Raw genomic sequence first — 72,089 nt, forward strand, 5'->3', positions numbered from 1 at the left:
AGTCCAATTTTTTGAGGTGCCCAGTTTTAGATGGTAGGGTGTATAATTTCATTTTGCAGCTTCAACTTATCTTTCTGACATAATTAAACTGGCATTAGCTATAACAATTACGCTTAGAAAAATCACCAAATCCTTTTAATACTGCATATTTATCTCCAGATATGTCTTTTTCTTGAATAAAAGATCATTTTCCACTATTTTTCAATTTGCTTCTATGTCCGTTTGGCATCCTTTTTCATTTCTTATTCATTTTTGATCATTGACTAATATGACCTTGCTATGTTCATAGTGAACTTTTCTTTTAATCATTTTTATTATTATGTGAGTATGTTTGAGAGAGAAAAATCTGGGCACTTTTTTCTTTCTTTTCATTTTCTAAGAAATGTGAACAACAATGGAGATTGTAGTTTATACTCTACCCCTTCAACTTATCAGCAGTATGTTATATGCATCCCTTTAGATGAAATTTTAATGTTTAAGTGGGTTTTTATTAGGATGAGGTCTCCGAGTTTCCAATTCAGATGTCAGAGGTTGGCAGCAATATCAATAAGAAGCCATCAGCAAGGCCCTTATTCCTAATTCTCATCCTGACATGTTACAAAAATAAGCATAATAATTTTATGGCTTCTTTTTCTGCCTAAAATGTAACTACATTAATCTGAAAGACAGTTGATTTTTCAAGGTCAAAAGTGCTTAGTTACAAATTGATGAGCTATTATGCGTGTCTGTGGTTTTCTTGATGGCACTGTATTAATAATATGCGTGCAGAACAGGCCATAAAAATTCCATTTAAAGGTATTAAGGCATACTGGGACATTTAATCAGGTTAAAATTCCTGTCAGTTGGCTCCAGGCACGATGTTGTTCAGTCAATGATTAACAAAGTGTGTGGAATATAAAGATGCACGTCTATTACATGAGTTCAGATTTCACTGAAATGACCTTTTTTGTTTTCTACATCTAGCAAATGATTCAACTAGAATGCATTACAGTGATATTCATTGTTTTAAGTAGCTCCTACTGTCTCCCAGCCTGGATTGTTTTGATTAGAAAATCGGAAGATAATATACTTGTAAAGGTGCTGACATTCTTTCCAGGTAGGAAAAAAAGCACTCAGTGATGAAATGTTTTTAAAATATGAATCACATTGTAAGCTTTCTTCTGTGATTTATAAAAGCTATCTCACCAGGTGTGCACTATGCTCTTATAAAACCAAGAAAGATTAAATGAGAGAAAGCAATGGAAAAGATTCTTCTGATAGCCTCTTACAGTATACCTTAGAAGGTCAAGGGGAATGTTATTTAAGACACAGAATATAATGTAATAGAAATGACAATTAGTCTGCAGGATTGTGTGCACATTATAAAACAAAGTCACATTTTTCAGATAAATAAAAGAATGAACATTCCTAGCCTATGAAAATCTTCTTTCACTCTTTTTTTCCAGTAGTGAATAAAGAGGAAAATTAAAGATGTACAAGTTTCTAAGAACATCTTTATATAGCAAGCAAATGGCTGACCATTCAAGTAGCAATTATGAAGCTGTATAAAAATTACACTTCCATTTTTTAATTCTGTAACATTAGCTAACATTCGTACTTGTTTTTCATGCATTTGCTTATATATCTATCTTTATGAAAATTTTTCAGTAAGTCTAAATTAAATTGATTCTTTTTAAAGCAACCCGGTTCAATATTCTGAATTACCTTGTCCGTAAACTTGAGGAGAATGCAGATTTATTTCAGAGAAACAAATAGCAGTGTTTCTCAACCCTTAAAAACTCAAGGTCTCTTTAGCACAGCCTCACACATTAAGTTTTTTATTTTTAAAGTAATATATGCTATTTCTTATAATAGTTTTGGTTTTACAAAAAAATTGAATGGAAAGTCCAAAAAGTACCATATCTTTCCCCTCCTACAGTTTCCTCTACTAACATCTTGTATTTTTGTGGTACATTTATACAATTCATGAACCAGTACTAATTCATTATTGACTAAAGTCTATAGTTTACATTAAGGTTCATTGTTTTTTCAGTCTTAGGATTTACCTCATTTTTATTATTTTTCTTCACCTATTTCTCTCACCCTCCACCCCCTGCCTCTGGCAACCTCTAATCTTTTCTCTGTATCTATGAGCTTGGTGTTTCGTTTTTTGGTTTCTTTTTAGATTTCACGTGAGGGGAAGGGGGGAGGGAGGAGGGTGAAAGGAATAATTTGGTATATGTGTGTGGTGATGGGTTGTAATTAGTATTTTGGTGGTGAACATGATGTAATCTATGCAGAAATAGAAGTATAATGATGTACACCTGAAATTTTTACAATGTTATAAACCAATGTTACTGCAATAAACAAAAAATTAAAAAAAAAAAAGAGATCATATAGTATTTGTTTGTCTCTGTCTGACTTACTTCACTTAGCACGGTATCCTCAAGGTCCATCTAAGCTGTCACAGTGGCAAGATTTCACTCTCTTCTATGGCTGAATAATATTCCGTTGTGTATATATGTACACCTTCTTTATCCATTCATCCATCCATGGACACTTAGGTTGTTTCCATATCTTGATTATTGTAAATATTGCTGCAATGAACATGGGGGTGCAGATATCTTTTCAAGTTAGTTTTTCGCTTTCTTCAGATAAATACCCAGAAGTGGAGGTGCTGGATCTTATGGTAGTTGTATTTTTAATTTTTTGAGGAACCTGCATACTGTTTTCCATAGTGGCTGCACCAATTTACATTCCCACCAACAGTGCACAAGGATTCCCTTTTCTCCACATCCTCACCAACACTTTTTATTTCTTATCTTTCTGATAATATCCATTTTAATGGGTGTGAGGCGATATCTAATTGTGGTTTTGATTTGCCTTTCCCTAATGATTAACGATGTCAAGCATCTTTTCATGTACCTGTTGACCATCTGTATGTCTTCTTTGGAAAAATGTCTATTCAGATCTTTTGCCCATTTTTTATTTGGATTGTTTGTTTATTTTGCTGTTGAGTTGTATGAATTCTTTATATATTTTGTATATTATCCCCTTATCAGATATATGCTTTGCAAATATTTTTCCCATTAAGTACATTGCCTTTTCATTTTGTTGATGGTTTCCTTTGCTGTGCAGAAGCTTTTTAGTTTGATGTAGTCCTACTTGTTTATTTTTGTTTTTGTTGCTTTTGGCGTCAGATTCAAAAAATCGGTGCCAAGATCTATGTCAAGGAGCTTACCACCTATGTTTTCTTCTAGGAACTTTATGGTTTTAGGTCTTATCTTCAAGTCTTTAATCCATTTTGAATTAATTTTTGTGTATGGTGTAAGATAGTAGTTCAGTTTCAATCTTTGGCATGTGGCTGTCCAGTTTTCCCAACACCATTTATTAAAGAGATTGTCCTTTCCCCATTGTATATTCTTGACTCCTTCGTCATAAATTACTTGACCATATATGCATGGGTTTATTCCTGGAATCTCTATTCCATTCCGTTAATCTATGAGTCTGTTTTTATGCCAGTACCATACTGTTTTAATTATCGTACATTTGTAGTACAGTTTAAAATTAGGAAGATTTTGTGTTATACAAGTCTATAGGCTTTACCAAATGCATAATACCATGTATTCACCATGGTGGTATGATACCATATAGTTTAGTTTCACTGCCCTAAAAATACCCTATGCTCCACCTGTTAATATATTCTCCCTCCACTCTCCATCCCCTGGCAAACATTGTAGTTGTACTCTCTCTGTAGTTTTCCCTTTTCCAGAATGTTATATAATTGGAATCATACAGTATATAGCTCTTTCAGACTGGCTTCTTTCACTTAACAATAAGCAGTTAGGGTTCCTCTACAAATTTTTGTTTCATTTTATGGCTAAATAATATTCCCCTGTATGGATATCTATCACAGTTTGTTTTCCATTGATCTATTGAAAGATATTTTGGATGCTTCCAAGTTTTGACAATTATGAATAAAGTTGCTGTAAACATCTGTGTGCAAGTTTTTGTGTGGACACAAGTTGTCAACTCATTTGGGTAAATACCTATAGCGTGATTGCTGGGTCATCACTGAAATTTTTAGATCCTAGAGTAACAACACATTTTCATTTGAGGAGTTTTCATTGCTAAGTAGAACCAGATTGTAAAGAAAACAGTCTTCAAATTAAATGACTTTTATCTTATTAAATGATTTTCAAATATCAGAAGCAATTTAACTTTTCACAATAAATAAATTTCTATTAAAAATGTCTATTTTTTTCAAGGATAACTGATGGATATGATATAGTCTAAGATTATTTCTTCCTGTAAAAATGGATGCTTTATTATTACACTGTTTAAAACAATGAGAAATATTTCCTTTTAAAGTATTTTAAAAGCAATCATTAAATTACCAGATTTTTTTCTGGATATGATGCTATTGTGTACAACTAGTTTGTGCCTGAACATTAAAGCCTCCATAAATGATACTTTTACATTATTTAATTACATAAAAAATTTAAAGTACATTTATACTCTTCTTTTTTTGTTGTTGTTGTATGTAGTATACTACCAACTTTCAGATTCAACAAGTGTGAGGGTGAGTAGAAAATAGTTATGTCACAAGTGGTAATTTCACTTGGCTTCCATGAAACTGAAACCTCAGGGGGTTTCTTTGAGTCTCTCTAACCTCTGCACTGCCTCAAAAATGCAGGGGTGATGAATGCGTCCCGTGAAAAGGTAGATAAAAGCAACTATAAAGCTTCTAAACTTTTTAGCATGAATTGGGTTTATAGTAGAAGAAGAGTTAGTAATGTTTAGTTAAAAATTTTAGATTTTACTGGAAAATTTAGAGTATGAACTATTTAACTTCTTTATGAATGCAGAAATTCTCTCCATAATATCTCTCAGAAGTTTGAAGTGCTGTAATCTCTGGTAATTTTATGGTATAATCAAAATTCCAATAAAATTCTTTTCTTTATCAATATTTCATCACCATTAATTAATCACATATTTTTAAATGTTTTGTTATATTCAACAACATTTTTTAATGTTGATAGCTTTTATTGGTAAATGTTAAGAAATATATTAATATTTAAGTATTGGATTAACCCTTTTAGTCTGATATATTAACCTATCTAAATTCTAAAGGACAACTCTTATACCTGATTATAAAATTTCAGTAGTACATTTATATTGAGCTCAGAGTTGACCACAAGGTTACAAAGATTTAAATACTTCATGAGAAAAAATTATTTTGTAAGTTTATAGAAATTTTCAAAGTAAATACAGTTGTAATGGGTTATTTCCAGAAGCTTTAAATATATAATTCAAATTACTTACAAAAACTATATACATACCTATATAGTGCCGTGAAAATTGTTTCAGCCATCTTATTTACCTAATTGGCCTAGCATTCCTCATGAATTAAATATTATAAATATTTTGAAGTACTTACAAATGATACACTCAATGAGGAAAAATCATTTTTAGGCAAATGAGTTAAATTTGTAATGAATATAAGGTAAAAAGTATTCATGAAAAATATTAAATTTAGATTTTCAGAGTAAAAGAATAAAAAGGATAATTACATAATTTAGAGGATCTGTACATTCCTGTATTCCAAATGCCCATGTTAAATTTCTTTCTAAAAATCTCTGCCAATAGATATAAGCATGTAAGTGCAAATTCATATCCCCTGTGTGTCTGTTTGGTGATGGTTTGAATTATAATAGCTGCTTAATGTTAGCACCTAACTTTGACCAATTTAACAGACATAGTATTTACAAGATATCAAAACATCTGAATAAAGAGTGAAAATATCTGTTAATCATATGGGTGCTTGATTATACTATGCTCTTCATCTGCTACTCAAAGTCTGCTCTAAATATCTAACCACAAAGACAGGTTGGATGATGAAGTGGAGAATGGCACACAAAAATGGAAAAGCACAACATGAGAATATACAGCAAGCCCACAAAGTCAAAATTAAGATACACTACATATAATAAAAATAGCAGCTAATATTTGATGAAAACTTATTATGTACCAGGCATTGTTCTAAGTGCTTTACACGAGTCCTTTTTTTTTATCATCACAGAAATCCCATGTGATAGTTAATACTATTATCACCATTTGTAAAGGGAACTGAGACTGAGAGATTAAATAACTTGCCCAAGGCCACTAACCTAGTAAATGGTGAAGCCATAATATAACCCAAGAAGGCCAATTCCAAGAGCTTTCAACTACTCTATAACATCTTATACTCTGTACTCTATACATCTTATTCTCTATAATCTATGCATTTTATATCGTAGATCATCTTCCATTCTGCTCTCTATCTTATACTCTGCAACATCAGAAAGCAAGATGTAAGAGGAAGGTGGGAGAAATAGTGAGGAGAGTAGATTATAATTAGTGCAATTCTAACCAGTCTCCTGTGTCTATGCTTATAGCTTATATTGAACTGTCTAAAATACCAATTTGATGATAAGGTGTGTAGCTAGCAAGCATGTATGACTTGGGGATAAATGCAGTTTTTCCAGAATTACAAAGACCTCATATAAGATTAAAACAATGAGAATGCAGAAGTGGAGATAGTAAAGAGCTTTCTAAATATAGAGTGGGCATAATGGATCAATATGTCTCTCTCTCTCTCTTTTTTTCCCCTCCCTTCCCCTTTCTCTCCCTTCCTCTCTCCCTCCCTTTCTTCCTTCCTTCCATAAGCATTTATTGAATGTCTCTACTATGTACTAGACACTCTGATATATAACAGTACAAAGTGAATAGGATGCAGCTCCTACTCTTGAAGATCATCTAGTATAATACAGAAAAAATATTTAAATTTCTTAAATTTAAAGTTTATTAAAACACATTTGCTAATCAAAATTAATTATGATAACAACAACAGGGAGATTAAAACAAAGACATTTATTTGTGATTTCAGGTCTGTATCTTTGTCCACCATGTGCACAGGACTTACCAGTAAGGAAGGCCGTTACCAGAGAGCAGACAATAGAGTCGGAAGTGTAATGTTAACTCATGTTTACAGCATTGCATGATGTTTTTAAAAATTAGAAAAAATGTGTTGTACTGCATTAACAGTTACAACACATTTTTTCAGTTGTCTTATAATTTAGAGAAAAGTTGGGAATCCTCTAACAATTAGGAAAAAAGTCAATAAAAGGAGATGTGTAAGGAAGAGAAACATGGACAAATCAGTCTGTTTTGTGCATTCAGAAATACAGTGGCATTTTGAACAGTATTGTAGTACAGAGCAGTACATAGCAAGGGTATGTGCTCTCCTGTGGAGAAGACTTGAGAAAAGGTAAATTTTGAACTAAGTCTTTAGAAGGAGATAAAGTAGGCAGGTGGGAGAATGCTTTCCAAACAGAGAATAAAGACATGCAAAGCACCTTGCAGGTTGTGGCCAATAAGGAAATGGTGGGTATGTATTGGTGGCTGGAATGAGGGATTCTGGGATAGACTGTTGGAAATGTAGACTGAGACTAGATTTTGAGGAACTCACAGTTCAATTTATAGCTAGAATTACAAGAAGATATAAGGACGCTACAAAATAGGGGACTAAGAGAGATGATAATTGTTTTAGCAACACAATTCCATTAGCTATTTGGAAGATGGCCTGTAGTGGAGGGGAGTTGGCCATTGGGAGGGCAATTAGGAGGCCATTGTGGTGATCTAGGAAAGAAATAATGAAGCCTTAGATTAAATCAGTGGATGTGCAGAACATAGAAGAGGCTGGATTTTGAAGCAAAATGAATAAGAATTTGTTAAGTGATTGGATAGGTTGAACTTCAGTTTTATTCCATTTAAACTATTTAACCTAGAATTACAAAAAATGAATATCTTTTTGTGCAAACGTGTTAATATTCTCTATTAAACTGAAATTGAAGTTTTTATTTCCTTTAAAAACTCAAATGATAAAGTTAAAAATCCAGTATAATATTCAAATATAATGCTATTTCATGAATTTATTTATGACTGCCTACATTAAGTATTAAAATTTATCCAAATATAAGAGAATAAAATCACACTTTACTTCATCAGTAATAAAGATAATATTATCCACCATTTACTGATTCGTTCTTAAATATGAAAAACTATTCTAAGCTCTTTCCAATAATTATTACACCGCTTTCAAGTAAAGAAAGTAAGACTCAGAGAAGTTACTTAAATTCATTAAGGTAACCTGTGAATTATCCTTCACAAGTGGGATGCAAATGCAGATCTCTCTGCACCCAAGCTTAGGCTCTCTAGAACTAAATGATACGGTTTCCCTTGAATGTTCTTTTGGATTAAAAAATGCTTTTTATAATAATAATTTGGTTTTTAAAGATAGATTTAGGCATTTAGTAAATTCCATGTTTTTTGTTAACCAGCCATGCCTTGTCTTCATGGACCTAAAATATAATCTCCTCAAAAATATATTTAACATCTCATTAATAATGACTGAAATGTCTAGGTTGCATTAACGTTGGAATTCATTTTCCATTATGCAAAGGTGACATTCATCCTTTGCCTAACTTCACCCATAGCTGTGAAACAGGAAACTCTCTCGCTTCTAAAAGTGTCTCCAGACTTGTCTAGTTTGACTGATTTCAGAACATGTGCTGCTATTAATTATTTTCTCCGGCTATGGGAGAAAATGGTATAGTAAACTATACCAATTGCATGTTTTAAATATTAATGTTAGATTTTAAAAAACAAAACTAGTCTCTATTATATATTCCTTTCAACAATTTTTGCATACTCAATAAAATGACTTTGTTTTTTCCTTTAATGATGTTATTTCACCTAATACTTTTTCTTTCACAAACTATTTCACATGCTTTTGTTCCATTAACAAATATCATATGTGTTGTCAAAGTTCAACCACTTATTTGGTGACATTTTCACTTTAAACTATCCCTACTTTCAGTATCTGAGAGGGAATTTTAAGAAATATTTTTTTGAGTCTAATAGGTCAACAGTTTATGAAAAGAACAAAAAAAGCACTTTGTGTAATTTATTTGAAAGCTGTGCAGGAAATGTCATGGTACAGTTTAGACAATACTTTTGTCCAACAAAATGCAATTTTCACTTACAAGATAAGAGTGCTTCACCAACTGAACATTCATGGTAAATATCATTAATTCTTCTTAAATAATTAAAAGATAGCTTGATGTCTTTTATTGATGCGGTCAGCTGGGATAAATAATTTCAACATTTATTTATAATACGTGCATTAATTTAAAAACTTGGAGCAGTGCAGTGATGGGGAGAAATGTAACTGATTATCATAGAATATCATTTTATGTTAATATATATTTCAAGCAATTTTAGTGAGAAACTATGGACTTCTGATTGCATTCTTCTTTTACTCTTCTTCCCATGTCATTATTTAACATTTTTCTCCTTACACCATCGCTTAGAGTAACGTTTCTAAAACAGAAGCTATATGATATATATGAGTGGGTAATGAGGATTGAGGTCATTTAAATTCAAACAACTATTTCCTGGAGACAGCAGCAAAATTCAGGAAGAATAGATTAATCGACCTCATGGAACATTCTTCTCTTCTCCTTTTTAACCAACATGTAAAAATGTGTTAAAAAGATCATGTTTCTGCATAGAAGATAGCAGGAAGGAAATACTCTGTTTCAATTCTGGCTATCCCATAGGCTAAAATAAGTTTTTTTTATTACAATGTTACAATTTATAATTTATTAAACAATTATTAAGGGAAGATGTTATTAATTTTGATCACTCAAAATTTCCTGTAACCTTCTTGTAAGAAGTTTCTTAAATTATACTGGGACCTTACTAAAAATCTATTCTCTTTGCTTCTATGGCATATGGTTACCTAAAATTCCTTTAAAATAAAGTTTAACTTTTAGCAACGTTGAAATCATTGTTGCACACCAGTACCATGTGAGAACCTATCATCTGTCAGAGTCAAGATAGGAAGGACTAGGAGGGAGATAAAGCATCAGTGATCCACCAAGACTAGTGAACAAAGACTGAGACCTTGTTAAAAGACCAAGAAGCTGATGAAGAGCCACAGTACAGGGTCCACAGTGAGCTGACTCCATAGCGTTTTGCAAGGCTGCAGCATTCACCCTCTTGAGGGGAGCAGCTGTGATCAGATTCAGCAGGACTTTTTTAGCAAAGGCAATCTTGCTGCTAAGGACATTTTAGAGTCTGATCCTCCAAAACAGTATTACTTGACCACAATATTAAAGATTGAAATGCATTGTTACTTTCCATCATGTTAGGTTGCTTAAGAACTTTTTGTCTTTTAGTTGCCAGATTTTAATGGCACTTCTTATGTTACATTTTGGAAATGCTCTTTGTGTTTTCAGTTCCCCAAAAAGTCCAAGTTTTTAAAAGATTTTTGAAAAGTCTCTGCTTCCTAGAGCATGCTTAGGTTAAGGTGAATGGAAATTGATAATATATATTCCAACTAATAGATGGCCAAGAATAGAATAAGTGCTATTAAACAAAACTGCTAACACCTAAGAACATAAACACTTCGGACAAACCTTGAAGAATTTAGACAGCAGGCATGCGGACATGGGCTAGCTTCTACCCTCTGCCTTTGTCTTCAGTTGGTCTCCCATATGATTGGGCAACAAATACTCATGGGACTAGAGATCAATATGAAAATGAGAGTAGAACTGTTAAGATGGATTTTACTATAAGCCTTGAAGCTGAATAGACCTTTTTTAAGGTTCAAATTGATCTCTGGGCCAAGGAGTGGGGTTTAGAGAGAGGGAGACTCTGTGTCAGCAGAGCTGAAGAAGATGGCTTGCTAAACTGAAGCAGCACTAGAAATTTACACCCACTTGGAGAACATTTTCTCTGTAAAATTCATATGTTCACCAAATTTAGGGTAAACAAATTGTTATCAGTGATGATAACAATTTGAATAAACAAAATTTCAGTTACCATATCCTATATTATCAGAGCTTTATCTTTCTTGCTTGGTTTATTTTCCTTGATTCCAACTACCACGTTTATATTTCTTGAATTAGGATGCGTGGTTTTTTGCCCACCTCAAGATGTTCTCCTATTTCAAGATTATTCATGGTAGTGAGAGATTTATCCCCTTGTATCTGTTAAACCAGGAAACTTGAAACACATCAGGAAGTCATGCATCTTACGTATCTTTCTCAACTTAACACTCATTTCTTCACAGTATTTATTTCATATAGAAAGAGTCTTAAGATTTGAAAAGAAATAGCACGGTGTTTGGAATGAATGTGGACCTCGTGGAATATCAATCTTTCTGTTTCCTCATGAGAATATAGAAAGCATTTATTAATAATTATTTATTAAGCACTTATGAAGTATATAAGTAGACATTCAAGCAATCACAAAAAGACAATAGCCCTTATCGTTATAGTTTTTGTTATAAAGTTTCTTTAATTATAGTTTGGGAGGTAATATACATGCATACACATGAAAGTTGTTGTATATATGTATATATACACATGTATTGTGAATATACATATATATAGTGAATATTCTATTATTCAGAATAGTTAATGGTTAGAAGAGAACAATAAGTTCTATAAAATGATATGCTTTGTGATGGGATATGAACATGAATGTGAAAGGAGGAAAATTTTGGAAATAATTATTAAGAAATTTCTCAACTTTTTGAATTTCAAATTCATATTCTTGCATAAATTTTGAACTTAAGTTTCTTTATTTGATTATTTTTTTGTTTTGTGATCAATATTGTGCAGCTTTAGAGAAGTATTATTACTGTCAATTATGATTTTTCAGAAAATTCTTTTCAAACTTTATAATGCCCTTTAAACTTTGAATAGCTGTTTCAGCAATATATTTTCACTGAAGTATAGATTAATTTAATGTACTTAAAAAGTTTTTGTTGGTATAATCATATCTATATCAAAAAAGGATAATAATAAAATATATTTTAATTATTTCCAAATAGTTGGAAATTATTCATCACTTCATAATATTAATTTAAACAGCCATGCTCAAAGTTATGGAAAATCAAAAAAGATAAATTTATGATATAAGTGGCAATATTAAGAAGTGAAAAAAGTTAATAAGAAATTCATGTTTTTCAATTAACTTCATATAGGCCACTTAAAACAAAACATAATCTTTTTCCTGAATGAGTATATCTTATTTCAAAATTAAAGATCAAATTTGTGCCAATATGCTGTAGTTTTCCAGGACACATGGGTGCATATCTAATTCATATAATTAATCCAAATTATATGCTGCATGGATTTAGATATTACATTATCAAAGTTGACACAAGGTAAACATGTAAAAGTCAATATCTCTCACAGAGAGAAGATAATTTAAAACTATGCCCCTCAGTTGATCTTCTCAAATACACATTTAATTCTAAATTTTCTTGTTCCTCTGTCTCGTTTTCGTGAAGAAAAATATACTAAGGTGGTGATAGTTCTCAATGATTGCTAAAACTGCAGCAAATAGACTAGGGTAGGATGTCAGACTTGATATTTTATTTTTATTTTTTAAAATTATATTATTGAGATCATATTGGTTTATAACACTGTGTAATTTCAGGTGTACATCATTATATATCAGTTTCTGTATAGATTGCATCTTGCTCACTCCCAATAGTCTAGTTTTTATCCATTACCATGCCCCTTTACCCCTTTCACCCACCCCTCCACCCCTTTCCCCTCTGGTAACCACTAATCTGTTCTCTCTATCCATGTGTTAGTTTATCTTCCACATATAGGTGGAATCATATGGTGTTTGTCTTTCTCTGTCTGGCTAATTTCACTTAGCATAATATCCTCAAGGTCCATCCATGTTGTATATATATATATATATATACACACCACATCTTCTTTATCTATTCATCCATAGAAGGACTTGGGCTGCTTCCACATCTTGGCTATTATGAGTAATGCTGTAATGAACATAGGGGCGCATAAATCTCTTTGAATTGTTGATTTCAAGTTCTTTGGCTAAATACCCAGTGGTGGGATAGCTGGGTCATGTGGTATTTCTATTTTTAATTTTTTGAGAAATCTCCGTACTGTTTTCCATAGTGGCTGCACTAGTTTGCATTCCCACCAGCAATGAATGAGGCTTCCCTTTTCTCCACATCCTCTCCAACACTTGCTATTTCTTCTCTTATTAATTATAGCCATTCTGACAGGTGTAAGGTGATATCGCATTGTAGTTTTGATTTTCATTTCCCTAATAATTAGTGATATTGAACATCTTTTCATGTGCCTGGTGGCCATCCGTATATCTTCTTTGGAAAAATGTCTGTTCATATCCTCTGCCCATTTTTTGATTGGATTGTTTGTTTTTTTGTTGATGAGTTGTATGAGTTCTTTCTATATTATGGAGATTAATTCTTTTTTGGATATATGATGTGCAAATATTTTCTCCCCAGTTGGTTGGTTGGTTGTTTGTTTTGTTCCTAGCTTCCTTTGCCTTGCTGATGCTCTTTAGTCTGATGTAGTCCCATTTGTTAATTTTTTCTTTTGTTTCTCTTGCTTGAGTAGACATGGTATTCGAAGAGATACTGCTAAGACCAATGTCAGAGTGTACTGCCTATATTTTCTTCTAGGAATTTTATGATTTCAGTTCTTACATTCAAGTCTTTAATCCATTTTGAGTTAATTTTTGTGTATGGTGTAAGATTATGGTCTACTTTCATTCTTTTGCATGTGACTGTCCAGTTTTCCCAACACCATTTATTGAAGAGAATTTCCTTTCTCCATTGTATGTTCTTGGCTCCTTTGTCGAAGAGTAGCTGTCGATAGATGTGCGGTTTTATTTCTGGGCTTTCAATTTTGTTCCATTGATCTGTGTGTCTGTTTTTCTGCCAGTACCATGCTGTTTCGATTACTCTAGCTTTGTAGTATATTCCAAAGTCAGGGATTGTGATGCCTCCAGCTTTGTTCTTTTTTCTCAGGATTGCTTTGGCTCAGACTTGATATACTGAATCTGATTGAGCTTCCACAACTTCTCAATGAATTTTACTCTAAAGTATCTGACCTTGAAGGTTATTTTCCTAAAAATATCATTTAATTGTAGCACCATTGCTCAGAATCACCCACTGAATTCTTCCTTCTTTATATTGTTTTAATCCTTCTACATATAAGTAAAAGATTTTTCTTTATACAATAAAAAATTTATGAAAATACTTATGAAAACTGGTTCTAAGTTATCAAAATGTCTCTGGTGGTGCTTTTGGTAATGCAGCGAAATACTGGGAAAGACTTTTGGTAATCAAAATTAATTATGATAAACTACAAGTTTATTAAAACAAAGACATTTATTTGTTGTTTCCAGCTTTTGTCTTTATCTATCATGTGCACAGGATTTACCAATAAGGAAAGCCATTACCAGAAAGCAGACAATAGAGTTGGGAGTATAAAATTAAGTCATGTTTACAGCATTGCATGATGTTTATTTAAAAATTAGAGAAAATGTGTTGCACTGCATCAACAGTTACAACACTATGTCTTTTCAGTTGTCTGATAATTTAGAGGAAGGCTGGGAATTCTATAACAGTCAGGAAAAAAGTCAATAAAAGGAAATCTAGTTGAAGAAGTCAGGGTTAATTGAAAGCTAGCCCTCACAACATTTAAGGTTTGGGATAAATTAACTTCCTTAAAGAGTTTAAAAGAGCATACTTTTTAAAAAAGTAATAAAAAATTAAAATATTATATGATTACATGGGTTGTATTGATATAATTTTAATTTACCTTTTTAATGCTTTATAATCTATCTTTGTTTTTTTGGTAATTTTTAAAAAATCACTTGAGGCATTCAATGTGGTATATACTTATAGAGAATAAATGTAAGATTGAGGGAGAAAAATAGAAATAATATACAAAAAATAAATTACAAAAACATGTTATTTATAAAAATAAATATTAAATTTTATACTTTCATAGAAAAAAACTGAAGTGAAACTAAAGAAATTGCTGAAGTTAAAATTATATTCCTTCACAAGGGATATTATATTCTAACAGAATTCTTAGAAGAATTAAACTTAAAAAAAAGATTATGAAAAAATTATTAGTTTCAGAGTTATGTTTTTGTTTTTAACTAAATTTTTTCCAATTTTATAATATCTACTGTTTTTCTGCTGTGAAAAATGAGCAAATTAACAACACACTTTTGCTTTATTTCCATCTCCTTGTTGTTCTGCCAAATTTTGTTATTCATATTTTTAATTTTACATTTTAAATATTTATAATTGTGGTATACATTAGTGCTGTTCATAAATATTTCTGGCTCTCTGCTTTCCAAGCATTTGGCAGAATTTTACTTTCCATCCCCGTCTTAGTGTGCTCAGGCTACCATAGCGAAATATCATAGACTCGTGGCTTAAACAACAGAAATTTATTTTCTCACAGTTCTGGAGCGTGGGAGTCTGAGATCAGAGTGCCAACGATGTCAGGTTCTGGTGGCAGCTCTCTTCCTGGCTTGCACACAGCTGCCTTCTTACTATGTCCTCACATGGTCTTCCCTTGGGTGTGCACATGGAGAGAGACAGAGAGATCTCTCTCTCTCTTCCTCTTCTGATAAGGCTACCAATCCTCACCCTTATGACCTCATTCAATCTTAATTACCTCCTAAAAGACCTAGGCCCAAATATATCACATCGGGGGTTAGGGCTTCACCATATGAATTTGGAGGAGGACATAGAAACCCCCATTCAGATTTAATGTTGCCTTGTGACTTCTCTGCCCAAAAATATGTGAGTGGAAATTTGAAAAAACCCTATATGAGGGGCTGGCCCGCTGGCACAGCAGTTACAAGTTCATTCGCTCTGCTTCAGCAGCTCGGGTTCATGGGTTCAGATCCCAGGCACAGACTGATGTATCATTTCTCAAGCCGTGCTGTGGTGGCGTCCCATATAAAGCAGAGGAAGATGGGCATGGATGTTAGCTCGGGGCCGATCTACCTCAGCAAAAAGAGGAGGATTGGCAACGGGTGTTAGCTGAGGGCTAAGCTTCCTCACACACACACACAAAACCCTCCATGATTTGCCAGGTTCCATTTCCACTGCTACAATAAGAATGGAAGCTTCCATTGAGATAAAGCCCTTCCTCAGTCTAGTTCTCTGAGGGACTATCATTGGCATAGCCTCGCTTCTAACCTGTATCTGTATGTAGTATGTGGTAGAATTGAACGATACTTGTGTTAAACCATTGAGATACTGCGGCATGTGTTACTATAGCATCACTTAGTTCATCTGGATGCGTGTAATGAACTGACAATTTGATCTGTATCAGTAGTTCCCTCAAGTTTTAGTTTTACAATTGCATTTATTCAATTTTCATCACCACTCTTTTTCAGTGGCTTCCATCTTGTATTAATTCTTGATCAAATCATGTTCTTTTAAAAATGTAGTATTCAATGTTGTGTTATTTCTTTTTCAGGAATATCTATTTTCTTTATAAACGTAGGGAAAAATTATTAAGTTCATTTTATTTTTCTGAACTCTGAAAGTATCACCAGTCTTTTTTACTTTGAGCTCTGCTCTAAAGAAGTCTGAGAACAGGCTGATATTTTGACTCATATTTGGTGTTCTTTTCTGCTGGAAAGAATATGAATGTTTAAATTATTTCATTGACAAATATTACACACCTGTAGAAAAGTGCACAAAAGTAAATGATGGCTTAATGAATAACTTCGAGGTCAAAGAATAGAACATTACCAGGGTCATAGCCTGTCAAGTGGCCTTTTAGGATTACAACTTTCTTGCTTGTCTTCATATTTTATCTCCTCTCTGTATATACATAAAAAATATAAACTTATTTTTTTAATTTTCAAAAACTGAACTATATAAAGATCTCTCTCTCTCCACATGCAGACACTGAGGAAAGGTCATGTGAAGAAACAATAAGAAGGTGGCCATCTGCATTTTCAAAAACTGAACCATCTTCCCTCCTTCCTTCCTTTCATTCTTTCATTCTTTTCTTCTTTCACTCAACATTACATTTTGAGATTCATGCATTTGTTGCTTATTGCTGTATTTCAGTCACTGCCATTGTCATATAATATTTCATTGGATTGATATAGCATAATTTATTTGTGCAACTTAGTGCAGATATATATTTCAGTTGCTCTCAGTTTGGGCTATTGTCTGTTATAATACAATTATTATTCTCATACATGCATTTTGATGTAGAAATGCACACATTTCTTTGAGTGTTATACTTAGGAGAGGAATTGCTGAGTTATAAGTTATATATTTAGCTAACATTACTGGATAAGGACAAATTTTTTCCAAAATGTACTAATTTAAACTCTCACTCGTGTGGCATGAGAGTCCTTGTTACTCTATATCCCCACCAACATTTGTTGCTTTCAGATTCTTAAAAATTTAGCCAATATGGTAAGTGTCTATGTGTTACCTCATTATGATTTCACTGCAATTTTTCTGATGACTAATGATACTGAGCACCATTTAGTTTTTTGTCAGTTAAATGTATTACAAGTACATTTTATGATACAGTGCATATTTTTTGTGACAGAATACTTTTATATTCTGCAGAATCAGTGATCAGTGGGTTACTTTGTATAACCCTGTATAAAGGCATGTATTGGATTTAGTATTGGGTTCACTTCCAAAACTTCTGATATCATTTTAAGAAAGGTGAACAAAAATTCACAGGTGAATTGTTGAGTTTCCATTGGTTTTGGGAGGGAATGAAATCTGCTAGCATATGGCTATTATTTGTAATCTCTCTAGGTGGAACTGAGGACATTGTTAGTAGCCAGAAAGCTGAAGATTTTTTCAACATCAAAGGTAAATAGTTTTAAAGTGATCTTGTCAGCAATGTCAAGATACGGCATTTGTTTATTGAATGTTATTTGACTCCTAGTGTATGCCAGGTCTTACGCTAGAATCCTAGGGCTTGGGAGGTGAATAAGAGATATTCCCTGTCCTTAAGGAGCTGACAATCTGTGTAGAAATATAAGGCCAAACATTTAAAAAATGTGAAAAAGGTCAGCATATAAGCTGTTTAAAAGAGGGATAGTGTCATATCTTACGTGTAGGGACTTGATCAGGACTGTGCCTCAAAGGGAAATGTGGAACTAGATAATTGGAAATGAGTAGAAGAGAATTCTCAGCAGAAGGAGTAAGAGGAGAAAAGTTGCAGAGGTGGAGATGAATGAGAGGTTTCTGGGAAAACAACGTGACTAAATAGACTAGATGAGAGATTAATGGAAGGAGTAGGGCAAGCCAAAGTGTAGACAGTAGTTGATAATCAGAGTGTGAATGATCTTTAATGCCAGTGTAAAGACCTCCCACTATTTTCTTTGGCCACTGGGGTGCCATTAAAAAATTTTATAATTGTAGGGATGGGGTGGGGAGAGATATTAAGAAAAGTCATGTTTTAGTATGTTTAACTTGGCAATTATGTACTGGAGAAACTACTGGAGTAGATAGTTAGAGGGAGAAAATAAAATGGGGTGGTGAGTTTATCAACTGTCAATGGAAAAAGAGAAGAAACCAATGGTTAGAAACGTTATGTTGGAAAAATCAATTCCTCTTCATGAAAATCTGGGCAAGTGGTAAGATTTAGAGGAAACACTTGAAAACCGCTTCATGGTTTGTTGTCAGTGATATTGGGAGAGAAATGGTACCACTCAAACCTGCTATTGTTTTAAAAGAATTTTATTCTATATTTATTGAAAATATGTTTGTGTATGTACTTAGAGACCAGGGGATAGAAAGTAAGAGATTAGCCTTAAAACATGAGAGCTATATTCTTTCGTGGGCAAATATAGAGGCTTCCAGTGTATATGTATTTCTGGAAAAATTCCTTTGTGACAATTTGAATTGTTCAGGCAAACATGACTACTAAAAATAAAAAGTTGCATGGTTTTTCTTTCTTTTTTTTTTTTTCCCAAGGAAGATCAGCCCTGAGTTAACATCCATGCCAATCTGCCTCTTTTTGCTGAGGAAGACTGGCTCTGAGCTAACATCTATTGCCAATCCTCCTCCTTTTTTTTCCCCCAAAGCCCCTGTAGATAGTTGTATGTCACAGTTGCACATCCTTCTAGTTGCTGTATGTGGGACACCGCCTAAAGTATGGCCGGAGCAGCTATGCGTCAGTGTGCACCTGGGTAGCGGAGCACGTGCACTTAACCGCTAAGCCACAGGGCGGCTCCTGGTTTTTATTTCTTATTAGAAGTATAATATGATACCTTTCCTTATTATAAGAATAAGGGATATTTTGTTATATAGTTCATTTAACAGCATGCTTTGAAAAAAAGTGCAATTACTTAATAGACTTTTTCCCAGAAGTACCAGTACCATGTGTTCATAAACAATTAATTTGAAAATATTTTTCTATTTTTTTCTCAGTGGTTTATATGTTGATTTTTTTGGAAGCCTGAAATTGATTGTAATTACTAAGAGAAAGTGGTTTTGGAAAATACTCATAAAAGTTGTCTGGCATACTGCTTTTTCTTCATCGTGAGCAAGCACCAGATTAAGAGTGGAAAATACATTAAATCCTTTAAATGTATTTGGGAATTGACATTGTGATCCCAGAAATGGCGATATAGGCTTTTAAGAGATACCTAACGCTTTCTCTGTAATTAAAATTTTGATTGTATGTTTATACGTCACATAGATTCCTTATGGATCAACTCTTTTTGAAGGACATTTTTATTATGATGTTAACAATTCACATCCATTCTTAATGGTTCAACCCTTCTAGAAAATGTTAGATTCTTTTAAAAGAGTCATTCAACAAATCACAAAAGTTTTTTCCCACATTTACTATACTTAGTCCCTTGAAAATTTTCTTTTCTCTGTGACCTTTACAAGAGCACAAATTTAAAGCATTAAATAGTGAATGTCAGAGCGCTTTCCTGGAGGCATAAAGAGCTCACTCATAGTATAGTTGTTACACACCTCACATACCTTTATATAGTTTCTGCTTTAGGAAATAAAAGGTTAAACACTCTTTTCATAATACAAAAGCCCAACAGTGACAAATGGAAGGGCATGTTTTTTAACCTCTTTTTATTATCTGTAATATTTAAGAAATGCTACAGTGAATAAAACATTTTAAATAGAAAATCACGTTCAAAGGATTGTGACAGACTGTCATGACATCTTAAGTCCAGGTAGCACAGAAACAAATTTGGAAGTCAGTCTTAACAGTTAAGACCAGCACAATGGAATCTTAATTACAAGACAATACTTTGGTGCGAAGGATAAATGGGCACTTTCAGTCAGTCAAATTCAGAATCAACAAACGGAATCTCTATTGCTAGACATATGTAATATATACCTATTTTATACATTAAATGCATTTCAATATTCAGATTTTGTCTTCCATTTTGTAGTTCCTGGGAGCTGAATTCTTTCTTCCAACGTTGACAATTTTCAATTCTAAATAATTATTTTCAGAGTAAAATACTCAGAATTTTTCTCTTCAAATATTGTAGTATCACAGTAGCCTTTTTTTTCTGCTTTCATCTCTAAGGAAAAACTCTCTTAGGAAGTGGCACTTTCTAAAGACAGAAAAGTGTCAACTGTGACTCAATATTTCTGATGTTTGGAGACTTGAGCAACTTTTCTTAGGCTTTGGGAAGTCAGGTTGGCAAACAAGTTTCTAGACTACTTCTGAAGAGTATGAGGAATCAAATGCGGAATCAATAAGGAAAATTAAATCAATAAGGAAATTAAACTAGATCTGAGTTATTGGCTAGTTTTTTGGAAACAGGGTCATTCCAATGGAGGGCATGATCTAAAAGTGTTAAAACAAACAAACAAAAAAGCACCATGTCAGTCAAAGAGACAGAGGCCTCCATTCTCCCAGATCAGAGAATTTCAGACGCGAAGGTTATTTAACTTCCTGGTACTGAAGTTGCTGTGACGCAGCACAGTGCTGCACCGTCCAGTAGAAATTCAGATATGTATATGTGTAAAATACACACTGGATTTCAAAACTGAATACAAATGAAAAAATGTGAAATACCTCAGCAATAATTGTTAAATTGATTATACATTAACATGATATTTTGAATGTTAAAATTAATTTCATCTGTTTATTTTTGCTTTTATAAATATGCCAATTGAAAATTTAAGATTACATATATGGCTCACATTATTATTAGTTAAATGTGACCCTCTGGTCTTGAAGAATCTTTTTTATTTTCTATAAAAATTTGTGATTCCTGAGTTGATCAAGAAGCTTGATCGGGTCTCTCCAGCAATGACCATAACTTCAGAGGGTCCAGAAGGCTGATTTATGGAGAAGATCACATTCTCCTTCTGTAAATAATTCATACCTCTTTCCTTTGGGAGGGGCCCGCTTAAGTTCTTTTAGGGATCTTCATGTCAACATCTTAACATTTGGATGGAATCATTTTTTGTATTTGAGGTTCTTTAGAGTATCTATTTATTTTAGGAACTAAGTTAATTTGCAAAGAATCTCGAGAATTGGCTAGTTTTAAACATTTAAAACTTCAAATAGTTGTAGCCTTCTCTTTAAATAAATAATTTTTTCCGTATAAAATAAAATATATTGAAACTCTCAAGCATCAACTTGACAAGTTTGTGAATGACACTTTGTAAACCAAACAATTTGGTCACTGTTCTAGGTTTTCTGAAAATGTGCTATAATCACAATCTGTGTTTTATCTGCAAATTCTGCAAATACTGCATAATATTAAATATAATTCACGTGTTATGCATTTAGAAGGTATGAATATATGTTTTTAAATCTTCTATAAACTTCTTTGTGTCAGTGATCTATATTATCAATTGGAGTAGGAAGGTAAAAGAAAACGTGAACAAAATTCAAGCAACTTTGGTAAAACAATCCTTTTGCAGCACTAAAATCTTTGGTCTTAAATTAGATTTATGAAAATTAAATGTAATTTTATAAAAACACCAATGTGTTTTCATATTTTGTTTTTGTGCCTACAGATTATTTTGAAATGTGGGAAAATATCCAGCCATCAAAGTGTTTTCTGTGATTTGACTCTTTACTTTCAGGTTTTTCAGTAGCACAAGTTTGTACATTTTCTTCTTATGCTTTAATAATCGTTAACTATACTCGAGTGTGTAATGTTCTCCATAAATTAATTTTATTAGTTTTAGTGAATGAGACCAGAATATTTAGTCTATAAAATACAAATATATTTAATATCTCTCATCTATCTCTTATAATTGCCATATGATTTGACTATTATAAGGCACAATCTCTATATTATTGAAGGAGATCAAAGTCATAGAAGTATGTATGTATCATTTACATGTATTTTAAGTCATTTGACGCCAAAATTTCTTTATTTTTGGCTACAATGGCCAAATTAAATGACAGTAATCAGCATGGAACATTATAGACTATGAGTAATCACATGAATATATAATAAATTTCTCGATTTAAAGATTAAAATCTCCACCCTGTGTTATCCACACAACATATTAGAGTTTATAACCATATAAATTTTTTTGGAAGAAAGAGATTTCCAGAGAACCTGCTGTTTTTTTCATTGCTACTTTAATTTTTTTTTTTTTTAAGTAAGGAAATAGGAGTAGGTGCTTGCAGAAATATGCAATATGAGTACTACTTTGGGTAATTCAATTATTAACTCCAAGTATTAGATGTTTTTATTATACTAAGTTTATTTCAAGATACTATATGTTCTCACTCCCTTTCTCATCCTCAGCTTCTAAATAAAATGTATGTATTATGTGGATGTACAATTAATACACTTCATGTTTCTATAGCAACTGCGTTAAATTAAAATTTTCAAAATTTCCAATTTATTAACATTTTAAAATGAAAATAAATCCATATGTAGAATAAATACGGGAAACATATAGGTTACTGTTCCTTCATATTTTGCAACAGTTTTGATGAATAAAAATATGAGAGTGTGTGCATAATTTAATGAAAATGAAATTGTTTAAGTGAAATTTGTGCATGTATGCTTTACTTCATAATCTTGCATATAAGTACAAACATAGTATATAAATGCACACACATTTAGAGACATTCGTGTAAACATGCGTGTGTATATATCATTTACTAAAGAAAGGCACATAATGAATTAAATTGTTATTTAAATGAGGGTAATATAAATTAGATATTGAAACATTTTAAACATTTTAATTAAGAAACTATAATAAGTACCACTAGCACTATTTGAAAATGAGTGCATTCTTAAAAATGGAGATCAAATGATTTTTATTGTCCATTGCAATAAGTATTTAACCACAGAGGCTGGTTCAAAAAACACGATGCCGTTTTCACAAGGCAAATTATTTCTCTAGGAAAAACCGAAACATGTATATGTGTTGTTTGCATTAGCATCCTGGAATGATGTGCAGAACTAGTGAAAATCAGACATGCTTATGAAGTGTAAGCATGCTTTTTTTACTAGTAGGCAGTAGTAACTAGAATCCAGTTATATCAGAGTAGCTAAGGGGAAAGTTTTTCCTTTTAATGTTTTTTTTGTTGTTGTTTGACATGGCATTTACTTATATAGGCTATGTACAGATATGGGTATATACTATTTAAGCAACATTACATTATATAAGAAGATAGAGCACACATAGACACAAAGATATCTCCCTCATAGACACACATACATATGTGATAAAAACCTATTAGTCTAAAATTGACTGCAAGTCCCAAATCTAGGTTTTATCATATACAGAATTTTGCCCTAATACTAGCCTAAAGTTGTTTTTAAATGTCAAAAATTTAACAAAAATACTCAGATGTTTCTATTTGCTTCTTTTTGAGATTAAAGTATTTTTCTTTCTTGATCAAGACCAAGTCAGAACAGAAGTTGTAGCTGTTGGGTCTGTACATTGGCTTATGCAGCAAATAGACCAGATTTTGAATACAGCCAGTTGATGGCCGTGGTAGGAACTCCTGACCAGTGACAGAGCCTATATAATTGTAGATGGGAAAGAAAGGGAGGCCTGGAAGTTATTGAAATATCAGCCTACAACTGAAGAGAGTTAAAAATGTTCTGGTTTTGTTTTGAAAGAAAATTCTTCTGAATGTGTACTTACACTCATCTAGAATAGTTTTATTAGTTCTTGTGTTCACAAATCTTAAAAAAATAAGATTATAGAAAACAGAAAACATTTCATATTACAAAACAAATGGTAAAATTTTATAAAATTCAAGTATATAATATTACAAAATACCAAAACAATGCAGAATATTTTGGAAATAAAGATGAGCAGAAGCTCATCTAACTAATTATAAAAGAAAAACAAAAAAAGTGAACTTTCTGTTCAGATATAGTCTTATATTTTATATGTTCCCTTTTTTGTTATACTAATTTGCTTGTATAATACTGTACTTAAAACCACCACACATAAAGAGAGGGAGATATGTATACATATACATATATATAAATGGCAATAATAGTTCCTTTCAAAGTAGTATGTTTTTTAATTAACTTTTTATTTTAAAATAGATTTAGATTTACAGAAAAATTACAAAGGTGGTACATTTGTCAGTTAATGAGTTAACATTGATGCATATTAAAAACTAAAGTCCATTCTTTATTCAAATTTCCTTAGTTTTTATCTGATGTCCCTTCTAAGATCCCGTCTAAGGTACCACATTATATTTAGTTGTCATGTCTCCTCAGGCTCCTCTTGGTTTTAACAGTTTCCAGACTTTCCTTGTTTTTGATGACCTTGACAGTGCTGAAGGCTATTGATCAGGTATTTTGTAGAATGTCCCTAGAAACTCCACTTGAGCCCTGCCTTTTAGCCCACATCTCTTCAACCTAACTAAGTTTTAGGGCCCATGAACCTTAGAGATAATTTGATGAAGCACTTTTAAAAATAGCTTCACTGGGGGCCAGCCCAGTGGCATAGTGGTTAAGTACATGAGCTCTGCTTTGGCAGCCCAGGTTGGGAGGTTCAGATCCCGGTGTGGACGTACGCACCACTCATCAAGCCATGGTGTGGTGACATCCCATATACAAAATAGAGGAAAATGGGCATAGATGTTACCTCAGGGCTAATCTTCCTCTGCAAAAAGAGGAAGATTGGCAACAGATGTTAGCTCAGGGCCAGTCTTCCTCACCAAAAAAAAAAAAAAATAGCTTGATTGAAATATAACTGAAATACAATAAACTACATATTTTTAAGTGTATAACAAAGTCGTCACCACAAATAAGATAATGAATTGCTTTTAGTTGGCTCAAATATCTGCATTTTTTTTTTCTACCTAGTTTTGGGTAATTCTTCTGGTATTGGCAATGAACATTATTTTATTTTCCTCAATAAAAGTCAGTACAGCTTCTTTAGCTATCACATCCAGAACTGACATATTTAGAATTTTCTTACTATTTTAGAGTTTGCTGCAATAAGTATTCTGTATAGCTATATACTCTCAGAGCAATGTGAAATGTTATCATGTGTTGGTTAAGTCTTCTGTGTTCTGAGTTAATGTCAAATAAGAAGACTAGGAAGAGCATAAAAATTTGAACTTATTCACTGATTTTACATGATCTCTCTTAACTTCTGAAGATTTTAAAAGAAAATGTAAAAAAAAAATACGTGAGAAGTTTTCTGAAAGAAGTCACAAAAAACACTCAATGTGGAAGACAACATTAACATTCTTAAGTATTTGTATCTCCTGCTATCCAAGCCCTTTGCCGTGTGCTGCATCCAAGCCCTTTGCCATGTGGTTTTGCAGTTCCTTCCAGTAAAGGGGTATAGCTTTCCCTGAGCTATTGATGTTAGGCTCAGCTACGTGACTTGCTCTGGCCAATGGAATGCTGACGGATGGGAAGTGAGCAAAGTGTTGATATGTGTTCATGAAGTTGGGCTTGCCCTCTGGCCTTTCTGTCATCATCATGAGAACTTGCAAGTTTCAAAAAAGTCACATAATTAAGATACCATTTATAAATTTCAAAATCAGATAAAACTAAATCAACTATGTACTGCTTACAAATAAAAACATGCATAATAAACACAAAGAAAAATAAAATACAGAAGTTCTTTTAATTTTGGGGAGGAGAAAAAGCAATCTGTTTGGGGAAGAGACAGCAAGGGACTACAAAATTATTGGTAATATTCTATTTCTTAATCTGGAATTTTGCACATAGGTATTTGTTTTATTCTTTTTTATAAATAAAATTAAAATATAATTATGGATATAAATTTCTTTTTATGTAGGAATGTCTTCATAAAACCAAACATAATACTTTTTTTTTAAATGGGAAAGTTGCCAGTGTTCGCACACTGAGGCATGGCAGAGCCAAGAGTTAAACTTCTGTATTTCCACTCATCAGAATTTACTGTAATTGTTATCCCTCAAAGGGCATGGTCTGCTCGCCTGGAGACAAAAGCCAATCGTCAGGAGACAAGATGGTGGAAAAGAAAGGGCAGTTTATTTCAGCTTGCTAGCAAGGAGGAAGATGGCTGACTAATGTCTCAAAGAACCATCTTAAGGGGGTACAAAATCTTATAGCAGTTATATAGGCCAGTGGGTTATAGGGGAGGGAGTTAGGAATGTTGACCTTCTGGTGTTACAGACTGGGAGTGCCACACCAAATCTTTCAGTTTTCATTGATGATGGCTATCAGCATAGACTCTCTGTTCAGGGGTCATCACATTCCTAAGGAACTCAAAAGAACAAAGTTATCATCTTATGGCAGCTGGGAAGTACATGCACAAACAGGGATCATAAAATCTCCAGAGCAGTTAGATCTCCTGGAGGGTGCATATCTAGCTGGGTTAGTGAGTCAGAGGTCATTCAAAGTCACAATAGGGTTTGTTTTCTACAATATGGCTTCGCTAACATCAACCTTGTCTTGAGCGGGTATCATAATAATTATTATTTTTATTACATTTGGAGTACAAATACTTTAAAGGGAATTTCATTGTCTTAATCAACTTTTAGTCCTCATGCTGTGAACGCAATGACTAGAAATTAGTAGACACTTAATAAATGCATATTGCACTGAATTACAAAGGACAGAAGCTTGGACAGATAATTTGGGGCAGTGGCTACCCTTTGACTACACCTCCAACCATGGTATCATGAAAAGTGACAGCATGCAGAATCGTTTTGGGGGTTTACTTCTGCAACAGAAATTTGAAATCTGTTAGAAAGGAACTTGACATCCTGTCTCTCCATAACAGGTGATAAGAAACTACAGAAGGGCAAGATTTAGAGCCAAGAGAAAGGCAGGATAGAGGCTGTATGCCCTGTGGGTGCTCACTAAAACTTATTGCTTGCTTGATTGACTTGAAAAATATCTCAGAGAGTCATGATCAATGTATTGAGCTTCCAGTAGGAGTTGCTGCTACTGGACTTAGCCAGTTCATATGTTAATAGCAAAAAGGAATACTGTTGTTAACCTTATTCAATAAATTCTGTTTTTGTATGGGGTAGGGTAAACACCTTTGAAGGGGTCACACTGTCTGTGATAAGCACTTTGAAAAAGCAATGTCAGGTCAGTGATAATAAGACGAATGGCAGACCTTCTAACACCATAACAACCATGCCCATGAAACTTTTGGTCTGCCAAAATGGGAAATGGTAATTAAGACCACTGCTCCATTAAAAGTCACTCTTGTTTCTCTAGTTTTCACCAGTGAGTATTGACTAAATTCTATAATTTATGATATCTACCTCTTCTTTTGTCAATTTTGGCAATTTATATTCTGCTAGAAAATATTTATTTCCTTTAGATTTTAAAACTTTTTGTCTATGTGGTACTTACTTTTGATGTCTGCTATGGCAATGGTTATATTTGATTTCTTATTCTCAATGGTGTTTTTTTTTTTTTTTGAGGAAGATTGGCCCTGGGCTAACACCTGTGCCCCTCTGCCTCTACTTTATATGTGGGACACCTGCTATAGCATGGCTTGATGAGCAGTGAGTAGGTCCACGCCTGGGATCTGAACTTGGGAACCCCAGGCTGCCTAAGTGGAGCATGCGCACTTAACTACTACGCCACTGGGCCAGCCCCTCAATGGTGTGTGTTTTAGTTTATTTTTTCCCCACCTGTATTCAGATTGCCAAGAGTTTGTGCATGCTATTCATTTCTTATAGGGTCAAATTTCACATTTTTATTCTTCTACTGTTTTCACTTGTATTTCATTACTTTCAACTTGAATAATTCCATCCTCTTTTCTTTTGACTTATTATATAAATTCAGTTTAATCCTTAGGTCAATTAATTTCATTCTTTCTGTTGTAGATATTCAAAGCAACTGTGTAAAATGTTATCCAGATACAATATTATTACTATAACATTTAGGTTTTGACATTGAACAGTCTCTTTTTTTGTGTGTTAATTCCTTTATGCTTTGAAGTTTCAGAGTTCTTTTCCCACTTTAACTTAGGGTTCATTTTTAAATTTTCAGGTTTTATTTATTTTTATCATTTTCCTCTTGCTTATTTTTAGTTTTATTGGAAAACTAGGGCTTAGTAATGAATAAAGTAATTATTGTAAAATATATCAGTAAAATGTTAACTGATATATGTGTATGTATTTACCTCTGTGTGTATATGTGTACGTGTGTGTGTATGTGTGTGTGTGTATATATATATATATACGTGTATATATATATATACACATATATATACATGTATATATATATATGTATATGTATATATGTATATATATATGTATATGTATATATGTATATATATATAGTATTAATCCTCACTTTAGGTAAAACGTACAAGGGGTATTTTTTAAGATACTACATTTTCATTAGAAGTAAAGCAATGCTTACCAGCGACACTTTCTCACAGCTGAACCAGAATACGTTTTGATTAAGAATATTAAAGAGAATGGCTGGTTTGGATATAGCCTCATTCGGTAAAACAAAAAAACAAAAATCACCACCATTTTTCTTTTAACCATAATTTTCCTTGCCTACTGCTTATGCCCAACTATAGAAACTAGTTTCTTTTCAGACGTGGTAAAACAAAGAAGGAAAGGGACAGAACGGAACAATAGAGGCTTGGATAGTAATTGTTTCTAAAAACAGCCAAATAGTAAAAACAAATAAATAAATAAATAAGAATCCAACAAAACAACAAATCTGAGGCAGTGATGGGAGGAGACAAGAAAGGAGATTGGAATGTTGCCTGTGGGAGACCCATCACAACGGATTTTATATCTCTAGTTGCCAAGGTTGTCAAATGGACTTGGGCCTCTCCCTTAGCCTTCCTCCTCCCTCTTCTCTTCTATTCCAGTCATTTATTTGCAGAACCATATGCCATGATTATTACCTTCTCCCTTTTCATTACTACACCAGTTAAAATATCTATATCTCTTTACCAGGATTTTAAATTCTCTGACCTCACTCTCATTAGTGTGCTATTTTTGCTACTAGCTTAAATGAAGGCAGTGTTGCCAATTATCACAATTAACATTCTCTGCATCAGTATTTAAAAACTGTCTTCATACATATGACAATTTATCATGTGAAATATGTTAATGGATGTTTTATAATTTCCATGAAAGTTAAAAAAGCTATAGTTTTAGAATAAGTTAAAAAAGATCAAGACTAGATAGAAAAAGAATTTGCTGATAGTATGACTTGCTTAAGCTCCAAGGGAGGAAAGTTAATTGCTTTCCCTAAAGGTTTTTAAAAAATAATACATTTCAATTTTTCTGGGATGTTTTATGTAGAGTCAGCCAAGAGGTAGAAAAATGGGTAGAGACTTTCTAGATCTATAATTTTATGAGATTAAAAAACTTTTTTTTGTACTAGAAGCACCACATTTTCAGAGTTACAGTCTGTTCCCAGGTTAATATAATCAATTTCATAGTGTTGTTCTGAGGATTAAATGGAATTGACCTTGTGACATTCCTAGCACAGGAACTGTCACATAGTACACACTCAGTAAGTATTATGTATCATTACCTTCACTTTTTATCGATGCAAATAATCCATAATCAAGCTATAAATCAAAATTGCAGCATTTATTATGAGCCAGATATGAGGACTAGCCTGGGGCCTTCCTTCCCGAAGGAAGAAAGGGCACTGAAGATGTCTGCTGTACAGAGTGGTTATATACCATCTTGGGACAAACGGCATACATCACATATGATAGGAAAGTCCCTTTTACAATTGTCATGAGATGCTTAGCTGGCACAGCAGATTGGTGGTCACAAGGTGAGTGGTCACAAGGTGAGCACAGTAGGTCTGTTATTAATCCTTAGTTTAGGGAGAGATGCTTATCCTTAAAGAAATGCCAATATGGGGGAAGTTACATCCCTATCTTTAAGGGCATCATTCTTGTCTTTGAGACATCGTAAATATTTAAAGTAGATGTACAATGCATGCTCAACAGGCCACATCAGGCCCTTTTGGAACAACAAGGTCAGGCCGAATTAGTTTTAAACCAAATGGCTTCCTCATATACTCCAATATATCCTATTGCTTTTCATTTATTTATAATTTTTAAAAAATTCACTTAAATGCAACTCAGAATTTAAATTTAATTTACATTTAAACAATGACAGGCACTAGAATATTTTTTCTAATGCTTTTCTTCCCTCTGACATATTATGGTATCATAAAATTAGAACTGTTCAAAAAAATTTTTGGTCAAGCAAGGAGATAATAAAGCTGGTAGCTGGACTGGGTTTTTTTTTTTTTTTGGATCCATTCTTCTCTATGTTCTCTTATGGAAATTTCTAATTTTAATTTCTATGCTGATGACCACAGAGGATCATTTTCTAATCCAACCCTAGAAGAAATTCAGTTACTGTGGATAAGTTAAAGAGGAATTTCTTTTTGCTATAGAACATCATAAAAATTCAAAACTGGTGGAATCATCTTTCTATACACTTACTATAAACTTATTTTATGATATGTAAAGTAAGGCACAGAGTAGTTAAATGACTCATCAAATGTCATGTAGTGAGTTCTGAAAACTCTGAATAATGAGTTCAGATCTCTGCTTCCCAATGTAGAATTATGTCCACTATAATGCACTGAACACAGAAAAAGTATTATTAAACAGATTATTAACAGGTTCAAAGATGGACCCTTCTATCTCAGTGTGTGCTCTGTACCAGGATGATAAAATACAACTTTAGCAAATCCATGCATACTTACACAAACATACCTTTTATACATACACAAAAACACATGTTGCATATATGTCTGAGTATTTGTATGGTTATAGTTAAATATGCAACACACACTTACACACACCTTTGAACTAAATGTTTGGAAGCGTTAAGATAATATGCAACAATCTGTGACATTATTCAATGGCAAACTTTTGCTAAACAATGTCCTAAAACATAGTTTTACTAAAAGGCTGATAGCTTTACTAAAAGGCTGAATGGTATAAAAGGTTGTTTCCCTTCAATTTAAATGTACAAAATACCCAGTTTCCTGGATTTCCATACTGTAAGTTTGCTAGAACTCATATCCAACATTATTTCAATTTTATTCTAGTAATCCATCACTTCATGTTGGCTAGTAAGCCATAACATCAATTAACATCAGAATTTCCAACTTCAAAATAAGCACATATCATTTAACTTTGATTTTTACTACTCCCCACTATGTTCATCAAGATAAGAAGTAGTAATTCAGGGAAGAAGCAAACAAAACAAAATATTTACTGGCATAACATAAATCCTATTTAATTAGATGAGAATGTATATATGTATGTATTGGTTTGTTAATTAAATCATGTCTTAATACAGCATGATTTTCACATATATGTAAATTTCACACTGAAAGCTTTTCCTTTTGAGTGTATTTTTTAAAGGAAAATAATCTCTATGTGGTAAATGGACTGTCTAGTTGTTACTGTCAGATCTTGTTTAGCTAATGGGTGGCCTCCAACAACATGATTTTATCCATTGTGCTGATTGAAATGCTGTAAATGTTGTAAATAATCATTTTAATAAACATATTCTTTTCTATACAATGAAAGTTGGGTAAAAAGAAAGTGCTCTTAAACAACTCTTTAATAGAATCATCTGGCTATCAATTCAAATTGTTCTTGTCAAAATAATGAAAGAAGAAAATGATATAAGGTAACATTTATCAAATAACATAAATTGTCTGGGTGGAGCAGAATAGCAGACACTTGGTAGGCTGAAGAAAAAAGGTAGAGAAATTTGAAAGAAGATATAGGGATACCGAAGGAAATCAGACACACTCAGTAAGGTGGAGGAAAGGCTGAGCCCCATAAAATCGTGATAAGGAGGTAGATTCACTTCAAAGAACAACATCTCAAATAACCTCAGTCATAGTCTATTGAAATTCTTTTAGTTTTGGGGGAAAAAAAGCTTCTGAATTTTTAGTCAACAGAAAACAAAGAGCAGGTTTTCCAACCCTCTTGCTTTGATACTGACTGTCACAAGATGGCACTGGCAGTTGGCATCTGGTTTGTCATTAAGCACCACTTACTGAATAGCGAGTGTGGCTCTGGTACGTGTCTAGCTAGTTCAAGAGCAAAATGGGAGTGAAAAATAAGTGATTCTTATGTTTAAAAGTCTTACACGGAAGGTGTAAATATGTAATACATACCCACCTCCAAGTGACTGTGTAATATACATTTTTTGAACAAAATTTAAGTGCTATTCTCTGTACTTAAAAAAACAATAATTTGTACATCAAATGCTAAATTGTATTATGTTATAGTTCTTTAAAAATAGTCTATTCTTTTATTCATCCTCACAAACTCTCAATTTAGTTCTAATGCCAAAAAAATCTTTAGATTATCCACCAAAATATTACTGTTTATTTGACTATATTTCCCTAAGTGCTGTAATTATGTAATAATGTACAGCCAGTTAGAAATATTTGTCTAAATCTCCCCTCTTCTTCAGTTATAAAGCCTTAACTTTTTGTATTTTGTTTCATAAAACATTAGGCTCAAAATTATTTACTTTTATGGCTTTAATTTCAAAATGCATTGGCTTGAAATATTGCTGCTATTACCATAACAGTAGGAATCCTTTCTAAATGTGTACCTACTCTTGCCAAGAATTGCACTCAAAGAGGCTGTCCATTCAGGAATCTAATAAATTTTATCTTGGTTTGTTTATGATTTGATTATATTTTACTTAAAAACTTAAAAAATCTAAATCCCATGATACTCATATAAAATAGATAATAATTTTTTTATTAACGACACCCCCTTTGATATATACACATTCTTTTCCATAATATAAAATTATAAAAATTTGCTTGGAATAAAAACTTTCCTTCTTTTCCATTACACATTAAAAATCTCTTTATTAAAGAGAATATATAGGGATTTACCTATTGTTTCCTCAAAACTTCCAGAGGTGAAGAGATAAGATCTAGAGTTTTGAGCATAGCTGAGGGCTTGCAGAAGAGTCTAAATCAGAGCAGAAGACATAACCTAATAGAGGAGAAATTGACCTGAAAATCTCATAAGGCAGAGCAGAAAAGTAGTAGATAAGTGATAATTTGAGAAACATCATATCCATCTCTCCTGGTAGGCACATAAAATTAAAGATGGATTATTCAGTCCATCCTTGGGTCAAGTGAGAAGTGCTGGGGTTCAGATGGCCTCACTGTATGGGGATGAAGGACACGTACCAGAAATCCTGTCCTAATGGGATCAGAGCTTGAATTGACCACTCATCCAAGTTTTCCCAGGACAGTCCTGATTTACACTTCTTTTTTCAGTTTGTTTAATACTAGTGTTCTGTTTCACTCTGTAAAATGTCCTTGTTTGGGTAACAAATTATATAGGCACTCGGTCAAACCAAATATAATAGTCAAACTGAGCCATCAGACAAGTGGATTAGGTGAGAAAATAGAAACCGAGTTACATAGTCAGAGCAACGTGGTGTGAGAAACCAGGAAATCTCAGACAGAAACATGGGCTCAGAGCAGATGATTCAGAATCTATTACTAGAGAGCAGGTATTTCCAACAATGTTTTGTGAAATTGCGTCTCAGGTTATTTTGATATTGACTAAAATATCTGTGCACAAATTAATAGGCAAATTGAAAGGAAAAGATCTGGAGAGTATGATTATACCTATAAAAGACAAAGAAAGGAATGCAGTCATCGCTGTAAAAAAATAATTCTGCCTCAAGAGACAAAAAAATATAAAAATACTATATTGGATATAAAGTAGAAATTACTATCCTACTCATACACTGAGTGGTGTTATATCTCAAAATGAAATACTTCAAATAATAGTTGTGATCTCAGGAATTCAATAAGAGCTGTCAGAACTGGTTATGATGACTGGGTGAAAGGACTATCTCTATCTAAGTTTAAATTTGTTTCTTGATCATGGAATAATAAAATATCCACAGCAAATATTAAATATTGAATGTTAATTTTTTTTTTCTGCTGAGGAAGATTCACCTTGAACTAACATCTGTGGTCAATCTTCCTCCATTTTATATGTGAGTTTCCGCCACAGCAACTGGTGGGTGGTGTAGGTCCGTGCCTGGGATCAGAACCCGGGCACCCAGGCCACGGAAGTGGAGCCCACTGCACTTAACCACTACAACGTTGGGATGGCCCCTGAATATTAATTTTTAAATCCTTTCAACAGAAGTGCGTTGTTGAACATCAAACAACAGAATGGATTTGCAAAAACATTTTTTCTGTTTATCATCAGGCTTGTTTATTCAGTAAAGCCCAACAAGAACATTTATGGCATAGAAAATATCAGGGAACAGTTTGGATGCACAAGGAATATGAAGACTCATTGTAAAGTGAAATAAATGAAGCAATAGAGTTTACTTTACTTAGCCAGGTAGCATAATAATTCATAAGCAAGGATATGTATTTTCCAATTGATAAATTATTCTATATGTGAAAAATATATGGGTATATACTTACTTTAAAATGTGTTATGTTCTTCAAGCACCTGGCAGAAATGGTCAAAATGTTGTGGTATACATTCTTAAGCATTTTATTTTTCTTGGACTTAAAAAAGTGGCTGGATTGTTTACTTTTATTGATGTTCAATTTATCTTGACAAATACACAAATTTGGTGCATTCCAGGGAATCATACATGAATTGTTCCCTCTGAGCCTGCTTTTACTGTTAGAGATAGAGAAAAATACACACATTTTTATTTGTGTTTCATTAAGCTGTGTTGTACCCAATAGGCAGGGTACTGATGCAGTATAGTTTGAAAGGGTGAACAGATGGGATTTTATTTTAGGCTCACATTAGCACACTCCATCAAACACTCATTTGCCTGATATACCAGCATAATATAGCTTACAACTTTAAAGTATAGCTTTGCCAGTCATGTAAAATTCAAATAATAAAAGACAAATATGGAATAAATATTCAGATATCACTCTGATGACCACAGAGTTGCTAAAACTATTTATTGTAAACAATTGGTAAAAGGAAAACTTCATTTATATTGCTGGAATATATCCAGCTCTAAGCAATGTAAAAGTAGCAAGAGCTTTTTCATTTAGAATTTTTTTCAAGCAAGATTTACAATGGAGAAAGGGGAAAAAATTAAGGGTACATCATAACCTGTTGAAGTAAATTAATGAAACAATTTTTTGTGTTTCAAGATTACAAAATTCTCTTCCCACTTTGCTTGAGGTATCATTTCTGATGCAGAATAAACTATCAGTTTAAAAATATTTTTAAAAATATTTAATACAGATGGCTGTTAATGAATAAAATCAATTATCTTTTTTTCTACAAAAAGTGTATGCGTTATTTTATATTTAATATTTGTCCTAAAATTTTGACCAATACTTTAAATATGTACTCAGTTTCCTTACCTCGACTTTTCAAGGATCTTACTTTTATTCTTCACTAAGTACTTTAGTTATTGGGCCAGTTTCTCATTTGGGTACCTGGGGTAGGGGAGTTATGATTAATTTTGAATCATCACTTTGATGATTCTGATGAACTACTGTATAACCCACTTCACTCTAGTCCATGCATTCTCAATGGAAGTAATATTGCCCCCAAGCAATGAAAACGAGTTATTGGGTAGGGAGTAAAAAAATCTTATCGTATTATGTATAAAGCACAGATATATGGAAAACATATAAATAGATATATATATATCCATGGTATTAAAATTTCATGGGGGGAGGTTAGGAAAAAAATATCCAAAAAGGCCACTTATAGAGGTGATAAGGAAAAGAAGGTTGAGAAATGCTGCTCTGGTCTTCCTTCCTTTTTTTCTCCTTTCTTTTGAAATGGAGGTACATTTTACACAATATATTGATCTTAATTATGGAGTTAAATGGATTTGTCAAATGCACACACTCAAAGCAATAATAAATTTTTTTTCCCATCATGCCTAACAATTTCAGTCAGTCCCTTTCCAGGCAATACACCCACAGACGCATATGTTTATTTGTATTTTTGTGTTTATTTTTTTAAATTTCTATCACAATAGACTAGTTTCTACTGTTCTTGAGCTTTATATAAATGGAATCCTGCAATGTCTAATCTTTTATTACTTTTTATTTTTTTGCTCCACAGTTTCTGTGAAAATTACATGTTATGAATATGACATGATGTGGTTATCCCTCCTTCTACAGGTGAATATTCAAGTTGTTCCAGTCTTGTTAATAAGCTACTATGAGCATCTCATATAGTCATATAGTCTTTTTGTAAAAATATGTTTTCATATGTTTTCTGAGATTGCCGGGTCCTAGGATAAGTGTATGTTTAACTTCATTAGAAACTGTTAAAACGTTTTCCAAAATGGTTGTAAATTCTAACATTCCCACCAGCAACTTATGAACGTTCTAGTTGCTCCACATCTTTGACAACACTTGGTATTGCTAGAGTTTTTAAATTTTATACATTCTAGTGGGTATCTCATTATGGCCCAGCCAACAGATCCTATCTTTATTTAAACTTTTGATATAAATTGTTCATCATGGATTTTTTGCATTGGTTTTGATTTTTTTTAATGTTGCATTATGATATCGTTTATTTTGATCACTGTGTTTTTCATCACTCCCTTAAATTTTGTTCTAGAGGAGTGCCTCACCTCATCCTAGCCCTGGCTCTTTAATTTGCATTTTCTTGATGACTCATAAAAACTCTATATGTGCTTACATCTTACCCTTGGAACATTTATCTGAATGGCAGGAGTCCTATTATTAACCCCCACGTATTGGCTGTGGTTCAGCAATCTTCTGAATAATGCCCTAAGGTCGAATATTTTATGCTTGTGTGTATTTCCCATTGTTTAGGTGGGAAATCTAAGTTGCTTTTCTCCCATCTGATGTTTCCTTCAAAGTGAAGTTAGTCCGTTTGTGTATCAATTTTAGCATCTCTCCCTCTTTCAATCATCCCAGGTGACGAGGAGACACTTCTTCTAATGGTGAGTTTAGAAGGAAAAACAAAAAACAAAACATCTTTCCATGTTGAAACTTGCCTCTTTCTTGTGGGATGAAGCCAACCTTGCCAGAAGTTTTAAAGCAATCTCTTTAAAAGTTTTAAAGCCATCTCTCCCCATGGTAGAGCCAATATAGTGTTGTCAGTGACTGTGTGTGTAAACATGCCTAGATAATGGATTTAGTGTCAAGAAGCTCAAATGTCCACATGAATAAGTAAGCCCGTCAACCTAGGGGAGCGGGGGGTGTGCTTTGGATTTCGTGTGCTGACTGTTATTTCACTTTCCATTTGGTTGTGAAGCCAAGTGGAGAAGAAGAGGTGTGTGTGTGTGTGTGTGTGTGTGCATATACTGCATTATAGGAAGAAAAAAAAAACAGAGAAAGAAGAGAGAGGGTGAAATGTTTAATTTCATAGGAAAAAAGAAAAAATACTACAAAAAATTAAGACAATAAATCATAAACTTTATGCAAGTTATCCAATGGTTCTTATTTATATAAACATTTAACTAGTTTTGAATCAGGGGAATTTTAAATAGAAACATATCAACATATAAAAATTTTGAAAAAAGTGATTTCAGAGGGGAAAAAACTCATCAAAAGAATCAGACAAATGCAACATATTATATTCTTTATCTTCCCCCTTTAGGCATATGCTTCCAATATTAAAAAATGTCTAGGCTTATAACAGTCAGCAAAAGGTACACAATTGTTTTTTTCTTCCATGTTGCAAATGGTTGATTAGGAAATAAATCACACAAGTTACAAAGAATCAGGGAAGACTTTGTTCAGATATTTCATCTCTGACTTATTCTTGCAGATCTGAGAAATAAACCGTCCATTTAAACACTTTTTTCCTTACTAGTTTTCCATTATTGCGTGATTAAGTGTTGACACAAAAGCAATAATTAGGGATATTCTATTGTAATACAAAGATGTTGATTACATTTGTAATTTAAGTTAATTTAGCAAAGTTAAATTTAAACAAAGATCTGTTCATTGTATAAAACAATAAACTAATCCAACTGACAAAACAAATTGCAGAGGTAGTGGTATTATTTCCTAGGGACTCTCTCTACTCTTTTCAGTAAATTATCTTCAAATTACTACTATTAAATCTATTTGAAAATGTGTCATAGTTGGGGATATGGAAAAAAAATCTTTAAATGTCACAGTTATTGCTATGGTACTGTATTTACCTCTCAGAATCATCAATCAATTTTTTTCTAATTCTTACTGGCAGTTTTAGATTCCATACTTCTTATGCTTTACACTAAAATAATAACTCTTAAATGAATGACCATTCCTTCAGTGATAGCTCTTTAAAATAAAAATAAGAAAATAGTCTGTGTTATTGACTACTTGTCTCTAAAGAATACATTGTCACACACGTGTGCAAGCTGTCAGGTGAGACTCGATTCTATGTCTCTGTACGGTCATCAACCACTTGAAAATATCCTACAGCTGACCGTCACTGACAGCTGAAATTTTACAACTGATAATATATGGGATAGTGTTATTTATTGGGAAAACTTTAAATTTTTATCAAAACATTAATGTTTTACATTGCATCACAGGCAAACTTTAAACAATGGCTCATACAACAAAATGTAATATCTAAAACCTTAAAATTTCTGGAAGAAAACATAGGAGAAGAATCTTTGTGATCTTGGTTAGGCAAGGATTTCTTAGCTACAGTGCCAAAAACATGATCGATTAAAAATTATACATTGTACTTCATCAAAATTAAGTACATACATTCATCACAAAATACTGTTAAGAGAATGAAAAATAAAGCCACAGGTTGGGAGAAATATTTTAAAATCACATTTCTGATAAAGAATTTGTGTCCAGAATGCACGAAGAACTTTCAAAACTCAATAAATAGCAAACAAACTAATTAGAAACAGGCAAAGTTTGAGACAGATAAGTGACCAAATTATATATACAGAGGGCATATAATCGTATGAAAGAGGCCTAGCATCATTAACTATTTGCAATATTCAAGTTAATATCATAATAAGATATGACTACAAACCTACTAGAATGGCTAAAATTTTTTTAAAAATGCAAAATTTAAAAAGCAGATAATACAAAGTTTTGGTGAGGATGTGAAGCAATTGGAAGTCTCATACGTTTTGGTGGGAATGAAAAACGGTATAGTCATTTTAATTAAAAAATAAAAGAGATATTGTTCGAATTACTTCCTAAGAAATTATATAGTTCATAAAACTTCAGAGGGCAAATGCATGCTAAATATCCAGTATTTTGAACATAAAAATTATATTTCTATTTTATCATTAGAAGATCAGTTTTTCCTCAACTACTCTCAATTAGCATTGAACTAATTTAGAATAGACAACTAATTATTAGCCTAGGTTAGCCACTCCCCTTGGCAGTTATCTAGATTTAGATATTATGATGCTTCAAGCTCTCCAACGCCCATGGCACTTGCTGAGGTAGCAGACATGGGGGAGTAACTCTTTGGGGAGAAGAAAATAAAGATTCTACATTAGGGCATAGAGAGCCTCAGCCACAGACCAGGAAAAATTCTGCTCGAGAATTCTAACAAATGAAAGTATGTGTGTGTACGTCTGTGAACATTGCAGACTTCGACTGTGGTTCAGATACTTATTGCCTTTGATCTTGGACAAACTGCCTTCTTTGATTTGGAGTAATTTTCATCTATCACTTATTTTCCTCCTTTCCTCTGTAATCTCCCTCGAGTTGCTCCTAGACTGTAGAGCTCATAAATCTAGCCTTCAAGTTTCTTAAAACTTCTTAATGATTCCCGTGTCTTTATTTATATGCACTGATTTCTGGGAGAATTCCTCAGCTAGATCCTTGTGCTCACTAATTTAATCTTAGAGGCATGTTTTCCCTTATTATTTTGCCATCTTTTGTTTATTTTTTTTTCTAAATTTTGGCTACTGTGTTTCTAATTATTTCCTTTTTGTATAACAGCATTTTGGGGGCAATGCAATCTCTGTAGGTATGGCCTTAAATGTTCTTCAATGTCTTCTATTAGTTCTTTGGTATTTAATTGTCTTCAGATGGGTTTGGTGCCCCTCTTCAGCAGCTGGATTCTCTTAAATATTGTCCATCTTTGATTTTTTGTTAGCATTTCTTTTTGAAAATCCAAAATGGAGATTATCTGTAACTATAGTGTATTTCCTTAGCCAAAGTAAGCATCTCTTGTCTCTTGCAGTGAATGCCAGTTTTTATTTAGAGAAGCTCTGCTCCTGAAAATTGTGTGGGGGTGTGGGTGGAGCGTGGGAGCATGGAGAATGGTAGTGATGATTCTTGGCAGGGGTTAGTACTGGGTGAGCTACATGCTGTCGGGATGCACAATGTCCTAACCAGCCAGTTTGTTTTCTGGATGTGGTGACAAGGTCCACATCCTTCACACAAGCTGTAAATTGGCAGGGACACTTCTGTTTATTTTGATCCAATGCACGTTGGAGAGGTTTTTGTTGTTATACTCCTGCCATACATATACATAAATTTGGTGCTTGGTTTGGGGTGCAAATATCAGAGTCAATTGCTGTCAATGTGGAGAAATAACCCAGCTGATTTATTTTTCTATTATTATTTTCCAAAAGAAAATGATCTTCATTTATCTTCCACTACCTCTGATCTTGAGATTACTCCTTGACTTGGATAGGAAAACTCACTGTGGAGTTCCTATCACCCAACTCAAAGAATGATGTGAGAATTACATGTAACAATATGTATAGAACTTAGCCCATATACACTGAATAAATATTTTTATTATTGTAGTTGTAGTTTTTGTGGCTGTTATGTTATTTGCTAAATATAGGCACCAGAAAAATACTAATTTCCCATATTAAGGTGAATCATTCTTCTTTTTAGTAAACTGGAGAGCAAGGACTTAGAACATACCTGCAAATGGCACCATAGTAGTGAGATGCTGAAACATAAGTGATCCAACTTTGACAAACAAAATTATATGAAGCCAGGTTTAAATACATTCATTTTTTTCGTAAAGAAAACTAACCAGGAAAATATATGCTCATATTGCACAGATATACCCCTTAAATTTGTTTGTTGGGCATGAGTGTAAGAAGCAATGTTTGATAATGAGAGCTTTTATTTAGTAATCATTCTCTTCCTTGTTAAAAATAACTTCCATTTCAGGAGGTTCAGCTTTGGTTTAATTCTGTTCCCATAAATAGTGTTTTAAGTCTTCATTTTTTACAAAGGTATAGATTCTAGGAAAATATCCTTATTTTTCTTTCAGGCACGCTAAAATATTTGTTCGTGGTGTATGATTCATATTAATTTTTACTGGAGGCAGATGCAATAACCGAAGGAGGCGTTAGAGAAAAAGAGTTCAGCTCAATCTCTATTTTTAGTTTGAATTGCAGCTGTAATGAAAAAAAGAAACAGAAAGAAATGTAACTTGAAAACACTAATGACTAAGCTTTTGAATCTATTTTGTATGTGAAGTACTTTTAGTTAATTGAGCTGATCTTTTCTGTCAACATAAGCGCACATATGAGGTTAGAGAGAATCTAAATTAACTCATCCAAATATCATCACTTTCACTAGCTTCATTTCTTCTTATGTGAAAGATTGGTAAAATCAAATGATTATTTCAAATAGTATTTGTAAAAGGCCTAACAACAACTGTTCTGCATCCCCTTAACTTTTTTTTTTAGGGTCATTGAAGTATAATTTACATTCAACTAAAAAATCACCAATTTTAAGTTTACAATCCAATGAGTTTCAGTAAACTCATAATGCTGTGCAACTGTAATCACAGCCCAGTTTTAGAATAATTAAATCACCTCCAAAAGGCAACCTCTCAATACTTTACAGTCAATTTCCCTCTGTTACCATCACCAGCTCCAGAGAAACACTGATCTGCTGCTACTATAGTGTTACTTTTACTAGAAATTTCATATACACCTGGGCTATAATGGATACTGCTTCTATGAACATTTGTGTATAAGGTTTTTGTGGATATACAAATTCATTTCTATTGGGTAAATACTTAGGATGAAATTTTGGGGGTGTATGGTAAGTGTTTGTTTAACACATTAAAATAATCCAAAGTGCTTTACAAAATGGCTGAACTATTTTAAATTCCCACCAGATACGTATGAAGATTCCACTTGTTCCAGATTCTCACTGATACTCTGTATTGTCAGCCTGTTTTATATCATCTGTACTAGGTGATGTGCAGTGTTATCTTATTGCGGTTCTAATTTGCATTTCCCTAATGACTAGTGATATTAAATATCTTTTTATGAGCTTATTTCTCACCTACGTATCTTCTTTCATGAAGTAGCAACTCATTTCCTCATGACCTGGCAAGGTCCCCTTGCTTTATTAAGTTGTTTATCTTTTTTAATTGTAAGAACTTTTTATATAGTCTGGGTAAAAGTCTATATATCTATATCTATACATATATATTTCTATCTGTCTTTCTATTTTTTCTTCCTTCTGTCTTTCCTTCCTTCCTTCCTTCCTCTTCTCTCTCTCTCTCCCTCTCTCCCTCCCTCTCCTTCCTTCTTTCCTTCCTTTCTTTCTCTCTCTCTTTCTTTCATTCACAATGTCTTTGAAGAGTAAAAGTTTCTAATTTAGGTCAAGTTCAATTTTTCAGAAATTTCTTTTGTTATTCATGTCTTTTGTGTCATACAAAGAAATCTCTACGTAATCTCACAAAGATTTTTTCCTGCATTTTCTTCTACAAGTTTTAAAATTCTAGCAACTACATTTAGATTTGATCCATTTTTAGTTAACTATTGTTTATAGTGGAGGGAAGGCTGAATATTTTTGCCTATGGATATGCAATTGTTTTCACTCATTTGTGGAAAGACTATCCTTTCTTTCCCCATTGAATTATAATTATTTCTTTGTTAAAAATCAATTGACCATATATATATATGAGAGTCTATTTCTGACATATTTATTCTGTTCTATTGTTCTATATGGCTATACTTGCAACAAGACTATACTATCCTGATTTCTGTAGATTTATAATGTTTGATATCCAGTAATCTAAGTCCTCTGGCTTTGTTCTTTTCTATTTTTGTTTGATTTTTAATATAGATCCTTTGCATTTCCATATAAATCTTAGGGAAATCTTTCCAATACCCACCAAGCTGCTAGGACTCTGATAGAAATTGCGTTGAATCCATAGATCCATTTAGGGAAAATTGCCATTTTAGCAATGTTTAGTCTTCCAATTCATGAACATAACATACCTCTCTGTTCATTTAGATATTCTTTATTTTCTCTGATAATATTTTGTTGTTATAAGTGTTTAGGTATTATGCTTATTTTGCAAAATATATTCCTAAGTATTTCTTTCTTTTTTGTACTGCTATGAATGAAAGTTCTTTTTTAATTTCATTTTTAGATTGTTTATCCTTGTATACAGAAGTACAATTTATTAGAGTGCATTGTTTCTGTATCCAGATATATTGCTAAATTTACTTTGTAGTTCTAGTAACTTTTTTTGTGGATCCCTTAGGATTGTCCACATACAAGATCTTGTCATCTCCTAATAAGGATTATTTTAATTCTTCCTTTCCAATTTTTGTCCCTTTAATTTTTTTTTCTTACCTTATTGCATGGGTTGTGGTCTTTAGTACAATGTAGATAAGAGTGGTGAGTGCAGCTATCTTTGCCTCATACCAATCGTAAAACATTGCAGCTTTTACCACTACTTGTGATGTTAGCTATTGATTTTTTATTGACCCCCTTCATCTGGTAGAGAAAGTTTGCTTTTATTTTTTATTGCTGAGAATTTTTATCATGAATGGATGTTAGGTTTTGTAAAATGTGTTTTTTTTTTTTGCCTCTATCAGGATTATCATATGGTTTCTGTCTTTATCCTTTAATGTGATATATGATATTCATTTATTTATGAATGTTAATCCAAAGTGCATTCCAGGGATAAATCTCACTTAGTTGTGATGTGTAATCCCTTTTATGTATGGCTGGATTTTGTTGTCTAGTATTTTGTTTAAAGTTTTTGCCTCTATTTGTTCATCAGTTTTCTTTTCTCGTCATATTTTATCAGGCTTAGGTATCTGGGTAATACTGACCCAATAGAAGGAGTTGCGAAGTTTTCTCCACTTCTCTGTTTTCTGAAAAAATTGTGTGTATGAATGGTATTATTTCTTCCTTAAGTGTTTGATAGATTTCACCACTGAAGTATTATGTGCCAGGATTTGAGGTTATAGTAAGATTTTGAACTATTCACTTAATTCTGCTAGATGATAGATGTCTATTTACATTTTGCTTTTTATCTTGAGTCAGTTTGGGGTTTTTTATGTATCTTTCTAAGAGTTCATTCATTTCAGGTAAGTTATTATACCTGACGGCATAAATTTTCCTAATTTTCCCTTATGTTTTTTTTAATTCCTATAGAATCAATAGTGACATCCTCTCTTTGGTTTCTGATTGCAACAGTTTACTTTTTCAGTCTTCTTCCTTCTTTGACTAAATGTTTATCAATTTGTAGAAATAACTTTTGTGCTTTTTTTTTTTTCATTGATTTTCTATCTGATCTATATTATTTCTCACTTTCTACTTTTTATGCTTGATTTATTATTCTCTTTTATAATTTCTTAAGTTTAGCATAGATTACTAATTTTAGTCTTTTCTTTCTTAGTAGAAGCATTAAGCTATAAGTTTCACTGTAAACATTGCTTTGGCTATATCCCATGTGTTTAGAATGGCATTTTAATTTTTTCTAAGCTTCTTTTAAAATTCCCTTTATGATTTGTTTTTTTTGATTCATTGATATTTAGAAGTATTCTGCTTAATTTTCAAATTTTTGATTTCCATATTTGTTTGTTATTGATTTCTAGCTTAATTCCACTGTGCTCAAAGAACATATTTTGTTTAATTTTAACTTTTTAAAATTTTATTGAAAGTTTTTGTTAAGGCTTATCACACAGTTTATCATGTTTATATGGTTTCTACATGCACTTGAAAAGGATATGTATTCCACTGTTGTTATCTGGAGTTTATGATATAGATCCATTCAGTCAAATTAATTAATAATGTTGTTTAAGTTTCCCATATTCTTACTGTTTTTCTCTCTTAAAATTCTGTCATATTCACTGCATTGTTTTGGGGCTCTGTTGTCTTATTGTCATTATGAAATAACTCTCTTTGTATGTATAAATATTCCTTGTCTTAAAGTCTATATTGTCTGAAATTAATACATCCACTAGTTTTTATAGTTACTGATTGATTGCATTTATATCTTCTCTTTGCCTCTACTTTCAGTCTATTTGTGACTCTGAAATTAAATTATTTCTTTGTTAGGTAGCTTACAGTTGTAGCTTGACTTTTTTTTTGCAGTCTGACAATCTCCATCCTTTATTTGGAGTATTTAGTACATTTACATTTAAGGTAATTATGATAATTTTTGCAATAAGATTTGCAATTTTTTATTTGTTTTCCATATGTCTCATATCCTTTTTATTCCTATTTATTTTACCCCTTTTACTACTTTCTTTTGTATTAAACAAATATTTTTAGTATACCATTTTATTTCCTCTGTTGAATTTTCAGCTGTCTGTGAGTATTTTTTTTTTTTTTTAATTTTTTGTTTATTGCGGTAACGTTGGTTTATAACATTGTAAAAATTTCAGGTATACATCATTGTACTTCTATTTCTGCATGGACTACATCATGTTCACCACCAAAATACTAATTACAACCCATCACCACACACATGTACCGAATTATCCCTTTCACCCTCCTCCTTCCCCCCTTCCCCTCTGGTAACCACCAATCCAATCTCTGTCCCTATGTGTTTGTTTATTGTTGTTATTATCTACTACTTAATGAAGGAAATCATACGGTATTTGACCTTCTCCCTCTGACTTATTTCACTTTGCATTATACCCTCAATGTCCATCCACGTTGTCACAAATGGCTGGATTTCGTCGTTTCTTATGGCTGAGTAGTATTCCATTGTGTATATATACCACAGCTTCTTTATCCATTCGTCCCTTGATGGGCACTTAGGTTGCTTCCAAGTCTTGGCTATCGTGAATAAGGCTGCAATGAACACAGGGGTGCATGTACCTTTACACATTGGTGTTTTCAAGTTCTTTGGATAAATACCCAACAGTGGAATAGCTGGATCATATGGTAGTTCTATAGTTGATTTTTTGAGGAATCTCCATACTGTTTTCCATAGTGACTGCACCAGTTTGCACTCCCACCAGCAGTGTATGAAAGTTCCCTTCTCTCCACATCCTCTCCAACACATGTTGTTTCCTGTCTTGTTAATTATAGCCATTCTGACGGGCGTGAGGTGATATCTCATTGTAGTTTTGATTTGCATTTCCCTGATAGTTAGTGATTTTGAACATCTTTTCATGTGTCTGTTGGCCATCTGTATATCTTCTTTGGAGAAATGTCTGTTCAGGTCTTTTGCCCATTTTTTAATTGGGTTGGTAGTTTTTTTGTTGTTGAGATGCATGAGTTCTTTATATATTTTGGAGATTAAGCCCTTATCAGATGTATGGTTTGCAAATATCTTCTCCCAATTGTTAGGTTGTCTTTTCGTTTTGTTGATGGTTTCCTTTGCTGTGCAGAAGCTTTTTAGTTTGATGTAGTCCCATTTGTTTATTTTTTCTATTGTTTCTCTTGCCCGGTCAGATGTGGTGTTTGAAAAGATGTTGCTAAGACCGATGTCGAAGAGCGTACTGCCTATGTTTTCTTCTAGAACTTTCACAGTTTCAGGTCTTACATTCAAGTCTTTAATCCATTTGGAGTTAATTTTTGTGTATGGTGTAAGGTAAGGGTCTACTTTCATTTTTTTGCATGTGGCTATCCAGTTTTCCCAGCACCATTTGTTGAAGAGACTTTCTTTTCCCCAATCTATGTTCTTGGCTCCTTTGTCAAAGATTAGCTGTCCATAGATGTGTGGGTTTATTTCTGGGCTTTCGATTCTATTCCATTGATCTGTGTGTCTGTTTTTGTGCCAGTACCATGCTGTTTTGGTTACTATAGCTTTGTAGTATATTTTGAAATCAGGGAGTGTGATACCTCCAGCTTTGTTCTTTTTTCTCAGGATTCCTTTAGCTATTCGGGGTCTTCTGCTGTTCCATATAAATTTTAGGATTCTTTGTTCTATTTCTGTGAAAAATGTTGTTGGAACTTTGACAGGGATTGCATTGAATCTATAGATGGCTTTAGGAAGTATGGACATCTTAACTATGTTAATTCTTCCAATCCAAGAGCACGGAATATCTTTCCATTTCTTTGTGTCTTCTTCAATTTCTTTCAGAAATGTTTTATAGTTTTCGGTGTACAGATCTTTCACCTCTTTGGTTAAGTTTATTCCTAGGTATTTTATTCTTTTTGTTGCAATTGTAAATGGGATGGTATTCTTAATTTCTCCTTCTGCTACTTCGTTGTTGGTGTACAGAAATGCAACTGATTTTTGTATGTTGATTTTGTATCCTGCAACTTTACCATAGTGGTTGATCTAGGGATTGCAATATGCATCTTTGATTTAATTATAGTTTTTTTTTAGGTTAATATTTTCTTAATTCTGGTAAATTCTAGCCACTTTGTGCAGCATTGCTCCATTTTGTCCTTATTTCTTTGTGCCATTACAGAAATTTGTTTCTTACAGTTCTGGAGGCTGGAAACCTTCTTACTGTATCCTTACAGGGTGGAGAGAGAGCATTCTGGTCTCCTCTTCTTATAATGGCACTAATCTCATTATGAGGGCTCTACTCTTATGCCTCATCTAAATCTAATTACTTCCCAAAGGACCCACTTCCAAATACCATCACATTGGGGATTAGGGCTTCAATATATGAATTTGGGAGAGACACACTCAGTCTATGGTATCATGCCTCTAAAACTTGCATCATCTGTCAACTCTACTGTGCCTACATGGAAGAATTTATTCAAAGTTGCAACCAGTTCTCAAGTCTCCATTGGCTCTCATTTTTACCAGAATATTTCAGTTATCCCTCATGTATGTATAATTTAAAGTCAATTGGGGTTATATGGAGAGTTCATTTCAGAACTATGGTGCTCTCACGTCCAGGATCTCTAAATTAATTCTAGTTGTTTTGCTGCTTGTCTTGACCTGGAACACAAAGCTATGGATTCTGAGCTGATTTTTCCCCATTGAGCCACCAAAGCCATGGGTCACCTCATCTCTTCTCAAATCAAGTCTTTCACTTCTAGTGACAAAGCTGCTGATTTTTGTGACCAGCCATAAACCGGTAAAGCTACAGTATTCACAGAGAGAGCTGGGAGTGGAGAAGATGGGACAAATCCCAAGCAAGAAGTACACAGAATTCATTCTTGCTCAATGCTGTAGCAGTTTTTCAAGGAAGAGTCCTCTTTACTTTTTTGTCCATCTTTGTTTAATTTCCATAGAAATGGTTGTTTTTGACAACAGCTTAAGTTCATGTCCTTGTGGGCTGTCCAATAATGGCCATATACCATTGTCAAGTTAGTGATGAACCAATGAGTTACTTATGAGAGGAGTGACACTTGGCAATACTAAGGGTACCTTGAAGGGAATTTTAGCCTTTGGATTTTATAGAAATTTTCTAACAGCTGTTGATCTTTTGAACAACCATGGCAAAGGATAACTTTGTGGGTACATTCAGAGAGTTAGTTATTTGAAATGACATCAAAAATCACCAGTGGGTTCAGTCAATGAGATAACTGGAAGAAGTATGTGTCAACAAAAAGAACTGTGGTTTGAATAACAATAAAGACTAGACATAGAAGACCTTAGTATTCAAAACCGCTGACCCCTGTATCATCCCATCTTTAAGAGAGAGCATTGAGGGTTTCCATTATCTAATTACGATAGAAATGAGTGCAAATTCTTGAACTTTATGCTGCCATTTATAAATATAAAGAAATGTTTTTAAGATGAAATTTTAAAAACTGTTTTGTGAGTTTCAAGTTAAAATACAGAAAGTTTAAAAAACATGAAATTCTAGAGTAGGTGTGGCCCAGGGAGATGGATTATGAAATGATTTTAAAACAAAAAAGAAAATTAAGAGGGCCAGCCTGGTGGTGTAGTGGTTAAGTTCACGCACTCCACTTCAGTGGCCCAGGGTTTACAGGTTTGGACCCTGGGCATGGACCTATGCATCACTTATCAAGCCGTGCTGTGGCAGGCGTCCCACATATAAGATAGAGGGAGATGGGCACAGCTGTTTGCTCAGGGCCAATCTTCCTCAGGAAAAAGAGGAGGATTGGCAATGAATGTTAGCTCAGGGCTAATCTTCTTCACCAAAAAAAAAAGAGAGAGAGAAAATTAAGGTATTTTGGTGTTGGCCTCAGCTTTGCTCTGAGTTAGTACAGGATGGGGAAAAGAGATAGAAAGGGACATGTGTCTGATGATGGAAGGAAAAGTGGAAGTAGATCAGAGGAATGTCAATTCTTAGATAAATAATGTAAAAGTGAGCTAACTAAAAATATTCAATTTGTCCAATGATCAAAACTTGTCTAGAATGAGCAGGCTAAGTCAGCTTTTTAAAATTCTATTGAGAGTGGGCTCCCTGGAGTGGTTTGTCTGAGTCTTCAAAGCACCATACTACACTTTATGAAAGTGTAAGAGAGTTTTGTAGCCAATTTTTTTTTACAGCTAAAATTGATGTAAAATTATTTTGTTGATAATCACAATTTTAAGTTAAATTAGAGTAATCTAATTTTTTGTGACATCATATAAACATAAACTTCTCAAAGGAGAAAAGTCATGTTTCATTAAATGCTGGTTTGGGCTAAGCATGTGAACACAAATAGCTGGCTCCCATTTGCTCAGTTACATGGGATCCATGTTTGCAGTGCAAGTAAAATCAAAATTAGTGCAATTATTCAAAATTATTTTCAAATGGTATAATATGGACTAGATTGGGACAAGAGAGACCTAGAAATAAGCCATAGCTCTGATCCTTAATAGCTACACGTTTAGGGCAATTTATTTAACCTCATTTTATCTGAGTTTCCTAATCTATAGAATGTGAATAGTAGTACTTACCTTCTGGAATTATTATAGCAATTATTGAGAGAATTTATTTGATTCACTAACTATACATTAGGGGTTCAATAATATTGGATCACTACTCCTTTCTTTACCCTAAGAATCTAGAACTACGAAAAGGCTAGTCAAATATTTGATGAGATGACTTATTTTCAGTAATTAGAAATGCTCAGAAGACAAAACTAAAGTGACTGACAGAGCCTGAAAAAGGTGACTGGAATTATTGAAAACCTACTTGTACTAAACTGCTTAGACCTTGAGTGGAGTTAAGGTGATTGAAGTTATGTGAGTAGCTATGTGATCTTTATGCAAGCAAGGATGTATCAATCATGTTACAGGGGTTAGTACATTGAAGTTTTTAATTTAAGATTTATTTTACTTGTTGATTGAATGGTGTCGTCCTTCCTTTACTGCTGAATAATTTAGGATAACATCAAAAAATACATTACATTTTTTTTAACATTAAATCGTGTGAGGTGATTGAAATAGATAGAAAATGATGTAATGATACTCGTATTCATACCTATGGTTTGCTGAAAATGGATCTATTTGTAGCATATAAGGAAGGTGTGTAGTACAAAAGAAATTCAAATTCAATGCATTTAAGTTCTTTCAGACTCCTTAGGGAACTTGAAAATATACCTACCACCATTTCTCTCTCACGAAAATGTGAAGTGTGATGGAAAACAGCTCAGCGTCTCAGAGGTAACACAGACAATTCCAGTTACCAATTTACTGTGACATAATCTCTTGCCTTCTATAGTCTCAGTGTAAAATAAACTTAGTGCCCCACACTAAGCTTCAAAAATTATATATACATACACATTAATGCAAACAAACACATACATGTACACACACATACACACAGATGTAGAAAATGCTATTTTTGGTCTCATTTTTCAGTGGAAAATGTTCGGATATATGTAGACAACATTATATTGATCTATAAAATGAAGTAGATAATTGTTGCTTATACTGTTAATCTGATAAATACAGAAAACCAAACCTAATAACCTAATGATTTAGGAAAATAAAATGTCTGAGACAGATGAAATTGAAATATCTATTTTTCCATATGGCAGTATGAAATAGTGCCACACGTTTATCTAACCAGAGTGAGAAATAGTCACTGAATGTAATTTTCTCCTAACAGTGTTTGATTATTCATCAATAAAGATGAGTATGCAAAGATGTTTGTAATGAGCTTCCAATGTAATTTTCAAACTTGAACATTTTTTCTGCAATCATAAATTTTATGGCCTTAAGGATTTTTAAATATAATGACAAACAAGCAGGCATACTTATGTTTTAGAACTGATAGATAAAACTTATTATTCTGCAGTTACTTCAGGCACTATCAATCAAACTGGCAAAATATATTTGAGAATAGAAGGCAGCACGTAAAATATGAAAACTATGAGTTGTCATATATTTTTTGAAACAAAATCATCTCTTTACCCCTTATCCTTTCATACAACATCTTAGCTATCAAACTACAAATAATACTGACCTAAATTATAAGTTTTAATTAATACATGTTCATGACTTCTTGTAAAGAAAATTATTCTTAATAAAAAAGATGAAGTGGTAAACATCAATATTTGATTCAATATCTTGGTTTAACGGGGTTTATTTTTTATTAATTGCTATTCACTTGGCCTTTAGTTAATCTTTCTTCATTATGGGTTCTCCCATTTATTTTTTTCTTATTTCTCAGCCAATTATATCACCTATATAATACCAGTTCCCCAAAACAAGTCATATACGCAATTCAGTCAGCTGAAGAAAAATTGTGAATGCTCTGATGTTGGAATAAGATGGATAACGGTTTGATTTCTGCCTTAGTAATTACTATCTATATAGTGACAAAATTTACTAAACTTTTTAAGCTACAGTTTCCTCATCTTGAAAATGAGGATAATAACATTACCTACCACATAGGGTTATAGGATTATAAAATAGACTGTCCAGAAAGAACGTATTACTATGTTTATAAATAGTAAGCATTAAATAAATAATTGCTGTTGTGATTACTATAATAGTTGTATCATTATCGTATTTGAATACATGACATTTCAAAGATCACTTTTACCAATTAAGACAGAGTACTGCCTTTATTCTTGGTGCTCATTTCCAAATATGGCATATTGTTTCCTTTCACAACATACCAACAATTGACGTTAGTAGCTCTAGAAATAAGGTTGAGGATACCAATAAAAGATGACCATGTCACATATCAATGTAATTTATAGATTTGTCTGTTCAGATTTTTGTAGCATTTATTTCTGATTGTCTCCCAACAAATTGTATCCTGAACGTATTTTATAAAGACTTATAAACCTTTTGGAAAATTGAATACCTCTTCTAAATGAAGCTGTAATGAATTATATGAGAATGAGTGATAAGTATAAAGATTGAGTTGTCTTGTGAAATGAAAGGGTTTAACATTATTAGAAAAGTTGTGTGCTATTAAGAAAACACCTGAAAAATAGTTTGTGACATTTTGTGACATTTAAACTGTTAGCTTTCTCCATTCCTGTGGAGAATTGTCATTAAAGACCTAGTATTCTCTTGTGGTCTGCCCCGTGGCGAGTGGTTAAGTGCACGCGCTCCAGTGCTGGTGGCCCGGGTTCGGATCCCGGGCGCGCACCGACGCACCGCTTGTCAGGCCCATATAAAGTGGAGGAAGATAGGCACAGATGTTAGCCCAGGGCCAGTCTTCCTCAGCAAAAGAGGAGGATTGGTACATATGTTAGCTCAGGGCTGATCTTTCTCACAAAAAAAAACACAAAAACTTAATATTCTCTATTATTAACGGAAGCTTGATTGGCTGTGTGTGGCAGAAATGAATTGTTCATAAATTATCTATTTGCATATACAGAAATGCATTTTTAACAGATAGATACACACATACATACATATGTATGTGTGTCTGTATGTAGATTAGCTGAAAGCACATAAATCCAATGAAAACCAACCACAATCTACTTGTTTTTTACAGTAATTATCGAATTGCAAATGCTCATTTTCCTATAATTTGTACCAAGCAGAAAAACAAGGAATCAAGAACACGTTTCTATTGTACTTTCTAATATCTCAGGATCTGAGAAATTTAGAGAGGTAGAGATTTTTTAAATTCTGCTTTTCTCTTGTAACTTATTAAACAAAGAGTCGTAAGTTTTTCAATTAAAAACAAAAAGGATTTTAGAGGCTCTCTGATACATCCCCTCAACAAAAGTGTGCATTTTTGCTATCGTACCAGGCAGTTTATTTCTTTTTTTGGACATTTTATTTATTTGACTTACAGTAAGCAAAATGTATGCTCACTCTGATTCTAATCCTAAATATTTGAATGATATTAATGTTTCAAATTGTGCAAGACCAACTGAGAAATCTGCAGATTGACATATTTTTCATTATATATTATATATAATATATATCATATGCATATTATATATAATATATATTATATAGGTGTAACATAGGTAATATAACATATCATATATATTTATACATATAAAACAAAATGGCATTTAATTTATGTGTTCTACCTTGAACTCAGGACTTTCAAATATCATTTCATTTATTCCTTAAAATAAATCATTTATTCGTTATTTTAAAGATTCTAATATGAATCCCATGACTTTATTTCCAAAACTAGAAGCCACTTTAAATAATCTCTATACCTAATTTTTGTTGGCTACTTTTAAATTGTGTTGATAAATAATTTACATCTTGCAGGAAAAGGTTGATCAACACTAGACGTGCCATATTGAGAAGGAGGCTGAAGCAGCATCCATGATTATTGGGAAGGAATGCTGGGTTTTATTAGTGATATGGGTTTTGAGTTCAAAACAGACAATGGTAGCATATGTTCTGTGTATTCAACACTCCTGTTTTATGACTTAAAAATATTTTAATTTAATATTAAATTACAAATACAAATTAAATATTTAATTTAATTTGTAGCTTACAAAATTCTCAGAATATTTAAATCTGCCAAATTTTATATGAATTTAATGCTGCTAGACAATAAGCTCCGTAAGGGTAGGCATCTTTGTCTATTTTGTTTACTGATAAATCCCAGCACCTGGAACAGTGCCTGGCATATTTAAGCGCTCAATAACTATTGAATAAGCTATTTAATGCTCAAATGGATGTTAACTGGTGAAGCTAGAAATCAAATACTTGTATTCTGATTTAGAATTAGGATGGTTTTAAAGGGAAAGGTTATGAGTATGACAGGCTGTATTTTTAAAGTGGGCCAAAACAATAACTCCCATACCAAAAGCTCTTCTTGAAAGTGATCTTGACACTTCTCCCATCAAGAGGTAGAGTTGAGGTTCCCTTTGATTGGGTCTGGACAGGCTTGTGACTATAGTAGTGAAAATGTGATTTATGGGATGAGGTGACACAAGCCTATATAGTTTTCACCTGGTTCTATTACTATATTGTTTTCGGATCCCTGACACCATGCTGTGAGGAAGCCCAGTCCTCATTGAGATACTATGTGGAGCCATTCCAGCCAAGGGCCCCAACTGAATTCCCTACTAGCATCCAGGATCAGCCTCCAGATACATGGTAGACCTTGAGCCAGATTGTAGACATATATTACCAATATCAGATATGAGGGAGTGGATTACCACAGGTAATACAGACATTAAAAAGTTAATTTGAAAACTTAGATAAAATGGATAAATTCCTTGAATCACATAACCTGCCAAATGTGACTCAAGAAGAAATAGCTGTAACTCTTTCAAAAAAAATGTAGTTAAAAACCTACTTATAGAAAAAAATCCAGGTTCAGGTGGCTTCACTGGGCCTTTTTGATGGCTTAACACTCATTTATTGTCTCCTGTAGACCAGAAGTGCAGTGGACTTCGCTGGGTGATTTGCTTAAGGTCTCAATAGGCCAAACTTGAGGTGTTGGCCAGCGTGGGGTTTTGTCTGGAACCTTGGTGGTGAGGGGTGATCCGCTTTCAGGCTCGTTCAGGTTGTTGACAGAATTCAGTTCTGTGAGGTTGTAGGACAGAGGTCCCTATTTATTTGCTCTTTGTCAGCCAGAGGTCATTCTCAACTACAGTAGGCTGCTCACATTCCTTGGCTCTTGGCCCCATCAATCTCCAAATTTAACAACAGATTATTGATATACACAACAACTTGAAGTGATCTCAAGGGAATTATGCTGAGTGAAAAGGCCAATCTCAAAAGATCACATTATGTGTGATCTCATTTATCTAACATTCACAAAATGACAAAATCATATAGAGAAGGAAAACTGATTAGTGGTTGCAAGGGGTTAATGATAGGGAAGTAGGACTATAAAGGTGTAGTATGAGGGAGATCTTTGAGGTGATAGAATCTGTATCTTGAATGGAATGTTGGTCATGACGGTTACTCACATCTACACATATGATAAATAGGATCAAACTATTTAGACACATTGTGCTCATGCCAATTTCCTGCTTTTGATATGGTTCTCAAAAATGTATAAATTCTCTCAGCAATGTCTAGGCCTTGTGCCTATTTTGTTGAATTTATCTGTAAATGTTTGATATATTTTGATATGTTGTAAATGATGTTTTTCAAATATTATGTTTCAGTTTTATGTTAGTATATAGAAATATAATTGATATTTGTATATTTATCTTTTATCTAGTTAACCTACTAAATTCTCATATTAATTCTAGTTTTTTTGTAGATTCCTTAAGATTATATACAAACAATCATGTTTGTGTTAGTTTTTCTATTGCTACTCTAACAAGTTGCCGCAAATTTAGTGACTTAAAAGAACACAAGTGTATTATCTAGAGGTCAGAAGTCGAAATGAGTATCGCTGGACCAAAATCAAATTGTCATCAGAGCTGTGTTACTTTCTGGATGCTCTATAAGAGAATCCTTTTTTTTTTTTTTTTTTTGCCTTTTCCCAGTTCTGGAGACTGCCCACATTCCTTGGCTCATGGCTGTCTTCCATCAAAGCCAGCAATTGCCGGTTGAGTCTCTCACATCACATCGCTCTGACACCTGACTCTTCTGCCTCCCTCTTCTGTCTTTTGAGGACACTTGTGATTTAGGATGAACTCAGATAATGAAAAACAGCCACCCATCTCAAGATCATTAACTTAATCATATGTGCAAACTCCCTCTTGCCAAACAAGATAACATATTCACATGTTCTGAGGATAAGGATGTCAACATCTTTGGGGGTTCATTATTCTACTTGCACAATGTTGTATATAAATAAAGACGATTTTTCTTTTTCTTTCCAAACTTTGTTTTGTTTCCTCTTTTTAATAGCCTTATTGAAGAATAATTGATGTACAAAATAATACACATGTCTAAAATACATAATTTGATGAGCTTTGACATATTAGAATTTCCCTAATGGCTAATGCACTTAATGATAGTGAGCCTCTTTTTATGTGTTAATTTGCCATATATATGTCTTCTTTGGAGAAGTGGCCATTCAAATATTTTGCCCTTTTTAAAATTTGATTGTTTATCTTACAGTTTTTAATTTTTAGTGGCTTTATTGAGACATAATTCACATACTATAAAATTCACCCATTGATAGTATAGAAAAGGTGTCCATTTTCCTCAAATTTCTCCAAATTGATCTACAGAGTCAATGAAATTCCAACCAAAATCTAAGCAGATATTTTTCTAGATAATAGGCTGATTCAAAATTTAAATGGATATATAAATTATCAAAATTACTCAAGGTAATTTTTAAAAAGAACAAAGCTGTGTAATTTTGCTTGACTTTCAGACTTAATATAAAGGTTCTTTTTAACCACAACAGTAGTATGGTATTGGCATATGGATGTTCATATATATCAATGGAACCTTCATATATATGACTGATTGATTTTTGATAAAAGCACCAAAATAATTAAGTTGGGGAAAGTATACTCTTTCCAAAAATGTGTGCTAAAACATATGAATATCCATGTTAATAAAAATGAACTCCTTCCTTACATCACATCATATAAAAATAACTGAAAAAGAATCTTAGGCCTAAATCTATGAGCTAAATCTATAAAACTTGTTTTAAAAAAAGCACTGTAGAAATTTTTGATTCCTTGGGTTAGTCAAAGATTTGTTAGATAGAACACAAAAACTAAGAACTATAAAAGAAAAGAATGATTAATTTAACTTCATAAAAATCCTAAACATATTCTCTTCAGCAGAACCTGCTAGGCAGATAAAACTCAAGCTGTAGATTGTGAGAAAATATTTACAAATAACATGTCTAAAAAAATGTACTGTGAACTTTTAAAATGCAGTAATATGAAAAACAAGTATTCAATTAAAATGCACAAAAGATTTGAACCAAATCACCAAAGAAGATATACAAATGGCAAATAAGTATACAAACAATGCTCAATTTCATTAATTATTGGGGATATTCAAATTAAAACCACAATGAGATACCACTACATACCCAATAGTATGGCTAAAATGAAAACGAGTGACAATGTCAAATATTGGCCAAAAAATGGGCCAGTTGGAATTCTCATGCATACCTATAAGGAATTCAAAACAGTAGAGCTGCTTTGGAAAACAATTTTTCAATTTATATTATAGTTAAATATACATATACCCTAGGACCCAGCATTTTTCACATCACCATTTATTTACCCAAGAGAAATGAAAATCTATTCAGTCAAATACTTGTACTTGAATGTAGCAGCTTTATTCAAAATAACCATAAACTGTTTACAACACAAATATCCATAAACTGGTGAAAGAATGAGCAAATTGCAGCTTATCCATGCCATGGTACACCATTCAGTGATGAAAAGAAACTAACTAGTTATATACACACAGACTCGGACGAATCTTAAGAGCATAATACTAAAAAGCCAGCCACAAAAGACACCATACTGCATAATTCCATTTATATGAAATTCTAGATAAGTAAAATTATAGTGACAGAAGTCAGGACAGTAGGTGTCAGTGGTCATGTTAGAGATGTTAATTGACTGCAAAGAGGCATTTGGAAACATTTCAGGTTAATGCATATGTTCTAGATTTTGACTGTTGTGGTAGTTACTCAAAAATATATATATATTATATATCTATTTGTGGTTATGCATTACTTAAAGACAGGGATACATTCTGAGAAATGCATCATCAGGTGATTTTGTCATTGCGCAAACATCATGGAGCGTATGTACTTAAATCTTGATGGCACAGCCTACCACACACCTAGGCTATATGGTACTGATCTCATAGGACCACCATCGTGTATGTAGTTGACCAAAATGTTGTGAAGCAACACATGACTGTATATATATATATGTGTGTGTGTATATACATATGTATGTAAATGTAGGTATATGCATGTATAATATATATGTAGATATATATGTAATATGTATAAAATACATATTTAATGTATATTTACATATTTATTTAAAAATACATAATTATATACTTATATATTTACATAAATATGTGTGTGTCAATATTCATTGAAGTATACATTTAAAATTAGTGAGCTTTATTTTATTTAAATTATATGCCAAGAAAACTAATAAGCGAAAGGCTATATGGGTAACTATTTTGAAGCATAAAAACAGTAAAACTCTATGTCTGGGAGTTCAACTTCTTAGAATTTTTCACAATATGATTTCTAATTTAACAATAATAATAGCTGGGTAAGCTATAATTTAGAATTATTTTGAACCCATTAGTGAGTTAAAGATTCCCTAGAAACCTAAATGAATGAATTCCATAAAGTGACTAGTATTTCTTAGGAAATAAAAGACACATCAGCTTTTATCCTCAGTGAAGATATGGGAGAAGAAACAAATCCTCCCTATGGAGAGGCCATTTATATAGCCACTTATACAGTTCCCCAGGGGTCAAAGCTTTGTTATTAAATTCATTGTCCCTGATAATCTGACACAGAACTTTCATTAGTTCAACATGTTGGTTGGTAACCATCTCATCAATCTCATCAGATCTACCTTACATCCTTTGTGTTACCATAAAATGACTTTGCCACTTTAGGTCAGGGATCTGAAACCAATCCCATTTCTACCAATACCATTCAATAACATACACTATTCTCAACAAGCAGCAGTCATTTTGGGTTCAGTTTGAAAAACAATCTTAGTTGACAAATTAGGGTTCACCAGCACCAACTTTACTTTGTTTCAAGAAAGGAACGGGACAGGTAATAACACAGATTGCATATCAACACCATAGCAGTGGTCTCATAATTCCCAGGTGCAGCATTGATGATCTGCACTCAACATGTGCGTGATCATATGTGAAGAGACTGGGTGACAAGAGACCGTCTCACTTCACATAAATCCATTATTGCTGCAGTCCTCTATCTTTTATACATCGCTAGTAGTCCTCTCTGGGCTAGTTCCCATTCTCTAGTGCAGTTGCATCTCAACAATGATAGTTACTTGTTGCTCAAATAAATGATCTTGTCAATGAAGTATCGCTGCTTGGTCTGGTACATAGTAATTTAGGCAGAATTCTCATTTATCTTGGATCTAATATAAGGATACTCTTACAAGTTTTTGACTTCATATTTCAAGGATACAACTAAAGATCAAATTTTTAGATATCGCTGGAGTTAGGGCAAAGACCCCATAACCATTTGTTAACACTTTCTTTTCAGGTAGCAACATTCTAAGTGATACACAGTTATACATTTTTATACACTTGTCAAATAATTATTAACCTTTCTGGAACCTTTTAAGACTCATCAATATCAGTTTATTCTGTATCACTTTATGCATATCACAGTAAACAATAATATTAAAACTACTTTTCAACAAGTTCAATGCATTGCACAATTCAAGAAACTTTGTTTCAAATGTTTCTTTATGTGTATATTATAAAAGAATGAAGACTTTCACATTTATCATATAAATATTCTCTCTACTGAAATATGCTTTATAATAATTTTAATTATAATTGATGTCTACTTCCACAAAACCTTAAGACAAAGAATATTTAGACTGCCACTGATTGGATTCTGATCATGTTACATACTCCTAATAGAATCTTAAAATTTTTTCAGAATGAGGTCAATCCACTATTTTTTTTCATCAGAATCTTACAGTTTTCAATCTATTACTCCTTGGTAATAAATGTGAGAACAATAATAAAAATAGACATTTTCTATTCAAAGTATAGCTTTCTAAAATACTAATATGCTAGAATATGGTTTAATATTTACATTTAATATCTAATGTTTTAATTCTGATTTAGTAGTTTACCTTCACTTTAGACAAAAATGATATCAGGTGTAATAAACAGGTTCATACAATATATCATCAATGAACTGTAAGTATTTTCCCCTTATACAGTAAATTGAGTAATCTGTTTTTGCTAGCTTGAGTATACATAAGGAAAATGAAACACAAGACTGAGAAACTGTTGATGGTATTTGGAACAAGAGAAATAGAGGTTAATGTTCTAAATACTTCAAAAGTTCATATTTGGTTTTTACATGAAACAACAAAACTCCTTGTATTATAAATATAAGCATATCATCTCCAAATACAACAGATATCATGAAAATATAATTTTATAATGTAAGCAAAGTAAATATTAAATAAATTAACTGCTGATAGTTTTCTTTTCAGATTTATTTAGTTTTTCATTATCATGGATTGTCCACTAGTACAGATACTTCGTGTGTGTGTGTGTGTGATATTTAAAATAAAATCAGCTATATTGCAATGGGTTGGCATCAGCAGAGTCAAATTCAAATTCATATCAATCAAAATTAAATGTCAGGCAGTAGCTAAAATGTAAATACCAAGAAACTAGGAGAAGCAGGGCCAGTTACCCCCATCTTAAAGCTAATCCAAGTTCTGAATGACTGTGTGATTTTGCCAAAGCATTGAGCCTTTTTGAATTTCCAGATCTGTCTTCTTACATGAGATAAGGTTATTGAACTAAATCTTCATTGAGTTTCTGTTTAAATCTAAGGTATTATAATTTGTGCAGTTTCTTTTGTATTACCCAAATTGAAATCTTATAAATCTAAACATTCATTTTCGGATTATATTATTTTTACACAAGTTCCAAGCACATTGACTTAGAGTTATTTCAAAATTTTAAAATACATCTGTTTAACAACCCACGATGGTTGTTTATTCTTTATTTCTCCATCATTAACTCCATTACAAGCAATATAATATTACTAAATATTTACTTATCTTCGCAGAAACTACAACAATTTTCACAAATAACAAAGCATTTCCCAGATGGTATTACACATGGATGTCCAGATAAAGAGATTGAAACTTTTATATTCCATGAATGTAAGTGAGATGAAGCAATGAACATAAAGGCTTTTTTTTTTTTTTTGGTGTCAATAGTGAGGCCAATTTGTAAAAAATAGATTTTTACTGTTTTTGCACTAACCAAAACATTACACCTTTGTTATTCCATATTTAAGCATCTAGCAATACTGTTGTAGATCTTAGTAGTCATGATTAAGGAAAATTAATAGTATTGTATTCTGTTTTGTATTTTGTCTTAAAACAATAAAATTCCACAGACTTTGTTAGTAAGCAAAACACAAACCATCTTTAAAACTCCCCCATAGGTCTAAAACAGTTGGAAAAATTACAAAACAATCTCTTATTTTTTTAATATAGGAAATAAATGTAAATTATATATATTAAATATATAAGCTATAAGCTAAGTATATACATAAATGTAAAATATACAAGGACCTCTGCATATATAGAAAATCTCCTTTGTGTAATGTAGAACTTTTAGTTATTCTGGATTCATAGTAAGAAAGAGTTAAGCAAAATATTTTGCAAAGCATGATAGTCTTCCATAGAATTCAGAAGGAAAAAGCCTAATGAGAAATACAACATTTACAAATTTTCACCTGGGTATGAATAGCTATTTAAAAAGATAATTTAAAAAATAGCCTTCTTTTCCTATATACTAACAATGAACAAGAGGAATTTGAAATTAAAAATGCAGCACCACTTACATTAGCATCCCTCCAAATTAAATACTTAAATGTCAATTTAACAAAATATGTACAAGATCTATACAAAAAATTTAAAACTCTAATGAACGAAATTAGAGAGCTAAACAAATGGAGACATATTCCGTGTTCATGCATGGAAGACTCAGTATCATCAAGATGTCAGTTTTTCCCAACTTGATATATGGATTCAATGCAATCTCAATCAAAATCTCAGCAAGTTATGTTATGGATATTGATAAACTAATCTAAAGTTTATATGGAGAGGTAAAAGACTCAGAAAGCCAACCTAATACTGAAGGAGAAGAGCAAAGTTGGAGTACCTAACTTCCAGACCTACTGTAAAGCTACAACAATCAAGATGGTGTCATAAAGGTGAAAACATTGACAGATCAATGGGAAAAAGAGAAAGCTCAGATATAGACCCTCGTAAATATAGTCAACTGATCTTTGACAAAAGAGCAAAGGCAATACAATGGAGCAAGGACAGTCTCTCCAACAAATAGTGCTGGAACAACTGGAAATCCACATGCAAAAGAGGAGTCTAGACACAGACTTTACACCTTTCACAAAAATTAACTCCAAATGGGTCATAGACTTAAATGTAAAACTTTATATAATTTTATATTTTATAAAACTATAATTTTATAAAACTTTATAAAAATTTTATATTTTATAAAACTATAATTTTATAAAATTTTAAAACTTCTAGAAGATAACATAGGAGAAAAGGTAGATGACTTTGAATATGGTGATGCCTTTTTAAATACAAAGACACGATTCATGAAAGAAATAAATTGGTAAGCTGAAGTTCATTAAAATTAAGAACTTTTGCTTTGCAAAAGACAATTTCAAAAGAATTAGAAGACGAGCCACAGACTGGGAGAAAATATTTGCAAAAGACACATCTGATAAATGACTATTATCCAAAATACACAAAGAACTCTTCAAACTCAACTATAAGAAAACAAACAACCCTATTAAAAACTGGGCCAAAAACCTTAACATGCGTCTCACCAAAGAAGATATACAGATGGCAAATAATCATATGAAAACATGCTCCACATCATAAGTCATCAGGGAAATGAAAATAGAAACAACAGAGATACCACTACACATCTATTAGAATGGCCAAAATTCAGAACACTGACAACACCTAATGCTGGCGAGGATGTGGAGCAATAGGAACTCTCAATACGTTGCTGATGGGAATGCAAAATGGTATAGCCACTGTAGAAGATAGTTTGTCAATTTCTTATAAAACTAAACATACTCTTCCTATACAATCCAGTAATTGCTCTCCTTGGTATTTACTCAAAGGAGTTGAAAACTACGTCCTTGCAGAAATGTGCACACGGTGGTGTAAAACAGCTTTATTTATAATTGCCAAAACTTGGAAGCGACCAAGATGTCCTTCAGTAGGTGAATGGATAAATAAACTCTGGTACATCCAGACAGTGTAATATTATTCAGTGCTAAAAAGAAATGAGCTATCAAGCCATGAAAAGACACGGAGGAACCGTAAACGCATCACTAAATGAAAAAGCCAACCTGGAAAGGCTACATACTGTATGAATCCAACTTTATGACATTCTGGAAAAGGCAAAATTGTGCAGACAATAAAAATATCAGTGGTTTCCAAGGGAAGAGGTAGAGGGAGAGATGAATAGACAGAGCAGAGAAGATTTTTAAGGCAGTGGAAATACTCCATATGATATCATAATGATGGATATATGTCATTATAGTTTTATCCGAACCCATAGAATGTACAATACCAAGAGTGAACTGTTAAGTGAACTATGGGCTTTGGGTGATTATGATGTGTCAATGTAGGTTCATCAAAAAAAAAAAAAAATGTACCGTCCTGGTGAGTGACGTTGATAATGGGGGAGTCTATGCAAGTGTGGGAGCAGAGGGTATGTAGGAAATCTCTGTACCTTTCTCTCATTTTGTTGTAAATCTAAAACTGCTCTAAAAATATAATATCTTTAAAAAATAGCTTTCTAAGTTCCCATAAACTCCAGTTATGACAGGAAATTAGTGCCTGCAGGTAGCCAAGCTTCACTGTAATGCTATGCTTGGTTCTTAGTCTGCAGATATTTTCCTTGATTAAGTCCCCACTTGTGGACTCAGACCCAGTCTAGCCTACGCACAAATTTTGTTGAGTTAGAGTGAATTCAAGTAAATAGTTTTGTAGCTTGCTATTAAGTCTGCAATGCTAATGGACATTTTTCATCATTTAATGATCAGATGATCCTGTGACCACATTGCTGCCTTTTGCTTCAGTTTTAGCAATCAAACCACTTTCTTATTTCATATTATCTTACCCTAATTGATGCATTGTTGCTCTATTCATGCCAACCTGGGCCTTTTTTATTTTTTAAAATTTATTATTTATTTATTTATTTATTTATTTTTGTGAGGAAGATTGTCCCTGAGCTAACATCCACGCCAATCTTCCTCTACTTTGTAGAATGGGATGCCACCACAGCATGGCTTGATGAGCGCTGTGTAGGTCCACGCCTGGGGTTCCGAACCCGCAAACCCTGGGGCTGCTGAAGGAGACTGCATGAACTTAACTACTACACCACCTTGCTGGCCCCTGCCTTTTTTAATTAAATTAGACATTGCCTGAAGTTCAACCAAGCTTTCTACCCCAATGAGACATATATCACTATAGTTCTGTCATGCTTAGAACTTGCTGTTCTAGATCTATGACTATACCTGCCTCAAGAATTCCATTATATTATACTACATCTGTTTGCTGTGATTCCCCACTTTTACCTAATAAGAGAAGCTTTCTTACTAGTTTTTTTATGACATCATGGTCTTTTCATTTCTAAGTCTTCCTTAATTTTCCTATTCTGTGGCCAGCAAATTCCTGGTTCTAAACCTGTTGAGGTGGAGAGAGGAAAGGAGAAGCTGTATCTGCTTTCTCTATGCTAAGAGTTGTTTTTTCCCACTTAGAAGACAATTTTACAGCTAAAATGAGTGAACACAAAAGAGTTAAAGCAAGACTTAGCTCTACTCTTTAATCTATAGTCTTCTAGGTGTAATGTGACCGCGTATTCTCATTTGCCCGGAACAGATCTGGTTGATGTCAGCTATTCTTATGTAATTATTAACAGTACCTTCCTTCAGTCACAAAAGTGTGCCAACTGGAAAGATAAATTATCCAGTCACCTCAGCCAGAAGTGTGAACTTCAGTAAGTAAAAAGAGAATATAATTGCTTAGACCATGACTAGGAGAAGAGCAGATTAAAGATAAACAACATAAGATAAGAAGTGTGATTAAAAATGACTGATCACAGACAGAGAAAATGCCTAATATGTATTTATGATCTACTTACTTTCATTGAAATGAAAAAAGACAAGTGAAGTCAGAGAAATAAAGTCTATCACAGGTAGTTAAAATTAAAGAGCATAGCTACTAAAGAAAATTTAGCTTGGGACAAGGAGGGTAAAAGAGGAATATGATCCTCAATATTGAGAGAATAGGGATATAACTAATGAGAAAAGTGAAATAAAAATATAAAGGAGATTGTTCAGAGGAGAGAACAAATTGGCTTTTAGAAATTGCAGAAATTATTCAAAGTGCAATGAAAAGGGCAAAAGGTAAATACCAGAAAAGACATTGAAAAAGTTGAATAACTTTTATTAGCAGTTGAAATTTTCCTGAAAAGAAGAGTACATCTAAGATAAATATATATCGGTATAAGATTATATTCAATCTCAAATTTTACTTTTTATATTAAGGCTATAGTGCTCATTTTAATTTAAATATTTGCCACATACAAAGTATTTAGATTTCATTTTCAATAGTGATGTATAAACATTTTAATTTTTCTAGATTCTTAAAAAGATATGAGCACAAGTAAGACATATATAAGAAGATATTTGATATTAGCTTAAAGAATTCCATTTAGTGGTCAGTTTCTCCAGAGAAGGAACTCCTCTGCAAAACCCAATCTTTAATGATTAGATCAGGGACTTCCTGAAAAAAAAAATCTCATCTTTTTTAGGACAAAAATGTATAGTGGTAGAGTAAGGTTACTTTTGAGGAAAAAAAGGCAAGAAAAAGGATTAATGTTTTTTAATGTTTTATATAGAGAGGAAAAGGCAGATGGGGGGAGACCTTCTGACTATATTAAAATTTCACTGTGATAGTCTTAATGGAAAATGTAGTTAGAAGGGAATAAAGTAATTATGAAACAAAAAGTAAGAAAGAGAAATAATCTAAAATAATTTTTATATGGCTTTATAGGAGATTTGTTTTAAAATTTTTATAATGAAAATACTGTATGTGTGTGTGTGTGTGTATATATATATATATATATATATATAAAATAAGCCAAAATATGAAACAATTTATTCTGTGGCAATCATTGAAAATTATCTGGTGTCATCTGTTCAACAGTATCTAATTTATCACTTCATTATCTAGAAGGACCTCTTCTAAAGAAAGAAACTGTAAATCACGGCTTTATTGAACTTGGGTACAGAGATACCTCCGATGGTGTTTTACAATAATTACTGAATCCACAAAGATACAGTATTTAGAGACTAACAGGGCTTGTGGCATTTATTTTCTGAGGAAACTTACGGAAAATCAGTCAAATTGATTAGTTTATAATGATGCAGAATGTTAATGCTAAATGGGTGCATGGAAAAATAATTTCTTAAAAAAGAATGAGACATGACTGTGTGTAATCATAATGGCACATGGAACATTTATAATTAAAATGATTATAAAGAGTAGGCCAATGCTGGAGTGAACAAGAATTAGTCTGAGGTAGAAATACAGAAGAAATAAGCTTTATCAAGACAATGTCCTGTAATGGATGCTATTTACCTGGTATGCCAACACATCTTTGGAAAGTACTACCTGCCAGTTCCTATGTTTGACGCTGAAGTATCACTGTTGTTACTAGAGCAACGATCCTCAAAGAAATTTATATAAAGGGCCATAGGAGTAGGAATGAAATCTATTAAAAAAGGACTAAAACTCAATCCATCCTCCCACTGTTACTCCAAATAACAGCTATACAAATGTACACAAACACTCCAATGGCTGACCGTCTCATTTAGAATATAAACCCCAGCCCCTTAGCATCACCTTCATGATCTTACCTGTTCTAGAACCTTCTCTCTCTCTTATCTTACCTCTTCCCATTCTCCACAAGCACACTGAGCCCAGCCACAGCAGCCATGTGCTCTTTGCACAAACACAATATAACTATCTCAAGTCCTTCATGTTTCCATTCTGCCTGCGATGCTCTGCCCTCAGACATTCCTACAACTAAAACTCTTGCTTGACTCAGGCCCCCACATGCATGCCACCTTATCAAAGAAGCATTCCCAACTACTTCCCCTAAAGGAACAGCTTTCTCCTGCCTCATTGTGCTGTTTCCTCACCTTGTTTTATTGTTCTTCTTGACAGTTATGGCAAACTGAAATTCACATAGTTATTTGATTATCCTTTGATTTTTGATCCCTGCCTCTTGCCTGAGACTTTATTCACTGCAAAATCTATAGATCATAGAACAGCACCTCTAACATAATAAGCATTCAAACAAATATTTGTTGAATGAAGAAATAAATGGCTGAATGAATTATCAAAAGATCTTCTCAAAGAGACCACCTAGTATTTCTGAGAGTTCTCCAAGTGTTGTCTCAGGAAAAAATTCTATGTATTCTTCTTGGCTAACTACTGCTTCAGAACATTAGATTGCTATTCTGTTGGACAGAATTCTACCTCTGAGTCCAGTTGGCTGCTACTACCACACTAATATCAGAAAGGGGATGCCCCATTGCTACTTTAGTCACTCTCATCTTTTCTTTTAAGCTTGACAACAGAACAGAAATTGTAACTGAGGAAAAAGGAGCTCATTCTGCTTGCTACAATCTGATGCCAATCAATTGCAAACAAGCCGGTGGTTGAGAAAGGAAAATTTATGATTAGCTAGCATAATTGGAAGATGGCAGACTAGTGTCCTAAAGAACCATCTTAAAATCATACAGAATCTTGAGGCAGTTATATAGGGGAAATGGGCAGGGAAGGAGGGGGTTTAGGGATGTTGACCATCTGGTGTGACAAATTTCAAGGCACCACATTATCTCTTTCTTCTGTCATTTGTGATGGGTACCAACACAGAGTTTTTCTTTCCGGAGGTCATCATGTGCCTGGGGAACTCAGAGAACAAAGATCATCTTATCACAGCTGGGAGATATATGTAAGCAAGTGTCATAGAACTAGCAGATCATGTATTTTGCAAAAGCAAGAGGTGCTTAATCATGTAGGCTACAGGCAGGCTAGAGTGCATTCTCAGAGACCCGTGAGTCAGGATAATAGTTACAATATTGCTTCCTTTCCCTAAGATGGTTTCCCTCATGCTAACTTAAGATCTAGCTGTTCCAAGACCAGACTTGGCATTTAACACTAGGTTGCTGAAGGTTGGATAATAATCAACAAGACATCTGACACAGAGAATGATACTAAATTAGACTATGCTCAGAGTGAGAATTAATCAAATATTGTTTTTATTACCAGTTATACATTATTTTAATATTATTGCTTAGGTTACTTATAATATTTATTATTTATTAGAGTCTATAAATAAATACTTTTACCACTTCCTGATCAATGCTAGGATCTTACAGTAATTTAGGTTCACTTACCACTCTATTGGCTTTGGTGCTACTTTTTTGTCACATATTTTAATTCTATATATATTGATAGCCCACAAGAAGTTATTATTAATGCTTTAAACAAACATATTCATATTCATAACCCTTTCAGTTGTTATTTTCTTGCAACTAGGATTTAGTCTGATGAAATTTATTTAATACTGTTTCTATTGTTAGTTTACTGGCAATGCATTTTCTCTCCCTCTTTCTTAAAATCTGTTTATTTTGCTTCTTTTTGGTAAAGAATATTTTGCCCGGGGCTAAGATTATGGGAGGCCATTAATTTTCTTTTAGTAATTCAAGATTGTCTTTTGGGGTGCCAGCCCGGAAGAACAAGCAGTTAAGTGTGCACACTCCGCTGCAGCGGCCCGGGGTTCACCGGTTCGGATCCCGGGCACGCACAGATGCACCGCTTGTCAAGCCATGCTGTGGCGGCATCCTATATAAAGTTGAGAAAGATGGTCACTGATGTTAGCCCAGGGCCAGTCTTCCTCAGCAAAAAAAGAGGAGGATTGGCATGGATGTTAGCTCAAGGCTGGTCTTCCTCACAAAAAAAAACCAAGAAAATACGATTGTCTTTTGGTTTCCATGATTTTTATTAAAAAGTCAGCTTTTGTTTGTATTTTTTCTCTTTCGAAAATAATTTGGATTTTAACTCTGGCTGTTTTTAATATTTTCTTTTTGTCTTTGGCTTTAGTAGTTTTAGTATTTGATATTTTAAATGTTTATTTCTTTGAATTTACATGGCTTAAAATTTGTAATATTTCTTAACTATTTGGCTTGAAGTCTATTTTGAAAATCTAAATTATTTCACAAAATACCTGCATCTTTCCCTCATTTTCATTGTGGAACTCTAATTTACATGTACGTTAGAGCATTTCACCTTATTTCATGTCATTTGGGCCCTTTTTATATTTTCCATCTTTTTATAATTTCTTTCTGTACTCCAGCCTGGTTATTTTTTTCTGACTTCTTTTAGTTCCCCAGTTCTCTTTCCTCCTGTCTAGTCTGTTATTTATATTGTATTTTACTGTTATTTGTATTATACTTTTCAGTTTAAGAATATCCATTTGGTATTTTTGCTTCTTTTATTTTCACTTTTATGTATTCTTCACTTTTATAGATTCACGTGTATGTATTAAAATATTATAGATATTTGCATTTATAGATTCTTCTTTTATTTATTCACGTTCATAGATTCCAGTTATCTAGTTAAACTTTCCATCTTTTCTACTTTCTTGAACATATCAATCATGGTTATTTTAAACCATTGGTGTTTGATAACTCCAATATCTGAATCTCCTATGATTTTATTTCTTTTTTCACACTTATTCCTTGGATTTTGGTCATTTAATTTTGTTTTCCACGTGGTGAATATTTTTTTGAATTTCAAACATTTTATATGAGAAACTGTTAAGACTCTAAATGATAGTATTTGTTTCTTGTTAGGCTGTTGAGTTGATTTCAATTCCTAGTGCCCCTGCGTACAGCAGAGCTGAGCCATACCTGGTCTTTTGTGTCATCCTCTCATCTTCCTGAGCTGTGTCTGATACTGCTCCACTGCTATTCATAGGGTTTTCACAGCTCATTTTTCTGGAAGCGGGTGGCCAGGTCCTTCTTTCTTCCTAGTCTGTCTTAGTCTGGAAGTGCCATTGAAACCTGTCCACCATGGATGACCCTGCTGGTATCTGAAATACTGGTGGCATAGCTTTCAGCATCACTGCCACACATAGCCACCACAGTATGATAACTGACAGATGGGTGATATGGTTCCCTGACTGGGGAACAAATCCTGGCCTCAGAGGTGAGAGTGCTGAATCTTAACTACTAGACCACCAGGGCTGGCTAAATGATGATATATTCCTTCTGGAAGAATTTAATTTTCTCATGAAGCTAGAATACTGGCCGGTCATTTTAATCCAATCAAGGCTGGCTTTCAGACTTTGTGAGAGATGTTCTTTCTCTGGACTGTGCACACTCCTAAGTCATAGCCCTAAGGGGTCTCAATGAAAGACTGGGCTGCTTCCCGGAACTGCTTTTTCAGGCTCTGAACTTCAACCTTTAGCTCTTCAGCATCCGTAGATTGCAGGAATTTCTGCTCAGATGCTCAGCACCTTGCCAGCTCCTTTCTTATTTTCGTCTCAGGTCAGAGAGTGCTTAAGAGTTGGCAATCACCCTGACAAATAATTGTAGGCTGAATACTGGGTTGAGCTCCTGTGATTTCTTCCTGTAGAGCATGTTGGCTGTTTAGACACATTTGCACACAGAACTCTAAACTCTCTTTCTCCAGCCCAGCAAACCCTAGGCCACTCTTTTTGATTGGACTCTATCCCCAGCACAGTGTATTGGAATATGTCCTGAGGGGACATTTCAGAGATAAACGTTCACCTTAATGTGCTTCCCTTCTTTCCAGGATCTTAGCCTGGCCATTTCTGGCTGTATTGTTTTACCCTGACACTTTCAAACAGCTTCTTTTTTGTTTGGTTGGTTGGTTGGTTTTGTATTTTATTGACACTTTATTGTTGTTCTCCCCAGGAGGGTTGGTCTGATACAATCTAGTCTTTTATTGCCAGAGACAATTTGGCTTTAAATAGCATTTTATATAGGTCATCAAGTCTCCAGTCCACATTTTTCTAGAAAAATAACTAGTTGTGGTGTAATATAGCTCTGCTAAAACAGACCTCTTGGATATTTAGTTTAAACATTTCCATTATTTTAAACTTTGACTCAGATTTTTTCCAAAGAACACATATTGATAAATTTTTATATTTGTGTTGTCAAATTGGATTTGCCAGATATATAAAGTAGATGAATTTTATAGAAAGATAATGCTATATACAATTTTAAATTAGGAGTTTTCTTATCTTTCATTTATCAAGGCTTTAAAACTCTGAGGAACTACTTTTATCCGAAGCATCTGCTACATATATATTTATGTATCCATATTTATAATCTATACCTCCCTCCTCTTTTCATTGATACAATTTCTTCATAGAATTTGCTGGAGGAGCACCCAAACTTGTATAGTCACTTCCGCTCTATTTTTCTCCTAACTTAAGGCCATCTCTTATTTTGGAACTAAGGTCAGGCTTGGGAATGTAATAC

This window comes from Ceratotherium simum, chromosome 9 (genome assembly GCF_057802395.1).
Source record: "Ceratotherium simum simum isolate JZ-2026a chromosome 9, ASM5780239v1, whole genome shotgun sequence".
NCBI classification, from domain to species: Eukaryota; Metazoa; Chordata; class Mammalia; order Perissodactyla; family Rhinocerotidae; genus Ceratotherium; species Ceratotherium simum.